This window comes from Lagopus leucura, unplaced genomic scaffold, assembly GCF_019238085.1.
Source record: "Lagopus leucura isolate 7727_CA_CO unplaced genomic scaffold, USGS_WTPT01 Super-Scaffold_73, whole genome shotgun sequence".
NCBI lineage: Eukaryota > Metazoa > Chordata > Aves > Galliformes > Phasianidae > Lagopus > Lagopus leucura.
Window position 1 is genome coordinate 49,936,541 of NW_024962252.1, and position 55,443 is coordinate 49,991,983.

General features: G+C 41.2%; 1 protein-coding gene across 2 annotated transcripts; it reads right to left on the reverse strand.

Annotated features, from left to right (window-relative positions):
- Positions 1-11,165: 11,165 nt before the first annotated feature.
- TXLNB (taxilin beta) lies at positions 11,166-49,759 on the reverse strand. 2 transcript variants are annotated; one of them, XR_006180429.1, is made up of 11 exons: positions 49,570-49,759; positions 42,899-43,330; positions 41,006-41,097; positions 36,389-36,559; positions 29,847-30,041; positions 28,138-28,257; positions 22,959-23,033; positions 18,715-18,807; positions 18,410-18,505; positions 16,404-17,251; positions 11,166-15,876 (listed from the first exon to the last, which is right to left on the reverse strand). XR_006180429.1 is itself a non-coding variant. In XM_042878428.1 (10 exons), exons 2-10 carry the CDS (start codon positions 43,314-43,316, stop codon positions 16,484-16,486), a joined length of 2,028 nt encoding a protein of 675 aa, XP_042734362.1. In that variant the 5' UTR covers positions 43,317-43,330; positions 49,570-49,759; the 3' UTR covers positions 11,166-16,483. The 2 variants fall into 2 exon arrangements, 1 of the variants encoding a protein (XP_042734362.1); XM_042878428.1 differs by having other exon boundaries at positions 11,166-17,251.
- Between the last annotated feature and the right edge of the window lie 5,684 nt (positions 49,760-55,443).

Consider the following 55,443-nt stretch of genomic DNA (forward strand, 5'->3'; position numbering starts at 1 on the left):
TGCGCAAGAACTTCTTTACAGTGAGGTGACGGAGCACTGGAACAGGCTGCCCAGGGAGGTGGTGGAGTCTCCTTCTCTGGAGATGTTCAAGACCTGCCTGGATGCCTACCTGTGCGACCTGCTGTAGGGAACCTGCTTTGGCAGGGGGGTTGGACTCGATGATCTCTGGAGGTCCCTTCCAACCCCTACAATTCTGTGATTCTGTGAAGAAAATAATGTGCACATAAAACTTGAACTGAATACCCATGTTTCTTTGTGCATAAAAAATGCCAAGTTCACAGTTTTATCCTGTCTTCTCTGCAGAATTAGCTTTTTTTTTAGTATTAGACGCTTCAGATAGTACTCAAGCTGCACAGAGGGCTTATGTTGGCAAAGATCACTTACTCCTAACTTGAGTGGTAATATCCTTAGAAGCAAGCCAAATCAAGCTAATGATTTACACATTTGGATAGGGCTGGGCTGTCTCATGCAGTAACACTGGTGAGCCAGAACAGCAATGTTAGCAGGCCGTGCTGTCTTACATTGACAGCTCTCCCTTCGCCCTGTCCTCACTTCTTGTCCATGTGTTTGTATCTGGAGCACATCCTTGGGGTTTTGTGCATTTGTTGTGCACTCCCTAGGAGTGTGTTTTTAAGGTTTTGGGAAATCCTGTTTCCTTTCGAAGACAAATTGTGGGGAAAAAAATCAGAGACTTTTAACACCATTCTAGTGTGGTTAACACAAACCCCAGTTACATCTACACCATTTGCAGTGGTACCAGCACTGTAATTGTTGCCCACAGGAACAGGATCTGGCCAAGGCATACCTGGGCTGAAAGGAGGTGGCGAGCAGATAAAATATTATTAGCTGTGCATTACAGACTTCCCTTGTACAGAACAAACAAGTTATAGTTTGAATTAACAACTTGGGCCGTTCAGCTTCAATGGTGTGTTCCCAAAACCTAATGGACTTAGGATGGTTTGGAGTCACCTTATCTGGCAGTACTGTGAGAACCAGATTAAAAGTGCAAGTACTGGCTGATTCCAGCAATCTAAAATCACACAGCAAAGACAAAAGTCCTGTAATGAGAAAAATTAAAAGATACACGTGTAAGTGTTGATCTTGAGTGCTAGTCATTCAAGCTTTGAGCCTGGGGTATTAATCCCCACATGCACTACATGGATAGCAAAATAGTAGCATTCTGTACCCATTTTTTTCAAACATTTGGTGAGGAGAGTTTTCACTGTGCAATGCACGCTGTAGGGCAGAAGTGGGATCTGGAGATCTTCTAAATACTTTCTCATTTACTTTCCTTATAGTAGCTTAATTTATAATTTTATTCTTTAAGTACTTAGATGCTTCTCCAGACATGTATGTATGACAATCGAGGTAAGAGTAGAAGTGGAAAAAAGGGAATTTGGCTAATTTTTAAAAACACAAGCGTATGAAAGGTTATACAGTATATTCAAGTCAAAACCAAGAATGCAGCAGACTGAGAAAGTGGGAATGGAAATGCCTATTTAAATTCTTAACATTGAGAAGTTATGTACAAATCTATCAAAGAAGACAATTTTTTTCTCCATGATCTTTTGATTTTGCTATTAAGTGAGTCTTTGCTGCTAATAGTGGCAATAAATGCCTGTTTTCTTGCAAAGCATCTCTCTCAACTGGAGGTTAGTAGCAGACGTAGAACAGCAGAAATGATTCTCGGTGGAAACTAGCTGAGCAACAAAGATTCTCTGAGGTTTTCCTCAAAAGTAAATTGTACCAGTTTGTAGAGAATGCTTTCTCTGCTTCTTGCTAATACAGAAATCTGATCATCTGCAAAATGTCAGTAAGATTTTGTTTTGCATCAGATTCTAATCAAGCAGTTAGGCCTACCCTTTTGGCTAGGCGTTGCATAAGCACAAGGGCAAAGCTAACTTCTTTGAGACTTAATAGCTACTGAAGGTTGAACTGGGCAGCACTTGGTTTGCTATCTATCGTGATGACCATTGGAAAGAGTCAGTGAAATTTTAAATGTATCAAAAGGAAAATGATTTGTCTAGGGAAGGAGCTGCTTGCTTTGCTTGTTTGGCTGAAGTTTACTCTTCACTACCTTTCATTTTTCTGATGCTGTGTGTTCTTTTTAGTCTGGCCTGTGGTCAGATTAAACTGTGCCTGAAGTATGTTTTGTAAATGAGAATACAGTCCTCTGGATTTGGAGGTACATTCTACTCTTCAGAAATGCACGATACTCCTTGTGATAGTAATAGGAGTTGCATGTGCAAATGCTTTTCTTTCCAGTAGTTAACAATGTTTTCCATAGGAGAGGCTTGCATTTAGCTAGACTTAATATTTTGGATATGTAAATGAATTCATCCATCAGTAGTACATTTTAAAGTAAATTTTGATAACCGTAACTAACAAAATGGACGTCTTTTACATGCTGACACGTAATTTGACATCTATCAAGGTGAACAGGCTGAAATTCTTGTTCTATCTAATGCCGCAGTCATGAAAACTACAGTGTTCTGTAGCCCATAGACTATTCTACAGTCTATTTGCATTAATGTGTCCAGTAGTGAGCAGTGTATTCATAATGAATTTAATTGGGAAATTAGGGAATATTCCTACAAGGGAGGCATCTAACACAGTTTTGTTTTGTTTTCATGTACTCTTCATTTCGCTGTACCAGGTAACTGAGGACACAAATGTTGTTGTAAGGCCACTGGTGAGAAAACCCCTCAAAAATACACTTGTCTGTAAAGGTTTCTTGTTGAGACATTCTTGGATTGCACTTTTGCAGATGGAAGAATATGTACATAGCAAATGAATGTTGATGAAATTAAAATAATTGGTTATGATATCATTTGCGTGTGTTGTTAGAGAATATTTTGTTGTGACTTATCTGTATTAAAAAAGTAATAAATACCAGACAGCTAATAGTGTGGGTTCTTCTTTCCCCGCTCTTCTGTCAGCTGCTTTCTTACATGCGCCCTGTACCGAGAGACGTAATACATTCATCTCAGATAGTAAAAGAAAACAGTTTTTTGGTGTCGTTTGAAATGAAGCTGTAATGTGTGACGTGTCCCTCGGCACAACGGCAGTCTGTTCACTCTGTTGGCATTTGAAATGCTCTTCTTGCAGCCCAGTGTGGTCTGGGAGCTGTGTCCCCAGAGCGCCTGCGTGCTGTCAGGAGGGATGAATAGAGAGGGCAGAGTGCTGAATCCTGTGTGTTGTTGAATCCCCTTCATGGAAATGTGCCCTCTGGTGCCTGAGACATCTCGGAAGGGATTCAGAGAGGGTGAGTACAGTACAGCAGTACTTGGCAAAGAGGCTTTCCGTGTTACAAGTGAGCTTTTCATCTCTGAAGCCCTGTTGCAGGGGAGAGAGCCTCACATCCCTGCTGCCTGAGTGAACTTCTCAGCAGTCTGACTAATTGTCATGTGTTTTAGCAGAGCTTTCTACATATGCTTACAGCAAGATTTTTCCAACCTTTGCATTCTACTGCAGAGATACGAAGGATGGAGGCAGTTCAGACTTAGAAAAGGTAAAGCAGATACTGCCATGGGTGAGGGAGTGTCGAAGCTCAGATGAGATGATGTGTGTGATGAGGAGGCTGGAAGTGCGCTGTAAAGAGCCAGCCCTAGCTGTTCTTGTTTAATTTTGGAAGTGGGTGCTGTGACTGACTTGAACAGCATTCAGGTTGAATAACTGTGTGTTGTGTTGGTGGAAAGTGTTATGGATACCTACACAAAAGCCTATTTATGAGGTGGAAATGTAAATAAATCACAAGAAAGTGCAAGTGAAAGCAGTGTTTCCATGTTGGTACTTTCCTATGGGGATCTTAGGTTGTGGTTAACCTTGACTGATAAAACAAAATGGGAAGTAACATAAAGGGGACACTATCCCTAGATTAATTACTGCAGTCTTTGAGAGAGACATATGGTATTGAACATTAAATTGCAGAACCTCAGGTTTGATCTCGTATGGTAATTACTGTGTTGCTAAAAGAAACTGAATTTCACTGGAGAACATGAAGAAAAAAAAAGACTCAAAAAACCCCAAACTTTTCAAGCTGTTACATGATACAGCATGTACTTAAATAGGGGAGGCGCAGGCAAGTTGGATCAGAAGCATGCCTGGGCTCATGTTCCTTCTGGAGGCATCCCTAATTGTATCTGAGATGGGGAAGGAGCTATTCAGACTGCATGTGTGTGGGTGTGTGTACCTAAAAATGTATGTTCAGGTTTCTCATAGCTGTGTTCACATTTGTTTTCTATTCTGGCACAGTACTCTGAAATAACTTTTGTTCATTCTGATGCTTCTAAAACCTGGTCATATAAAACAAAACCTGTTACAGCTGCAGCTGCTGTGTTGTCGTTGAGTTGATACAGTAGTATTATTTTGGCATTAAATACATGTGTTAGTCATTGGGTTTGCTGAATATTCTCTTTTCATTCAGTGATGTCCAACTAACATCAGTGGGTTATGCAGAGAAATTACAGCTGGTGGCACAGCTCAGTGACCCAGCGACAGCCTGATGCAGTCAGTGCTCTCGTGAGCAAATCTTGTGGGGCTAAGCCAGCTGTGGTGGCATTCAGGAGCAGCCATCAAGCGGTGCTTCAAAAATAAATTTGTTCCTTCCTCCCATGAACAAAAAGGTTTCCTTTTTCTAGTGGACCTGCCTGAAGAGCTATATATTCAAGAGTTCACATCTGGCTCCATTATGTAATGTAACCCTGAAGCTACTCCCTTTTGATAATATGCACTGCACTTATTTTCTTGTGAGAAAAACACGTGTGCAGATCACAGCTATCTTACTGCTTCAGTGTCCCGTTTTCCTGATTACATACGCATTTAACAAGCATTTGGAAGAAAAAAACGAAAAGCTCCAGCAGGATCTTTTCAAAATAAAAATCTCCCTGGTTATCCAGATAGAGAATAACAAGCCAATGCTGTGCTTTGTGTAATGCCTGCATGACTCTTACTAATACGAGAGTCATGACTGTGGAATGGAGTTTTTGGAGATGGAAGGTAATCTGGCTGTAAAATCAAGAAGACTTAAATAATGATACAGAGTTTCCAAATGCTTCCATCTTCTTATTTTATTTTCAGTCCCTAAGGTTTTGAATGAATTTGGCTCCAGAAAAAGTAATAGCTACTTTGGAATGCGATTAATATTAGGCTAGTTTAATCGCCTGAGCCTTGTAAGACACATCACTGCTAGATGATTACTTGTGTGATGTTCACAAACCTCTGAATCCCCATGTGACAATCTGATCCTTTGTATTCGTATGTTTAGGAAGCATAATTCTATTAGCACGTGGCACAAATACTAGCTGAGGCATTCAGTGGCTCTGAGCTGAGCTATAAAACCTAAAAGCAGACAGCACCTCTGAGAGTTGGGACAATAAGAAGATCAAGGAGCTGAATCAGAATCAAAGATCAGCATTTTAATAACAAGAGAATTTTTTTTTTCTTTCAGGCTTTGTTTAAATGATTGCTATGGTTACAAGCCTTGTAACTAGGATACTCTACTTGCACAAATAGTAATTGAGTTTAGCTTGCCTTTAATCTCAGATTTCTGCCAAAGAATATATTGAACTGTGTGGGAGTCTTCTCAACATCAGGCAGCCTTTCTGCTCAGTGCATGGTGTTGGCTGCCAGCAGAATAGGAGTGGGCTGAAGACCTTGTATCTTTATGAAGGATGCGAGAAGCTAATGGCCAGTAGCAATGTATTGCCTCAGCTGTCATTTGCTGCTCAAGTCAGCGTGGCAGCCAGATTTGTTGGAAGAGCAAATCAAGCTCTGTTCCTAATGTTTTGGTAAGCAGTCCTCACTTAAAAATGGGTACTGTTTGTACCTTGTTGGATTCAACTTCCTATTGGTAGCGTCTGCACCTCCGGGTGCATCTGGAAGGTTATCTGTTCCCCTGCTGCACCTCTTCCCTCCCACTGGGGATGGCTCATGCCCAGCTCTGCAGGGCTGCAGTGATGCTCACAGATGTGGTCCTCCAGACCAACTGCACTGATCCAGCATCTGTGCTTGCAGCTCCTGGATGCAGTGCGGAGGCATGAAAGCTGGCACTGGTGAGCATTAGCATGGATGGGACTGAGCTGGATTATTTTGCTTCTGTGTTTTCTCTCCCTCACCAGTGACTTCCTTCTGAGGACTATTTATCTTAAAGTTTGTGTGGAAAATGAAGGAAGATAAGAACTCACTGGCCCATGCTGCCACATGCCTATTGCCCAGGGGTACACAAAGCATTCCCTGAACAACAAAGCTTTCTCATGAGGTTTCTTGCTTTCTTAGTCGTGCACTGGACAGATGTAATTTTCACAAATTGTCCATTTTTGGCTGAACAAAAATGAAAAAGGTGTAGCTTGCAGCAGTGCCAGGAAGCCAAGCCAGGATTTTGGCAAGGGAGCTGCTCTCCATCTTCTGAATTCTGTGGAAGTGATTGTATGACTGCTAATGCCAGAGGAGAGTTTCAAGCAGTGCTGGACATTCTAGCTGCTGGGCATCAATAATTCAGAGTGTAGCTATTGCAGAGAAAGAGCACTGAATAAATTAGTCGTGTTTGGGAGATTTCTTATTAACAAAGAATTCTTAATAAGACCTATAATGTTATTAATGAGGAGCTACACTCATAAATCCCTTTCGTGGTAATGAGATAATCAGAAGTCTCTTTCATAAAGCCAGGTGAAGACATTTGGCTGAAGGCATGCTGAATGAAAGAGGTGATGGGAGAATTAACATTTCAGTCGCCCTTCTGGGCAGTATACAGCAGAGCATAGTGAGAGGAATGGGTGTCCTAATGTAACAGTTTGGGTAAAAATGATGGAACTAGGATTTTGTGGAAGACTAGGAGATGTTCAAACAAGGTGTTTGATGTCTAGTTTAGTTTTCATGCGATATAAAATTTGGCTTAGGAGAAATTCTTTTCAAGTACAAAGAGCTTACTTTGATCTCTCCTTCCTGTCATTATCATTAGAGCCAGCATGGGTTAATATCACAGTACTTGACACAGCCCATTGCAAAAGTGCCTCAAGAAGGGAGGAGAGCCTCTGGGTTTCACTCCCATATTGCACAGGAAGATGACTGCTTTCCATCTCTCTCCTCTCTCTTTTGTGAAAGCCTTGCTGGAAGTTTGTTATTCGTGTGGATTTTGGCACGTTCTGAGCCTGACTTTTTCCAATGAAAATGTACTGGCAAGTGAGGAGTGGTGGATAGCCCAGCCCTGCTGTGCTCACAGGTTGATGGCATGACTGCTATGCTGCTCTCCACGCAGCCGCCAAGTCTGCAAACACACCTACCCCTGGAGCAGCTGGACTCCTGCTGGATCCTTTCCCTCCTGCACTCAGCAGCTTATTAGTGGAAACACTGCTTTGGGAGCCAGGCCAGAGAAAGTGGGTGTGCAACTGCAAACTCTCATTTTCTTCAGTTTATCTAATGATAAACCTGTGTGCCTGAAGTTGCATCATTTAGCTGCATCATGAGCAAGACCCAGAAGCCTCTGTTGCGCTTTTGAAACTTGTAGTGTGGCAGCAAGGGCCTCAAAGGAAGCCTGACTTTCCTCCATAGCACCAGGACTCCCTCTGTCTGACGTGGTACACACTGCACTGGCACAGGGGAAGGTGCTTTGGGCAGGTTTTGACTCCTGAAATCAGTAATGCAAAGGCACAAAGCATATGAACTTACCCAATGTCTTGCCCTTGGCTTTTGGGAACAAGTCACAGACATCTCACCAAATCTTCAAGCTAAGTATTAGTTAATCATTTGTTATTCTTCAGCTGTGACTGGTGCTTTTTTAGCTAAGTTATTTCAGCGGAAGTTTTCAAAACAGAAATGTGTACCTGTGAACTTCAAAAAGGCCACTGCATGTTTACTGTTCAAACTTGGCTGGTTGTAATAGCCCTGGCAAATGCCCAGTAGAGAGCACTTCTAAAAATGGCTTCTTTGTGCTAGGTGGGTGTGACAAGGCAGTCTTTTCTTTTTCTTCTTTTTTCCAGCATTGCAATGCTGAACACCTAATGTGCTTTGTGTGCCCCCAAGTCTCCATGGCCAGGCAATTTTAGTTCTGCAAAACAGAACAGGCTGTCCAAGGAGGTGGTGGAGTCACTGATTGTGCAGGTTTTCAAGAAAAGGGTAGATATGGTAGTTGGGCATGGTGGGGATAGGTTGATAGTTGAACCACATGATCTTAGTGGTTTTTTGCAATCATAATTATTCTATGATTCTCAGTAGGAACCTGAACTTGTGGAAACAGAACTCAAGTGGTGCTGTGTCACATGTCCTGGTGGGGTTGCAGGAGGTGAAGATTTTGCATTCCCAGTGTATCTGGACAAACCCATTCATTTTCCAAAGGCTGCTCCCCATCCTTCTCAAGCAAAGCCAGATGAAAATGATCTGCTTTGCTTGAGCATTTTACTACTAAATCTAGAGCCACCTGATGCAGTTTTGTCAGGTTGAAGATACATAATGGCAGATAAACTGTAGGTGTGGTGGACCTGGGTGGGTTAACAGAAGCCACTGTTTCATGCACGCACACAAAGTAAATGAAGTCCTTCATAAGAGGAAAATCTCTTTAATCTCCTCTTTGCGGGAGATATCTGAACATGCTATGCCAGTGTGTACCACACTTGTGAGTTGGGATTATTTTGATTTATAATTTAAAGTGATGTGAATGTGTTAAGTAATACTGAAAGTGATAGGTGAAGAAAAGTGAGTCTGCCTAGGCATGCTGCTGCTAAGACATCTCTTGTGCTGGCAGGTGCTTCTCTTCCCAACCCAACATCATGCTGCTATCCCTGTTGTCAGGACATTACTGTCCAGGCTCTTTGGAATAGCATGTTTTATTGGAACATCTAGTGGAATTGCTGGTGGTCTCCCAGTAGTTTGGCAACAAAAGTTTAAGGCCAAAATGGACTCCATTTGAGGTAATTCAGGTATAATCCTGGTTTCAGGAGCTAACACTGCACTACCAACCCACAGTAAAAGACTTTTTCTAATAAAGATTTCATGAATCACATTGGTTCTGGTGTTTTTTTTTCCTCTTTGTGTGTGTTTGTCTCTTTCCTTGAAACAAATGCTTCCTTTTCATTTCATTCAGCCTCTGAAGCAAGAGGAAAGTGAGTCTTTTGTATTCTGTAGTCTACAGATGTTGATTAAATAACATTTGTAGTGTGATAAAGAAAGAAAGAAACTCAGTGCATTCTGCTGGGGTAATCTGCCAGTTAGGATCTACCAGAATGATTAGGTATACAGAGAAGATCCATGAAGCAATCACCATGCTGCTGGCATGTGATCTGTTCCCAGGTATGAGAACTAAAGGTTTCTATATCAAAGCTTTTATTTCCTTTACCAGCAGATGTAATGCACAGTGTAATCCAAACTGTGGAGTTGGTTGTTATCATAGTGAAATGCTTATTGCATCTTCCTTGTTTCTGTACAAATTGAGATCAGTACTTGAAATACAAATTTCCCTCTTCAAGTTCAGTTTTCAGTCCCCAAGTAGAGGAGATATCTGCAAAAAAATCTGTGGAAATGCTAGCGTTAACTCTGAGAACAGCATTATGCTCCGGAGTTAGCAGCCAAAGAATGCATATCTGTGTGCATTTGCCTCCTTTGCTTTACAAGCAAATGATTTATGAAGTCCAATTAGCTCTTACTGTGACTAGAATTAAGGTTGTAGTTTCATGAGATACTTTATTTATTTATTTAAAGGATCATTGCAATGGTCTGAGTTTAAAAAAAAAAAAAAAGAAATAGTTGTTCTTTATATGGAGGGTGATTTTTCTTTTCCCCGATTTTTTGAGTGACCTAGTTATAGCACAGCCTCACACTGGGGAGGGCAGGGAGTGCGGAGCATTGGCAGGAGTGATGCCTTGAATGGGGCAGCAAGCCACATGTCATGCTGCTGCTAATGCTAACATTGCATTTTAAGCTCTGTGGAAGGGGATGGCAACCCCAGAAAAGAGATAGCAGCTGTGAAACATGACTAGCACAACTTGACTCTCCCACTGGGACTTGCTTAAGGTTTTTTTCTCTGTACAATTGCTGTGACATTGTAGGTGTTCAGCTTGTAGCTTTCTCAGAAACGGAACTACCTGGCAATAGGATGAAACTTTCTGGCGTTTGCTGTAGGACACAGGGACCATGCTGACAGAGAAAAGAGAAATTCCAGAAAACTGATGAATCTCAGCTGATTTTTGAAAAAGCTATTGTACAACCTTTTCCTATGGGCTATGAAGGCAGTCATTGCTGCAGCCTTTCGTTTGAGGTAACTCTTTTCGGTCTAGAAAAGTGCTGGCTTCCCAAGCTGGAAGTGATTTGCAGGTGAGCGATTCATGAACAGCTTCTGTGCAGGGGCATATGGATGCTCAAAAGCTCTTGGCTCCTCTCAGTTTCCTAACTGTGTGAAATGCTAGCACTCTAGCCCTATTGTAAGCCAGTATGGCAACTGCACTGGGAAAGAAAATGTGGTTGTTTTTGTTTCAGTAATATGGAGCTGTAACACAGTGCTGGGACAGGACTTCCCTTTTCATGGTGATGTGTACTGTAACAACTGCAAGCTCCAACCATCTTGTCAGACAGATTTGGTGTGAAATTAAACTTAAAACTCATCATATTTTGTTCTATTTTTAACAAGGCATCTCCAGCAAGCTGCAGTGAACTGAATGGCTTTAGTGTAGTCATCAGATGGGAGAAGTGTGAGAAAGAGCAAAGAGCTGTAGGAAGTGGGCAAAGTGGTTCAAGAAATTGTGCCGTGTCCTTGATCATCTTTGAGGAGAGGATGTTAGTAGGAACACGGCAGCACTTGGTGCTGGATAAGCTGCAAGGCTGAGGCTGTGGCCATTTGTGGTCAGTAAAAATTGCTTCTTGGCACTCTTCCTAGAAGTAGGTTTATTAAGTGAAATGTGTTGGCCAAATTCTAATTGAGTAAATCCATTCTGCCTCTCTCAGGACTCCTGAAGTATCGGCTGGGTATAATGTTTGTTACACAGGAAGAGAGAACTTGCTAATGGCACAGTAACTCAGCTCCTTAGAGTGGATTCTCATTTGATGTTAATATGTGTAGCTCAACTGGCTCCAGTGGGACCTCCTCTGATTTACACCCACAGAGAGTTTGACCTTTATTTTCTGCTGATGGCAGTGCCAAAATTATCAGGGCAAAATACAGAAAATAGGCAATAAACTAGTCATTGAAAAGTTTTTTTTCTTTTTATTACCAGACGTGTAGAGGTTCGGTTCTGCTCTGAGGATTTGTATCTGGTGAAAGCCTCTGCTCATCTCTGTATTTCTGCTGTGCATTGCTTCTGCCTTACAGCAAAGCGGTGGCCCACCAGTCTGCAGTGAAGTCATTCCTCAACACTTACAGCTTGAAAAGCATTTTAGGATCCTCTGAGGTAAAAAGCATTGTATGCTATGTGTTTTGCTAATTGATGCATAGAACAATTCATGCAAGTAAGAGGGCTTCTTGAACATTTTTTTGCTTTCTGTCACGAGAAAGAGAATATTTTGCTAATTCTGAGCTTATTTTGTTGAATTTAAACTTGTGTTTTAATTTTCAGCAAATGTGAGATATTTTTCTTCATCTCTTTCTTGTCTTGTAACTCATGGCTGCAAGGTGTGACATCTAAGTCCAACTTCAGTATCTTTTTTTTGTGTGTGCTGACTAGCATGTTTTGCCAAAGCTGCCCTTCTTTTAGGCTGGATTGCAAGTGCTTCACCTGCACCTCAAAGGTGAATCCTAGTAACTTTGTCAGAAACAGACACACAATTAAGCCTCTCCCTCCTTGTCTCTTTTCTTTGTTTATCCCTTTTGCTGCTGTTTCTCCCCCAAGGTCCTGAAGCGCAAGACCTGCTGCCTTGTTTCACAGTGCCTGTGAAACAAGCTGTCCTATGCCACGCTTGATCATCTGCAGCCTACGAGCAATGACAATTTGACACATCATGTTGGGTCGAGTGCCATGAGTGGCTGGGGCTTCTGGGCAGCCACAGCTGTCATCCAAGTGAAGCTGTGAGCCAGCGGGGTCACAACCGATGTCTCCTGCTTCATCTTTGAAAGGGATGTTGGAAAGCCTTTTCTAAATAGGAGAGACAGCATTGCAAAGTGGTGAACCGTATTACTGCCAGCAGTTGATGGGGAGTTCACAAACACTGCAAATGCCATTTCTCACACCTTTTCCTTGCCTTCCTTCATGCTTTGTCTGCTCTTTGTGATTGCCCTTTGGCTAAGCACAGCTGATGGTTGAAGGGAATGGCAATGCAGGGATATCTTGTGGGCCCAAGAGCGAAGCAAGTCCTATTGTAATTCCCCAATAAGGAAGTCTCGGTTCCATACTGATGAGTACAACTCTGCTCATAGCAAAGAGAGCTGGTGAGGGTATCACCCATGGTTGGTTACAGTCTGATTGATAAAGAGACTTAAAGCTAACTTTAGCAGTAAAGCTTATAAAAATGCTACACCATATTATAGGTATCCTTCTTTTGTGCTGTTCTGTTGCTGAAGTTGTGTCACCTGGATTATGTATTTCTGTGCCTGTTTCTACCTCTTTTCTGTTTTTGTGGGAAAAGTTAAGCTGAAACAGATCAGCTTTTCCACTGACCACAGCTAAAATCTCTTTTTTTGTGGGCTTTAACATTTCCTACCAATCTCTCACCAATAAGGTGTATCAAGATGGCAAAAATATCTTTGTTTTGCCACAGCAATTAGGTGAGAGTGTCATGATAGTGTCATGGATGTGATTTTAGCTGTCATCCTGAAAATCCTCTCAGATGTGGATAAATTATGGGTTGCTGAAAAAGATTGTTTTACATGTTCAGCAGGGGAGTTGTTAAATATTTGAGTTGACTAAGATCAGACATGCAGAACAGGAAAACACATATTTTGTTTTCTTCTTTTGCAGCTTTTGCAAATCAAAGGCTGTTGCTGGTTTGGAAGCAATACAGCAATGAATTGGTTTTAATAAGAGTACAGAAGGACACAGCTACCATTGCCACCTTTCCTCCCCCCAAATCTGTGCCTTACGGTATGGGAAAAAAGTATATGAAATATAAGCAAGGCTGAAGGAGCAACCATAGCGGACGGACTGATGAGACTGGCAATGTCAGGAACAGAATGGTAGTAAGGATGAACTGTAGGGAAGTAGCATGCATCTCTGCTGCTTACTCCATTTCAGTGACCACAGAAGGGTGCTGGGTTTCTGCCTCTTGAGTGGTAACTGAGGCAAGTGCCTTGAATTGTGCGGATTGCAATCCCAAAGGCTTTTCATGAGGATACTGGTATGTGAAGGGGCAGTTTTGCATAGGGCACCAGTACTGGAAGACAGCAAGAGGAGGCCAGCAGCTTATGGTGAAATGAATGAGGGAAAACTAAATAACACGAGAATGGTAATGTCAGCTTAAATTGCCAGTCTGACATTATGGATGGTGAATGGGTACACAACTAAATTTTCTAGATTTTCTGCCTCTGTTGAGGGTGCTGCCTCCTACAGGCCATGAGATTACATGTAAGTCACCCCTATGGTGTGATTGTAAATGCTCCATCCAGTCTGGGGCCAGCCAGAATCTTCCCTATGCTTTTGTTCTTCCATCTCTTGCAAACACATGAGGCTGAGTCCATAGTAAAAGCTTTCAGCATTGTACGTAAGCATTGAGAATGAGGAAGAAACTGCTGGGACGAAGTGCAAGTTGGTAGAGAGCATGGAAGAGCAGAAGGAACTGGCATGTGGGTAGAAGTTCTTAGAGTAATGAGAATTGCAAGAATGTGAGTGCAGTTTTAGATGCAAAAATGAAAGAAGGCCAAAATGAGGAAGGAGAAATAGAGTGGGAGTGATCTTTCCCTGGAGGTTGTGTAATTATTCATGAGGAACGAGGCTGTAGGAATCAATCATAACTATGTAGAAACTTTTTATCTGTAGGATCCTTGTCTCCCTGTTGAAGTTGGAAGGTATGAGGCAACTGTTATGTAACTGAAAACGTGACCATAATGCTTATGCAAAATGGAACCAAGTTACAAGGACATGTCAATCATTGTCATTATGTAATTGAATATTTGACTGTATGAGACAACCACAACAATTAAAGGTATTCTAAAGGCCTACTTTAAAAAAATAAGACTTGGTTACATGCAGGAAATTCCAAAACTGACAACAGAATCAAATGAGATCAAGAAAGAGAAGAAAAAAGAAAAGGTATTTAAATTACATTAATTTTAAAACCACCCTTAAAAAAAAAAAACAAACAGAGCATGTTATGGAAACCAGATTTCTACAGACTCAAGGCAGTAGAAACTAAAAGTAAATCAGTGAATACAGCTTCTTTTCTTAGGATAAAATTTTGTTATAAGCTAACAGTTTCACAGGCACATAAGTGTCTTGGTTTTCAGAGTGCCTTGGTTGACTTGCTTAGGACCTTGATTCTGAGTGTGTGGTGGGATTCCTCTTACCTAACTAATGTAGACACCTAATATTTGTCATTTTAAATTTAAGATGGTTATTTTGGGCTGATTCAGAATCAGAGAAGAGAAAGACTTCTTCAGTCTGGGATGTCTGTTTTACCAGGGGATGACTTGTCCTCAAGAAACGCCTATTATCTCTATTACTTATAAAAAGAGCTTAAGACTTAAATGATCCACTTTCAGGTGATTCAAGGCATGAAATAAGTCCTGTCAGCTTAATATAAGACATCTACCTTTGGAATCTGTAGCTCTAATAGCTACTTGTTGATCTATATTTGAATAACCAACGTTTGCAAATTGTGCTCTGTATATTTGAGTTAGCTCTCAGTGAATGAATGAGCAGTGCAGATGCAGATGTACTCAGCCAGGTTGCTGACATGCTAGCAGGAAGCAAAGATTCAAACCTCACTTTTGGAGGGTGACGTGCAGGAAAGAATGTGTGACCACAGTTGCCCACATTCTGTCAAAGCTGGCATCTTTTCTCTTAATTCAACTGTATTTCAATTTTGGCTTAAATGATCAGATTCTCCTTCAGGGCTGCTTGAGAGTTTTCTCTAGCCATGGGTTTGTTTGATTGTAATATTTAGCTTTCCAGCATCTGTATATCTCATGTTACTGCCCTTTTCAGATTATTACGCTATTCAGATCACAATGCAGAAGAGTTAGACTGCATTCAGAGGAAGAAGATGAAAAACAGGAGATGTGCCAACAGGATTTTTGTGTCAGTGTTCTTCCCTAGGGCCATCTTACTCGCCTTGCTTGAGACCAGACAGCTGTCTTGGTAGCTACACCCTTCCCTGCTTCCTTCCTCATCCTTGTTCTTGATGTCAAAATCAGTACTTCTGGTTTGGCAGTTCCGACACGGGGGAGAAATTACTAGGCAATGGTGTACTGACAAGCAGATAGGAGAGTCGTTTAGAAGAGAAGTGGAAATACATCTGGTCCCCAGAAAGAACAGAGATTCCTGCTTTCCTGATGCGCATTTGCTTCTGGGCTGCTGACTTGAACAGGGTGACAGATAAGTGCATGCCTTTCTCCTGGTTGCATCAGCATGTACAACAGAGTCAGAAGGAACCTTCAGTGAACAGAGGTTTATGTGGCTGTGCCCGGGAGGGATCACAGCATCCTGAAGCATCATCACAGGGATATCTCCTGGTGTAGTCTCTGCCTTTTGCCTTGGCTTAAGTGCTGGAATCTGCACCCAGCTTCTGAACTTCCAGGCTTCTGAGCTCATTTGCTGGCTGACAGCAGGCAGGAGTTCCTCTATTGGTATCATGTTCCCAAATCGTATGACAAACAATTGGGCTTATTTTAGATGCAGAAAGAAGTTTGTAATCCCTACCTTGGGAATTACCATCAGCTTAGGAATTAGTGTTCTTTTCAGTCATTTTATGAGGAATCTAGAAAAGATCTCCCTTCTCCCATTGTTCTGTTGAAAACAAAACCTCCTGTCAAGTACAAAGCAGAAAAGACAAATTCAGAGTAAGACTAAAAGTTGGTGGGTATTCAGTCCCATAGTGCTCCGTGGTAGTTTACTCATTTACCATCACCTTTTGCTATTACAGCTCACTTTGGATATGGCTGACCACACTGATGATTTCACTATTTTACTTTATAATCACAGATTCCTTTCTCCTCATTTATCTCTGCATTTCCAAGTAGGCCATCCTTTATTGCAATATATCAAACAGATATAATTAATTATGAGACTTTAAGTATATGTATGAAAATAGCAATGATTTTTGAAACATGTAACTTCAGCATTTCAAAATTATTTTGTTGAAGGAGATGACTCATGACTGGGAAAAAAGATACTGTAATTTTGTTGAATTTTCCTATCATTAAGAAAATATTATGCTTTAATCATGAAAGACAGCAAAACATGCAGACCAAGTAAAACTGGATAGTGGTATCAAAGAGAAGTGCATTATATTTGTCTACAAGTATGTATTTTTATATGTGTTTTAGCACTCACTTTTTTTTTAAAACAAACGAATTTGAGAAACGAAGTAGAACTGTGGTTCGTTTAATATGAGCCTGAACTCTTCTTTGTCTTCAGTCTACTGCTTCCATATCTGTATCCCCTTTTTGCTCTGCAGGCTGATCCTGGACAAACAGCTCTGCTATATCATCCACGTGTTCTACAGCTTTTGGTGTGCTGTTGGTGGATGCTGGCATATTTCCAAGGGGAGCAGATGTGTTTTGCATAGGTGTTGGCACACCTTCAGGGGTTGCTGGCATGATTCTGGGAGATGTTGGCACACCTTCTGTAGGTATTGGCACGCTTTCTGTAGGTGTTGGCACCATTTCTGTGGGCATGGGCATGCTTTTGGTGGGCTTTGGCATGTTCTCGATGGGTGTTGTGTTTTCAGAGGATGCTGGCATGTGTTCAGGGGGTCCTGATGTGCTCATGCTGAACTGCTCACAGTGGTTCCCAGCCTCTGACTGTGAGGTGAGATGACAGGGGAGTTCTGGTACAGAGATGGCTTTACACATTTGAACATCGCATGTCTCTGGATTGCTGCTGTTGCTTGGAAAGGTCTCCTCTGCTGAGTGGGACACCCTGAAAGCTTCAGCCAGCTCCTGCAGCATGTTCTTGTCAGCAGCACATAGCTCAATGCTTGCCTGCTCACTGGAGGAAGGGTTTGTATTGGCATCGTCGTCTTCTTCTAAGATATCATTTCCATTCACCTCTTCAGGGAGCTGTGCTTGTTTTATTTTTCTGTACAGTTCATTCCTCTCTTCCTGCAGAGCTCGGCAAAGGTTCTCTAGCCTCTGGATTTTCAACACAAAGCACTCATATTCCTTGGTCCTCATGGCTTTCTGTGGTCAGAGACATTAGACAAAGGCACAGGCTGAGTTTGTGTGCATGCAGTTCATTTGTGGAATTAGCAATTAGGAAACAATTTGAGATCTAGGCAGTCCTCACAGGACTCTGCAAGGTGTCTGGCTTTCTCAAACTGCTCTGTGATTACCATGACCTTTGGTACCAAGGCTGCAAGAGGAAATTTGCCCTTGTTTCTGTACTGCATTAACTTTGGCCATAAAGATTGCACCAAGAAATATTTGCAGGAACACCTGTCAACAATCTGTAGAGATAGAAGAACATACTGTATCTTCATACAGAAATGGATCCAGAATCCCACCTCAACCTCAGTTTCAATGAGGCTGAGTGTGTGGGTTGTTTGTTTGTTTTGTGTGTGGGTTTTTTGTTTTGTTTTCTTTTTTTTTTTTTTGGGGGGGGGGGGAATCTCTGTAAATTTTTATTTTTTTTTTAACTTTCCTTCTAGATTCTGTGAGAGTTGCCTGACTTTGAACATTTTCTTGCTTCTACACCCAGTGAGGAATCAAGAAATATCAAAATCCATAGAAATGGACAGAACTATAAAACTAGCCAGAAAGACTCAGTCCAAGTTCATTGTAAGTCTGGGCTGAAACTTCAGGCAGGCTCTTATCTTATCTGAATGAGTTCCAACATGCTTACTAATTTCCTCTTCACTGTTTCTCTGACATCGTGGTTAAAACTATAGTAAGACACAATGCTTGCTTTTGGCTCTTAGAGTTTGCCTGCACAAGAAGTTAACAAAAGGAGTGAATTTAAAATTTGTTTGCTACGGCACATTTACTCTCTGAGTGAATGCTCTTATGCAGAAAGAAAGTATCTTAAAGTGAACTAATGCCAATTTGCTTCTCTGTGAGAGCATTCACTATCATGCATTTTTAGAGCACTTAAAATTCACAGTGACATAGTTCAGTTTGCTGTGGACATAATGAATATTTCAGCATAATCTAAAAGTCCCAGTAGTTGTGATGTTTGTGATGTTTGTCTTTTTTTTCTTTTAAAAGATCCAATAACCAAGGTAACTTGAAAAAAATGACCCTTAGATTCAACATATATTTTTTTTTTACTTTTGACAGTTCATTGCATTTCCCACTTAAACTGTTATGTGGTGGAAGGGGTGCATCAAAAAGCCCGCTCACCTCTTCGATCATATCCAGTAATGCTCTGTTACAGTTCTCAAACCTGGATTTCCATGTAGCAGTATCCTTTTCCAACTTCTTCATTTTCTTTGTCATCTATAAAATCAAGAAGAAAAGCTGAATCACAATAGCAGTCCCACACTGCAGATGGAATTAGGACAGCCCTTTCACTCAGGTCTCTGTCTGTAGTCATAACTGTTCTCCAAAATATGCAGAAATGTCCTAATCCCAGTTAAACTTACTGCACTGTGACATATCAAAATGGAAGTGTCAAGAACAGAGTTCAGATGTTAGCTGCTACTTACTTTCTCCATCTCCTGTTTGAAGGTAGCAAACACTTCATTGCTTTTTGTCAATGTTTTCTGAAATTCTTCAAATCTCTCAGAGTAGAGAGTGATCTACATTAACAAGAAAAAGAAAAACAATGATTTCAGAGTTTCCAGAGCAGTGAACTGAATGATAATACCTTGCTTAAGTAGAAGATAATACAACAGGTTGGGGTTTTTTTGGACATGTGTTTGGATACTAATGAAGCACCAACATAAGTGACCTAAAATTCTGTGTATATTTTTAAGATTGCAAACTATTATCATTTGTTTGTTGCAGAAAGATAAAATGAAGAATAGGAAGACCTGGGCTGGTGACCTTTAAAAAGTCTCTGTGTTGGTTGCCCAGAAATGAAAGAATTCTCTAGAAGTGGAAGACTAGTGGAAACATCTCCCTAAGTAACTCCATAGAGGCTTCAGGAGGACAGCATTAAAATCTGCCTAGATTTCCAGCCCCCTGCTTTCTTCACAAGCTCTTTATACAATAGAGGCTGACTTCTTTAGGGTAACCTATGGAACAGAAAGTGGTAATGGGTTAAGTGAGCCATCTCTGTTAGTGCACTGGGCTACTGGAGCGTGGCAGGGACTATCCTGAGTTGGTATGACCACTGATGTGGGGTAGGACTGGGCAATGGGGTCAGCTCTAGGTAAGATTCAGAACTGTGTCTGAGCTAGCACTAAGCCAAGGCTTAGAAGAAGAAGAAGGCTTAGCTTAGATTCATCTAGCTGTTCACCTGGCTTATCAGATACCCAGCAAGCCAGGATAAGAGCTAGGTGTTTCCTGATTACCTTGCTTCTGAAGTCTGAGAGACCTGGGGAAAAGGCATAGTGAAAACCCTGGAGGTGTTCAAGAGACATGTGGGTGTGGCACTGAGAGACATGGCTTAGTGGGCATGGTGGTGATGAGTTGACTGTCGGTCTAGGTGATCTTAGAAGTCTTTTCCAATCTTACTGATTCTATGACTCTATGATCACCACATCATACTGTAACCACTTCACCTCTCCTATCATTGCAATCCCAGCCCTGTGGCTCGGGTCCATAGCATCAGGCAACACTCCATGCTTCACTTTATGCCACCACTGAATAGGAGCATCTCTACTATTTCCCTGTGTTATTTGACATGGGGGCACCCTGCTCCTGAGCAAAGCCCAGCCTCTGCATGAGGCCAACCTGCGTGCATCCCTGTGCTGTAGCTTAGGAGAGTTGAGTGGGCTCTCTGTCAGCTCTATTTTGCAGCCTGTGTGTTCTACAGCTGGAGGCAAGGCCAGCAAGGACAGTGAAAATAATCTCCTGGCATCCTCTTCTGCCAGCTTCACTTCATTTCATGAAGAACAGAAAAAATATCTTCAGCAGTATGCCAGAATTTAAGACTAGGCAGGGTTTGTATTTTGCTATCAGTTTACCTCTGGTAGTCGCATGAATGTTCATCTGTGGCTGCACTTTGTTGTAAGCCATATTTCCCTGTTTTTCCACATAAAATCTGTGAATGTTTTTAAAAACTCTGTTCTAAAGATCCGAGGTTTGGTTTTTATATCAAATTCCCTCAGTTTCTCCTTTTCCTTTTATTTACCTATTTATTTATTTTTCCTCCCCTCATCCCAGGTGGAGAAAGTGCTTCCAAAGCTCCAAAACCATGCAGGATGCTTTCTCTATTAAGTACAGATATCAGCTGTTCTGAAATAATCTCAGATGTTTTCTGGTCCCTGGGCACCCCAACAACGCTGAGATGGTTTGACAGTTCATCAGCCCAGCCTGATAGCTCTTGTTAGAGCAATTGGCAGGCTGTATGGTGGGTGCAGAAGAGTTAGAGGCTCTGAGCAGCTGACGAGACCAGCTGCCCTCTCCCACACCTGTGTGGAGCTGAAAAAATGATTAACCAGGAGCTTTTATTTCCCCTGGTGCCTGCCAGTGCACATTTCCCTTGATGTTGCACTGAGGGAAAGAGGATATAGAAAATGTCACTAATAATGGGGTAGGTTTAGTCCTGATTTTCAAATTGGATATGGTTATATTATGATTTATTTTCATTCTGATTAGCTGTTACGGTGCCTCTGGGAATATGTCATTGCCATAATTGCAGTGTAGTGTGGATTTGCCCAAGCTAAGTTTAAATGAGGCAGTTAGGGCCTTGGTGGCTGTGAACGCACCTCTGGTTGCAGCCCTTCCCTGCCAAGCTGGTAAATGCATGGCAGGTTAATCCCTGCAGAGCTCTGGGCTGCTGATGTTAGAGCTCATTGACAAACAGCATACGCCTGTGTATTTATGTTAGACTGCAGCCAGGGCTGTGACTCATACACAAACAGAAACTTGGAAAGCTTTACTTTAGCAGCCCAAGTGCCACCATATAGATGGGACCCTGATGCCAAGTGCGCTTTTTCAGTCAACCTGATGGCTCTATAGAGCCATCTGCTGCGAGGTGAGGAGACTGGCACGAGAGCCTGGGTTGAGACCTTCTCTTACAATCATAGAATATCCTGGGTAGGAAGGGTCCCATAAGAATCACGGAGCCCAACCCCGGGCTCCACACAGCACCACCCAAAATCCAAACCCTATGTCTGAGAGTGCTGTCCAAATGCTCCTTGAACTCCAGCAGCATGCTGTGCCCTCATGCCAACTGCCCTCTGGTTAAGAACTGTATTATATCTCCTCCTTGTCTCACTGACCAGTGTGTTCTCATAATGCCCATGCAGTTGTCCTGCAATTACTTATTGGTTATTTCATGCATCAGGGAGCTTTTTATGCTTTCTGTTTTGTGCTTGTACGGTGGCATCTGGTCCATGAGGGAGATCCATCAATGCTACCATACTGGAAACAGTACTAATTATTATTATTATTATTCTCAGTAATTCCAAGTGGAGGCTGCTGTGTGGGTGCCAGAGCTCACATACTTGAGAAGAACAACTAACTGCATGTTTCACTTCAGCACGTGAACCCCTTAATTTTAATATAAGCAAGTCTGCAAGGGGCACATGTATTATCAGTGCCTTTGCAGGCTTGTTTGACTGGATTTTCTCTAAAACCATTTTTTTCCATTTCAAATGTGTGCTTAATATATTCTGGTTCTTATCAGTGCCTTCACTTTCATTACGCTGGCTATAGAGGTCTGCCTGCATACAAAACTCTTGCTAGCTGAACATAAAAGTGTAACTAAAACCACTCAGAAAATTGACCTGCATTTGGGACTAACTCAGCTGGAGGCCTTTGAGGTTTGATGACAGAAGCTGTCAAACAAGTATCCACAGCAGTTCATGTGATGTTCTTTAGTGTGCTACCTGCTTATCTCAGTCTTTGGAAAAAACTTATGAAGGACAGCAGCTCTCTTACCATGTCTCCAGGTTGTCATTTTAACTCTAGCCCTTCTTGACTGCTCAACAGATAGGAGTTGGATCGTCTGCAAGAGCAGAACTGGAACAACTTAGTAGTGTGCCAAGCCATAAGCAAGGGCACTGAATATCCCTGCTGATGGGTGAGGAGCTGAATGGCTGCAGGACCAAGTGCCCTAAAATTCTGTGGGGAGGGACCATTCTCACAGACAAGTGGAAGAAGATAAGTTTACATGGCTAGTTTTTTAAGTGTAGGAAAATCTACTGATGCTGTCTCTTTTTGATATGAAAGTCTGTCATATCATTTAGATTTCTCACTTGCATTTAAGGTCGATTATTGCATTGCATTCAAAGCGTAGGAGGTAACTTTTTTATCCATTGCCTGTTTCTTGTTTTACTGTCTTTTGCTACAGCCTGACTTTTAATATAATTTGGGGAAATCATTTTATTTTATAGAATATTTCAGAATCTAAACACTGAAATCCTAGAGGTCCCTTGTATAAGCCCTCAGTTGGCAAAAATCAAGATAAAATTGATAAAAGCTCTGTTGTTACACCCCAGACTAGAAAACTGCATAGCACATCAGTTCCAATTTGGTGTATGTGTTTCATGTTTGTACCTCAGCATTGTGCTGGATTAGAGGCATGCATGCAGGATATTTCTGCTAATTAATCAAGCCAAGATACTCATACTGTTTTGTGGTTTAGCACTGTAGACACTCATAAATGCCACAGTGTGATGTGCAGTATGGGACGCTGTGTTGGCTTCACAGTAGTTTGTGTGATGAAGAACGAAGCTAGAAAGGATTCACAAAAAATAATTTGAATACCTAAAATATGTGTAATGGGCTAAAAATGGGCAAACAAAGACACACCATGCAATCACCTCTCCTACGTCACCTGTGCCTGCAGGACTGTCTCCTGTTCCTTTAACATTTTGGCCTGTAGCTTCCATTCTGCAGCTTGATTGAGGAGCTGTGTTTTGAGCAACAGAGAGAAAATTGTTAGATCCTGTTTCATCAGCCGGAAACCCTCAATCTACAGCTTCATATGCTTTTGTTACTGCTGACTTAGTAAGTAGTGATTTAACTCTCATATAAATGTAGCTGGAGAAATTAGGCAAGATAGAATATTTATTGCTATCCTAAGAAGAAGGATACTTGAATATTAGCTCAAAACCTGTTTAGAATGAGAAGTGCAGTATCATATGCTCTAAGAGGTATGATGTTTAACCATATCTTCATGTGAATTGTGGAGAATGGTTACAGCACCTTCTGGTACTGTCATTTCAGTGCAGCTCAGATTAAATTCCTGATTTCCTGTGAACGGTATGTTTTCTTTTGCATTAATGATCAGTACTTAGCCTACAGATGTGTTCACAGTCAGACTTGTGTAAAAAAATCTGCAAGCTTCCAGGAAGGGAATGCATAGTGTCAGACAAAAACAAGCTCTGGTGTCTTGTTGTTGTAGAGCTCTTTTTCACTGATGTGCCTTCAGAGGAGACACCCAGCTCAGGGTGATAAATGCCTCACTTAGATCAAGAAGGCAGCCCAGGAACAGCTTGATTGCAGTTTCATCCCTGGCTGCTCCTGGGAAGATGTTATCCCTTTTTCAGGGTATTAGCAAAATGACATTTGGACATGTGGACTGCACACTGGAAGATCAGCTGAGGGTAGGAAATTGTAGGAAAGAGATACATAGACTGCTACAGAGTGCAGTTTGAAATCAGCACTTTCAAAGTGCTTAGTAATAGTCTAGCAATTGGTTTGATCTGAAAGCATGAAATATTGATGAATATTGATAAATAAATGAAATATTTATTGAAGCGTTAAAGAAATGCCTATTGTCTGCCAAACATGTATCAAGTGTTACTTTTACTGGCTAGGCCAAATGTATTTCAGGAAAAAAATGCAAGTGGTAACTTGAGAAATGATGACATAGGATATAAATAATTTAGTTTGCCACAGAATTTCTTCTGTTGGACTTAATTGTACCATTTGAAATGGCAAAGCTGGACTCTGAAGCATTTTTAGAAAAGTACTGTATAAGTCAGTAGAAACCACTTCTATTGGAAGTGAAAGGTGAGTAGAATTACATGTAGAAAAAGTATTTGATTATAGTAAAAACTTTGATTCTAAACATTTACTTAGAAATAACACATTCAAACTACTTAATGCCACCTGGCAAAAGGGAAGAGGACACACCTTACAAATGCTGGTTGAACAGTATAATGAATTCTCTCCATCTCCAGCTATTTGTGGCAAAGAGAGTGAATAAGATTTATTGTATATAAATATATAAACTTATGCGTATATATATTTATATATAAACTAGAAAAACATTTCTTCCATCCATTTGTCCCTCTGATGCAAATCCACTGAATTATTCACATCTACCGTTTCCTGGACAGGAATGATTTGATTTCTACTTGGTGATTTATTTTGTTTCGAGGATTTGAAGGGTATCTGGATCAAATGATTTAATGAAAAGTGCTTTGAAAACATCCAGAGCTACTCAACCCCAGGCCAGTCATTACTTCCAAGAACTGGGCTTTTATCTGTACTCCTTAAATCTTGTCTAGGGTTACCTTCTTTTCCAGGATGTCTGAGGTAATGAAGAGGTCACACCTGCACTGCCATGTCTTCTGCTACAGTACGAAAGATGTAAGATGGGCAGAGAAGGCAACGAAAAGCCACTTCTTTTGCCTGCTAATGAGATTGTTCTGTACTATTGACCCATATCACTTCTGTAGCCATTGAAAATCTAAGAGTTAATAAACTATTCTGTAAGGGAAGCAAGCCTCAGAGAGGTTTGCCCGAATTAACGTGCAGCCTGGGGTCATCTGCAAACACCAAGCTGAGAGAAACTGCATCATGAGAACCGATACATGTATTAATCGGCTATGAAGTAGTAACAAGGAGCCTGTATAACAAAACGAATAAATACTGAATGTGGTGTTTACAAAACAGCACTTCAGTGAAGTGTGGTGATGTTATAAGATATAATTAGAGCTATGATAGCTGCTGAAGGCCCAGGCAGTCATATCATGCTCGTGGCTAAAGGAACAAGAACACTCATTCCCATTTAATGACATAGATCTAGGGAATGGCTTTGTGAAAATTGTTTCTCTCTTTTTTGCTGCCATACTTTGCGTATTCCAATTATGTAGACATCTGATCATTACCTTTCAGTCACACGCTTGAAAGTCACAGAGGCTTTAAACTGCAATTAACTACAGTTCAGAGTTTGCTTTATGAGTGCTAAAAACATATGGTATGTTGGGAGAGTCACAAATAGTGCCGAGTAGTTATGGGATGATGGCAAAACCGCATCCTTAGATCAGGCTAACCCTTTGGGGGCCATCATGCTGCTACACAGTGTGGATGATTGCTACTTACATAGGGGACCACATTCTTGCTGTATGCGTAGAATGAATTGTGCAAGCAATAAGACAATTTTGTAAGAGATTTTGCCTACTGAGCTGTGGTTTGCATGCTCTGCAGGAGAGGACATCTCTCCCTAAATGAGATAAAGAAATTTTGTATAGGAGCAAAGATTCCTGTATGGAAGAACTGTGTAGGAAAACATCAAAGTGAGCCTCCAAGGAGTAATCAAATAGATAAAGAATACAGAAATTTTCATTTAAAGACATCTGAAAAGTCCTGCAGCAAAACTCATGCACAAGGATGTACAAAATTTGTATGCAGAGAATTGGTATGGACAGGATGCTGAAGAAAGGGCTCTGACTCTGTGCAATTGAGCTAATGAGAGGTAACCCTAAATGAAAGGACTCAGTCAAAAACATCTTGATTTCATACATATATATATATATATATATATACATACTCTCACACAGTAGCTGAGTGGGTGGGAGTAAGAGCTTGGCATTATGAGTGAGGTGGGAGACTAGTGTAGGCCAGCTATCTGGGTGCTGGGCTGACTGATGAATTGGGATGTGCTGATTATGCCTTGACTCATTGCATGGCTTTTGGCTAATCACTTATATTCTCCAACTAAAGCTACCTTGCTCCAAAGTGATGTTACTAATATATCACCTGACTCCCTCTAAGGCAAGTCTTTTCGAGCATTAGCTTCAATAGTGTGAAAAAAGTCTTTGAACACAATGCATCTCATTATACACCCACAGCTTAAAGGCTTTGTAGCTTGTTTTTGAATCTGCTGTTTCATAGATGCCAGTCATATGTTCAGCAAAGCCAGAAAGGAAATCTCCCACTCCTGTATGTATGTAGATGGTGATGACTTTTGTTGCTATATAAGAAATGAAAATAACTAAACTATGCATATCTGTGCAGAATAAATTGTAATGAGAAACTTTGGCTACAAACTGGGCACAGTAGCACAGTCACAGTAGCACACAGCCCAAGGCTAAGACTCTCTGAGCAGCAGAAGAAGAGTCACTGATACTTGGCTGTATGTGAGTTTTGTACAGAGCTAGTGCCCTGCCTTTTATGTATTTTTTTTGTTTTTTCAGTGTCTGAAATCTTGCACTCAGTAAGAAGACCCACAGTGGTAGCAGTAAAATAAGCCCAGATTTGATTTTTGTTGTAAGGGATTTATCGGGAATATTTCCTGGACTTTGAATCTGCTAAATCTTCTGAGTTTCTACTGCCATGAATAAAATTTGGGGTTTTGGCTTTACACAGATCCCACAGTGAAAGGATAGGCACAGCCAGACCATGCACTGTCATACAGAGACACGCAGATGTGCACTTGGAGCAGTCCCAGCTGCTCCGGCCCCCCCCCCCCCCCTTCCGTAGTTTTTAGCCAGCAGAAAAGATTTGTAACCTACTTTAGGGAACTTGCTTTGTCAGGGTTTTGGTCTAGGTGATCTCCAGAGGTACCTTCCAACCTCTGTGATTAAGTGGGAGTGGGTGTCCTAGCCACAAGGCCAATGCAAAGAAAGAGGATAAATGCTTTTATGAACAATTTTTGGTGAGAGGTGTTTGCTGTGTTTCCTTTGTACACTATCCCATAGTTTCATCCACAGTCACCATCCCTGGAGGTGTTCAAGAAACGTTTAGATGTTGTACTGAGAGACATGGTTTAGTGGGTGGTAGGCGGACATTTGGGCTGGATAATCAGGTAGATCTTGTGATATTTAGGCTATGCTGGTGCTAATACATCTCTTTCCAGACATGGGGATGGAATAAAAGTCCTCTCAGAGTTCTTTGATGCAACTCCTGAGCTAATCAGAGGACTGCTATGGACTACAGCTTTCTTTCAGCTGTTGAGAGCCTGGAACTTCCCTATACATAGCCTTGGCTGCAGCCACTGCTGAGAAAAGGATCTGTGTGCAAAAGGATCTGTGTACCAATGGAGAATGTTGGTAGATGTTAGATAGTTGTGAAAATGCTAGGCAGCCTGAGGAAGTACATTTTGAACCAACATGGAGAGGGAGGCTCTGCAGAAGAGAATCACAGAATATATATCTATATATACTATATAGATATATATTATATATAATATTGTATATTACATATAATATATATCTAGAATTGGAAGAGACCCACAAGGATCATTGTGTCCAACTCCTGGTTTCACACAGGACTGCCCAAAAGGTGGACTTAACTGCATCAGCTCCTGGTCACCTCCGTTTATAAAACTGGACACACAGAAGGTTGACTGGGAAGACTGAGCCTGGAGGGATATTGGCCTTCAACTGATTCAATCACAAGCACAAACCCTGCTTGTTTAAGTGTGATCATTTACCATATGAAGAGATGGAGTATCAAATATCAGAGCCTTTAAAAAAAACTGATGGCATCATTTGACACATTGTGACAAATCAGCAGAGCAGTAGTGGTGAGTTTGCTGGAGAAGTCTGTGCTATAACCTACTGCTCACAATCTTCAAAATCTATAAATGCTCCTGAAAATAGCCTTTCAGATGCTACTGCTTTGCATCAAGCACTATCAGAAGTAATAAATCCTTGTCTTATGCTACCCTGCTTCTGTGTCATGGCTTGGACCAGAATAACCAATATATTACTGAAATATTATGCAGCTCTCATCTTGTCCTTCAGTTAGGTAAAAGACAGATAGATTAGCACGATAAGTACATATTCCTTTTCCTTCTGATGTCGCTCCTCTGCTTCCTTCATCATTTCCTGAGACTGCTCCAACTTGGCATCCACCAATTTCTGTTGAAGTTCTCTGTGCTTAAATATTTTGTCAAGGTGCTGCAAGAGAATAAATTCTGCTGAATGTGCAGGTTTAGTTGTGTACACAGACCTTCATGCTCATGCATGCACAGCTATCTACTGGGACACATAGAAGACAAAAATATTGCAGAACAGGAAGTTTCCCAACCCACTGCAGTTACAAAAAAGCCGTGGTGCTGATAAGAACAAACTGTGCCAGAATTTGCATAGGAAAGGAAATGTGTTTACATCATCTATTTTGATGGGTAACAAAAGAAAAACAACAACAACAACAACAAACCCTTAGCATCTTTTCCAGTTCCACAATACGTGTATCAAGTCATCTGTATAATCCAATATAGTTGTAGATTATAAAGCTGCCCATCAATTACAAATATGTTGGGGATGCACTTTTTTTTGGAGCTGCTAAGTGGCCTGTGGTTCTAAGCCATTGTGTGGGTAAATGTGTGATGACAGACTGCACCTCCAGTACTCAGGGAGTGCATGTGCAGCTCCTATTGTATATATATGCCTAGTACACCCCATTTGATCTGGCTTCACATAGATAATATGGGCTTGGAGTGCTTGGGTAAATGAAAGGGGATGTGGGACAGATGTGCCAGAGGTCTCCTATGGCCTGTAAAACTTCTCTCTCTGCAGTGACTTTCAGGAGGTGAGTGTTGCTGATTGCACTCTTCACTGATGCTGCATTTAGATAGAGCTCAATATTCTGAGCACATCCTTCTGCTTTACATTTTCCTTTCATAGAATCAATAAGACAGGAATGCACGTTTCCTTCATTCAGTGCAAGATTTCATACAAGATGCAACAGATTTAGGAATTAGTGTATTGCATCGGGCATTCCAGATTGTGAGGACAGGTTACTCATGTTTTATTCAGTATGATAATGTTGTCTGGTTGCACTGAGCCACACAATAAGCACATTTGGAAACAATAAAAAGACCCACTGCAATATGTGCTAGTGTTTGTCATAAAATCACCACAGAAATGGGAGCTTGGGAATTTTCTGAACTGCTCTAATGTTTATATTTAGAGATGTAATTTTCAATTCATCTATTATCTACTTGATTTTACTGTAAACGTTATTCCTGCAAAGAGGAGTCTATTCCAATGCAAAAGGCCTGCTTTACCCTGGTTATTAGCTTTGTTTCTGGGGAAGGGTCACCTCAGCAACCTGTGTCTGGGGGGATCAGAAGTACATTTGGCAGTGGGCTGGGCTGTCCAAAAAGATAGAACTGGGAGGTGCTCAGTGAGCACTCTGGAGTCCTTTGGGATTTGGGGGGAGCAGTGAGTGAACGGGGGTAGAGATTAGCAGGCAGCTTGCCATCTTGCTGCATGAGAACCTCAATCCCTTTCCCCACCACCATTAGATCTGCCACGAGTGCTGCATGCAGGGTGCCATTGGGTCAGCTTTTCACCCACATTTTCCATGTGGCATCCTGCTGGCTTGATGCATGTAGAGCCCCAACTGGACAGCAAAGCACAGCAGAAGCTACCCATGAGATGCCCAAATGATGGTCAGTGGGGATGACATGTTCAGAGTGCTTTCCACTTCCCTCCATGGAGCTGGGTTTGCTGCTGGTCCCCGTGGGCATTGCAATGCTCACCTCTTCCCGCAGCTCATACTGGTCAATAATGCTTTTCAGCTTCTCTGCCAGCTCTGTGTTCTCCTGGCAGAGCTTCATGTTCCTCTCACTTTGCTGCTCAATCTGAGCCTGGATTTCACTCAGCGTGCCCTGGAAATGGTTTGTTATTTCTTTCCTCTTCTCATCTTCCTCCCGTGCCCGCTGAATTGTTTCCTCCTGTAGTCAAATGGGAGAGAAGACAGGGTAAGTAAGATGCATAATAAAAGCGGTTCCAAAAGGAACTGTTTCAGAGTAGCACAAGGCTACTCTTTGAAGGATTATCTGTGTTTATATTCCTCTTCAGAGATTTTCTTGCTTTCATGTGCTCCAACATTAGGCATGATGCTAAATTTACAGAGCAAATTATACAGTGGTCTTGAAAAAATTATAGAACGAAGAATTTGCATGTGTAAAGATGGATGTAAAGCACAGTTTCAGATCAAAGCAATCCCTGAAAAGGGGATGTTCATGCATGCCTTAATTCATGAAACTGCAGCACAGCTTTTGCTTTGGAATAAGGTATTTAGTGAAAGTCATTGAAAGCCCTTTTATCAGATTTCTTTTTTATTTAATTTAAAATTCACTCTTTAAAACGCATCCTTTTAACTAGAAATCCTCGTACCAAGGTTATGGAATTTGAGGTTTCCACTTTTCAAGAGGGATAATTTTCTGTAGAATCCCTTTGCATTCCTCCTTCCCTTACCTTCTAACTGACAGTTATTGGAATGGGTAGAATCAAAGAAAGATCGTGGGCTGGCTCTCAAAGAATCAAAGCAGAGAATCAGAACCTGGCTTGGAGAAAGATTGATGGATTATGTTTTCACCAGTTATTGCAATTCTGTTTTGGATTTCGTTTTATTTATGAAAGAGAATGGGGAAATAATTTAGATTCATTGCTTTCAATCACAAAGTACGGACAATTTTATTTCCCGCTTGTTTACTTCCAGGGCAGCCTGCCCTGATGGAGAATGCAATCCTCATACAAAATGGCTGGTATCATATCTACTGTTGTTACAAATCATGCCAGAACCATTTTAAGAAATCTCTCCACAGCATGCAAATGGCACACTCTAATAAGGTTTCGACTATTTCAGCTATTCATTTACATAAAAGTCTCTGATAACACTGCATATGCATATTTTCTGTAAATACATCTGAATAAAGCTTTTGCTGACTCGAGTGAGGTATAATTTATATCATAAATGTGACAGAAAGGGTGTTGATTCAGGTCCTATTCTTAAAGCAAGTTGAATACCAAGTGCCCCAGCTCTATGCCCCAGCTCTACTTAGCATGCAAATCACAAGAGTGATCTTGAACAACTGCTGCTCAAGGTAGAGGACATTTGTCCTTTTGCTGCCAGGATGTGATAGAGATGACAATGCCTTGAATGACAGGAGGAAAACTCTTGGAGCCATCTGCTAATTATACAATAATGAGCAAAAATCACTCCAAAATCCTGTTTGTGCTCTGCACTTTACACAAGAACATGTGTGTGTGCTCACAAACAGAATAGAATGAAGTGTGACTCCAGAAGGGCTTCCTCTCAGAAGAGGTGGAATTATAGAGTGAACTGGGCAATGGCTCAGGGGTAGGGGATTCCTGCTTCAAAACCTGGTGTCAAAATTGAACACAAAAACTTGAGTTCCTTCATAGATTTAGTTAAATCAGAACTTTGTTTTACCTCTCATACGCTGTTTAAAAACTGCTCATGGCTCTTTCTTCTCTGTGGCATAGGCGCAGCCCTGAGCAGGGAGAAAAGCAACAAGGTGCCCTCCCTTCAAGAAGTCAAAGGCAGACTGAGAAACTAAACTTGTATGTCTGGAATCTTATTTCCATGGCTTTGAAACATCCTTCTTCAAAAATATTTTTTTTGTTTTAATGGACCAAACAGTGTCATAGCATAATGTCATTGCTCTGATTTAAAGCTCACTGAAGTAATAAATCCAGCTGAATGTAAAATGAAAAACTGGTGTCTTGCACGTAAGTCACACTAACAACTCTGTTATGAGGTGAAATTAGATATCTTGAGAGTAGTAATCATGCAAATATATATATATATTTTAAGAAAAGGGGATGTGTTACACAGAGAATATTGCATCCTGCTCATCCTTCCTTCTGAGTTGAATAATTATAAAGAGTACATGCAGAATGCAAAAATTCATGGTTAAGGATACCGAAAACCAAGAAGCCTCCTGATGCACGGCAGAATATTTATCTTGACCTCTTCTCCTTTGGAGAACAAGCCAAAAGATATCTGTCTGTGGGAGCTAGGGTGTGCCCCACAAGGCTCCTTGGAGTCCCTGTGCCAGGGAAACAAGAGCTCTCTGTGCCCGATGCTGTGCTGTACCACTGAGCTGTCTGCAACACTGCCACTCCTGTATGACTCTAGATTCTATTATCTTAAGGTAATATGGGCTCTGCCTCAAGAGTTTGCTCTTCTTTATCTCCTCACTTGGGCAGGCCCAGTCTGATAGCCTCAAGCCATCAGCATCACCCAGCCTATTATCACAAGGCTACAGCCCCAGCTCTTTCTTTAGACTTGGCCCCATAATGTGGCCTTTTTTTTTCCAGTAGGTGCCTTAATCTCTCCCATTTCAAGACTCCACACTGTTAAGAAGTTCCTTTAAAAGGAAGTTTGTCCCCATCTGGGAGGACTGAAGACTGCCCTCATTTACTGCTGTTACAGCCCTAGTAACTGTGTGGAACCCAGTGCCCCTGCCTTGCTTGGTTGTGGGAGCAGAGAAGAGTGTATTTGGGGCAGTGAGTTCTTGGCATCACCATGGTGAATTTATAATGATGCGAGAACCACACTGTCGCACTCTGTTTAATCTTTAAACACTTTGAAATTAGGCATTCAGTTCTAATGAGAAAAACAAATAAAAACAACATTGTAAATTCTTTTTTGATTTCCATTTGTGGAAGACTAAAATCCAGCCTTAAACTATTGTTCTCTTTCCTCTGCCCTTAATCTTCGTACTATCTGCCCTATACAAGGTATACTCTTGTGTCTTATAGCAGTACTGCTATCACTCTCCAGTGTTTTACTGCTAAAAATGTAAAAATGCATTGAATTAAACTAAAATTAAACTGTAAAACTAAGACAAAGGTATTCTGTAGTTTGGATTTAGCGCTGGAATGTGAAATAATCTGCAAATAGAAGTGCAACCTCATCTCTGGTCCTTATCTCTCTCTAGGACAAATCAAGACAACTGTTAATCTGCTGAAGCCCTATCAGCAGAAACGATGTTACTGCAGATTCCACATTTTCAGTGAGCTGTACTCACTCCCAGGCAGCCCAGTCTGAGCTTCAGGTCCGCAGTTTAGAGCCAAACCCATAATCAAAACTGTTGACTGTTGTGACATTTGTATGAAAGTCATTGCTTAATGCCTGTAGCAGGAAGGACAGGAGAGATTTATGTCACTACAAGACATTAAGTAGCCACCAGACTGTCAGATAATTGGCAGAACATGAACACAGTGCAAAGAAATGAGTTGCTATTGCTCTTAGCAGAGCTGTTCTCCATTGCAGTGGGAATATATTCTGTTATTTTCTGAACATTTATTTTGCTTTTCTTGGAGGGAGAATTAAGCATCTGTTTTCTGCTGTGAAATGTAACAGCAAAGAAATAATCTGAATAGCTGGACTGTAAGTAAGTGAAATTTTGAGGCCAGTATCCAACACTAGCCAGCAATTATCTTCTCTGATGCACTGTGGATTTTCAGTGCAGCTCTGCATTGCATATTCATCGCCACTTGGCTGCACCAATCTCCAATTAATGGGAGCTCCACACAGCAGATGAGTAAAGATGACATTTACACGACGTGATGTGCATATAATGTGCCACATGGCAAGTCAGAGGACGTTCGTGATCTGGGCAAGCCAGGTTTCTCCTTTGCTATTAAAATGATACAATCTCTGACAATTTTTATTTTCCAGTCTTTGGAACATAATCAGAAGTGCTAATCCCAAGAGCTAAAAAAAAATTATGAATCAATTTCTCTGTTCTGCCAAACCCAAAATAAATATTACTTAAGCATGAAGTTTTAAGAATAACACACTGTGGATTCTCCTGTTTTAGGCCCTCTCAGTACAGTCATAAGCAAAAGAAAATTACACTCAAATAAACTGAAGATGAGATTCTGGAGACTCACAGATCTCCAGAAGGTAAAGCCTAAAGGCAAATATTCCATTAACTGTCTTAAAATTGTTAGAAACAAAAACGGAGAAAAACATCAAATGTCTTCTTTTATTAATTCAATCCTAATTCATTCTGCAAATATGTTGTCACACTGACTTATTTAATTATTATTTTATTTTATTTTATTTTTAAATGCTAAAAAGGCAGGAACCAGAGGAAAAAAATATTCAGTGTTTCCTAAAAGTTTTCTGGCTCCATAGGGAGAAGTGGCCAAAATTTGGACAATTCTTACTGAAAGATTGATTTGGGCATTTCCTGCCTCCCTGGCATAGCTACAGGGGAAAAAAACAGAACAGAGTGAGAAATTGATGATTTTATTCCGGAGACACCATCACAAAGCAAAACAGCCCCACAGATCTGAAGATGTTGGAAAGAGATTTTTCTAAATGTAAAGATGAATTGCACTATAAACTATATGCAAGTTGAAATGAAAGATGATATTCTCTAATAGAGTGATTAGTAAGCATATGGCAGCTGGGAAGATCGTACAAGTTATTCAAGAAAACCAGTTTCAAATATGTTTTCTGAATATAATCAGTTTTTCTCTATACCTCAGTTTTCCACTGCCTTGGACATAAATCTTAAGTCATAAATTATAAGTCTTAGATCACTCCAAAGCAGGTTTATATTTCTACTGAGAGATTTTCCCAAAGAAGGTTTGGTAGATCAGTGTGGATTGATACTGAGGTTTTGTACGAATGGCCGGCACAAATTTAACTGATAGTTTCGAGCTACCATGACTGAGTGCCTGGAGATTTGCTTCTAGTTTGCCTATCCATTAAACTGCCATTCACCTACTCATGCACTGCATCTGTTTAGACATTGCCATTCCCTCTCACAGATACATTCTTATCAACATACAATAAAAGTTGAGGTTAGATCCTAAAGGCCTGCTTCTGAGTTGGTAAAAATGAGTAGAAATCTGTTGATAGAGGTTATATGAGGTGTGATTCTTGCTGCTGAGAATTCGTGTGTGTAATACACACGATGATTATATCCCCATTAAGAAGGATTTTTAATAGACCAAAGCAGAAGCTTTTTGTATGACGCCACTGTCACTGACATTCACTCAAAATAAAAAAGTAAGATCACAACAGAAATGTATTTTCTGAACGTAAGATTTTTTAAGAATAGTCATATTATAAATTTCATATTTAAATGGCATGATGCACCAAGGGGTAGGTAGATGTGATACATGGATCCTAGCCTTTTGGCACTCCTGAACATTTCCATTTTGAACTGGTGTTCATAATCCAGACAGCTTTCACAAGCAGTGTCAGCGTCTTTACTCTCTTGAAGACTGATGTCTTGAAACAGGTGTTCTGATTGACAGATATCACAGATCACTTGAAAATGCCTGAGTACTCAAATAATGCAAAAACAGCTGCCAGATTTCTATGAGTCCTGTGTAGCAAATCTGGTGTTCATATTTCTCTGACGATACACATGCATTCACATTTGCAGTCTTGGGAATCTGAGAAGATACTTTCTGTAAGACCTGACGCAGCTTAAAAAACACCCTTCCCCAGTGGTCTTCTCCACTCTCCACTCCACTTCTCCACCCTCCAAGCCAGCGTGTTGAAGCTGGACTGAAAGTTGGTGTGGCAGCCAGGCCTGGATCTGAGTGAATGACCCTTCTGGGAGGGAAAGGGTGATCTGCCCCAGCAAATGTGGCAGAACTGGCCTGTTGACACTACTAGTTTTCCCTTTGCTGATCCACCTGGTAACATGACAAGGACTTATAGCTAACATTGGTGAGACTGGAATCACAGGATCACTGGCTGAGGTTGGAAAGGACCTCAGGAGACTGCCTGATCCCATTTGCCTGTTCAAGCAGGGCCACCCAGAGAAGGTTGTCCAGGTAGCTTGTGAAGATCTCCAAGGAGGCGACTGCACAGCCTCTCTGGGCAAACTGTACCAGCTTTTGGCCACCCACTCAGACAGAACCACCTGTGTTGTGGTTTGTGCCCGTGAATTCTTGTCCTGGCACCAGGAACCACTGAAAAGAGTGTGGCTCTGTCGTCTTTGCACCTCCCATTGAGGTATTTATAGATATTAATGAGATCCCTCCTGAACCTTCCCCAGGTTGAACAGCCCCAGTTGAACTCAATGCTCAAAAAACAGCTACAACACATTCAACATTCAGAAGCACTTGGACACTTCCAAAGGAAGGAAAGAAGGGCCTTAATGTAAACAGGCATAAAGACTTGAGCATACGTTATTTGTCTAGAGTTTGCTTACAATTTGGTATTGAAGCGTGAGGTGAGAAGGCATTGGTACCTTCTTCAATCTCTGCTGGGTACCTTGATGTAGCCAACACTCACCTTGAGGGTTTTGTTGTGCCTCTGGAGCTCCCGGCACAGGCTCTCAAGCTTGCTGCGAGCAAGGATGGCTCGGCTGTGCTCACTCTGCAGCTGATCCTTCTCCTTGGTGATCTGGGCCTGCCTCTTCTGCAGGTACTTGAGCTGCTTCTGCTCAGCACGATGCTCCTCAAGCTGGGCAGGGAATGGGAATTAAAACAAGTGGAGAGGAGAAGGAAAGAAAAGAAAGTGAATTTATCTGAAGGGAAGCTGTGAGATTTTATTTTTGTTGTAATTTTAAGAACTGGAGCAGTCGGTAGCTCTTTACACAGTGAGATTTCTCTAGATCATGAGATAACTCAATAGCTGCTCATTCTGTTTTACAGCTTCATGAAAAAGAACTCCCAGATTTCCTAGAAACCCAGAAAACTGTTAAAAACAAACAAAACAAAACAAAACAAAACAAAACAAAACAAAAAAAAAAAAAAAAAAAACAAAAAAACCAGCAGAAAAAGCATGGGAAACCAAGGAAAGAGCTTGTGCAAAAGCTTAGCTGCCGTTGGAAGCAGAAGACCTGTTGTGGTCTAATGCTGTGGGAGGCTACATAGCACACAGCTGTTCACTCACTAACCCCCACAGTGGGGTGGAGAAGAAAACTGAAAAGTGCCAGAACTCGTGGATTGAAACAGGGACAGTTTCTTGTGTACCACAGCCTCCTCGCTGGCAGGGCAGTTTGGGAAGCTGAAAAGGCCTTTACTTACTGCAAGTGCTGCTCAACTGAAAACACCGGTGTGTTATCAATGCTATTCTCATCCTAAAACCTAAAACTCAGTGCTTTACAGGCTACTAGGAAGAAAATTTATTCAACTCCAGCCAAACTAGGACAAGGCTTTTCAGGGAAGAATTTCCCCTGAACATCCAGTGGGCACCTCCCCTCCTCTTTGCCAGTCTCCTCTCATTCATGGATTGTCCGTCAGTTGTGTTTCTGAAGGCCCCTGCAATGGGGATGGGTTACAGGGAATCAAACCTCTTTCTGGCTCTTTGGCTCCACCTAAATTCTGAGGAGTATAAAGCTTGGCAATTGTTTCTGCAGATGTGTAGGACCTGTGTTGCCCGAAGGGCTGGAGGGGAGCACCATGTTGGAGGTGGGAGGAGAGGGAGCATCAGAACTGCCGATAGCAGCTCCACAAAGATCGGTCATTCCCTCTAACACGTGCCTGTTACTGGCTGTTGGACAAATTTGCTCTACTGCCAATTAACACTGTAACAGAAATGTCCAAGAAGCATTTCACCTCTGAAGCTTTTGATGATTTCTTCTTCCACCCCAACCTGCAGCAACCCTTCTCTCTATTACAGGCATGTATGTATTAAGAGATGTTCCTAAAATCCAGATGTTTTCCAGTTACTCATGAGCTACAATATGAAAACCTTAATAATAATAGTTGCTATTAGGGCACATTATTTAACAATATGATACTGCTGGTACTGATTATTAATCCCAGTATGACTGGGAAAGTTTATGAGTGTAGAGAAGTGATGTGAAGCTCAGACAAGACAGATGGCAGGAATAATATGTAGCACTTTCTCTGCCCAAGGATCTGTTTTCTGCAGATGTTCTGTGATTTATGCTTATAGTATGGAGCTCTGCGTATTATCAATCACATCACTGCTAGTCATACCACAAACCAAAGCAATCACCAGCTTGGAGGATATTTACAATTTATGCTCAACTTTCAGCATGAGTTCTGTGTATTTTTACCCTGGAATAAAGGCCTCTACATCTAATCAAGTCGGAATAATTCTTCTAGTATTGTAGGGAAAAATAGTCTCTCTGTAATTAAAGACTTGTTTTCCTTTATAAGCTTGATTTTGGCCCCTTTTTCTTCCCTTTTAAAACACACAAAAAATGTTCTTTTTCTTCACATTTTTCATGTGCAGCCCGTGCTTAGCAGATAATGCTATGTCCAAATTTAAGATGACTTGCTCAAGCTGTGTTTGAGGTAGGGGATTCAGAGTGAAATAGCTCTTAATCACAATACCAGAAGCTTCCAAGCATCTTTTGGTTTGTTTTTTGTTGTGGTTGTTTTCATTAAAAATGCCTAGCTCTAGAAAGAAAAAGAAAAAAGCAGTTTTATTGTGACCCCACTGTATCCTGGCAATACTCGTGTCTATGTATCAGTGTATAGTTGCACCCAGAACTTGAGAGACACTCAGGATTTCTGAAAACAAACCATTCACGTGGAATTCCATAATGACTGTTTGTAGGCAAAAACTAAAATAAAGCACAGTCTTCTCTACCAGCTCCAACCACTCTGGCTGCATCAGAATGAGCAGATAAAATGCTCTCTGGTGGCAAGTAGTAGGGCACAGCTTATGTCCAAACAGTTCAGTTGCTTTCCTCCCTGTAGGTATGGCCTCATTCATACCAGCAGGGATGCATCCCACACTGTTTTCTGATGCCATCCATTTTTGCATGTACTCGTCATGATAGGCTGTGCCAGAGCATGTGCTAACACTTAAATGCAGATAGCTGAGTGACTGTGGGGACATAGTGCTATGTTGTGTCCCTACATTTGAGCAGCATCTTCAGTCAGAGCCAGCAGCATCACCTCATACTCTGAAGCCATGGCCAGCACCCAGCTCACTCAGCCTGGCACAGTGCTGCACTTTCCCCAGAGCTGTGCTGCAGAAGTGCTCACATCACTACATGATTAACTGGACCAGGGAACTGATACAGCTGGAAGATAACTCAGCAAAAGCAAAAAGTGACCTGAAGTGTGTGATGGAGATGGGCAACAGGGAGCAAACAGAATGGTAGCTGCTAACAAGCTGTGCTGAGTGAGTAGTGTAAGGGTTTTTCCCACAAGCCTTGAGTTGTATTAATTAAAGGATTTATTCTAGTGACATTGCACAGGATGTCAAAACTGAATGCATTTTTGCTTTAGTTCCTTTCTCCTTCATGGGTTATTGGCAATGTGGGCCATAATGTGTTCAGTGCTCCAACAATGCCCGAATGCAATGGAGAGTACATCAGAGAAATCCTGTTTCGGTTAATTTGTGGGCACAAAGTCCCTTTAGGCAAGGGCTCAATTATAAACTGCCAGAGTCCAATTTATGAAATCAGAGAATTTTACATGGAAAAAAAGGAAAGCTGAACATCACATTATGATGAGACATGGACACATCTGTGCATAAAACCAATTACAAAGTCAATGTTCTGCTTGGCATGTTTTTCAGTCTCCGTAAACTGTAAAATGCTGCAGCCATTTCACATGTGAGATTTTCACTGCTTAAGGACATAGAGACCTTTAACTACTGAGAAGAAAATCCTTTATCTGAAACTAACCCATCCTCATTGTGGAGAGAACAGAGAAGGGGAGTCAGGTCATCATTACAGGTGTAACATTATGGTTCAGGGGCTTTTACTGTTAATTTCACTATACTTTGGTTTCTCTGATGATTGGCTTCAATTCTCTACTTTCTGATTTTCTACACTGACACTTCATACTGCGTGTTGTTTCCAGTTTGATCAGATCAGTGATATGCAAGGTGAAGGAACGCCCATATGCAGAGGTATGCAGGGCTCCTTGCGGAAAAGGAAAGCAGGAGTGCCTGCCACTCTGAGGTGCTGTGAGCTTGAGCTCATCTCCAGTGCATGGGCTGGTGTGGTAGTGTAAAACAGTTCCGTAGGTCCATTTTTTTTAACCTACTGAAGGAATCTATCCCATCTTTTTTAGCTATCTGCACATACTGGCAGTGCCTGAGTGCCAGCATGAAGGTTGTGGAGGACTTGAGCCTGTTGCATCCCTATGGCCTGAGCAAGAAAGGCAGATTTACTGTAAGGATCGATGTATGTGCAAAAAAAAGGACTGTTTTTTTCAAAACATGCCACTAAAATAAAAGCTCTTTTTTTTTTTCTTTTTTTTTTCTTTCTTTTTCTTTTTTTCCTTTGCATCTTCTTTAACTTACCTAACTAAACAGATTTGGTAACTATGGATTACAAATTAATCACACTATTCCAATATTTGTTACATGAAGATCTGATGAACACCAGTGAATACTGTAGAGATGCATAAAATGGGTATTTAGTTTAAAATAGGTGTGAATAATCTTTTAACGAATGCAGTTTTTACAAGAGAAGAAACATACATCCCTTGAAGAAGGGAGAGATGTTTAGAGGATTAGAATAAAATCATCTTCTCCCTGAGAAATAGAATTATGCTCACAGTATTAAAATGTATGTAGAAATGTATGAAAGACATGTTAAGAATAAAAGTGAATAAACAGATTTAATAAAGACATTTTTTGGGTGCTATGACTATATAGCATCCCAGTGACTCCATGCTTTCAGTTATACCTCCTTATGCCAGAAATATTTACACAGATTTATCTTTAAGTACAACTATTGTCTTATCAATTTTTTAGCCCTTTCCAAATCTAACTCAAATTCCAGATTGTTTTCCTGACTTTTTACTCCCCCCCTTCTCTCACTCATAAGTCATTATTTAACCCCGACAATTACTTTTCTATATAAGTTAACAGGACAGATGCTTCTACTAGGTGAGGTTGGGCTGTGCTGAATGGTGTGTGTTTATGGGTTCCTCTCTAAACAGTTAGGAGGAGAACCTGTGCTGCACTCACCAGCTCAGCATACTTCTTAAATAACAGGTCCAGTTTCTCTTCTGGAGTATTCAGTTTGTTCAAGCTTTGCATCAGTAGGGTGGCTTCCTTTCCTTAAAAAGAAGCAGAGATTTGATGGTAGAGATAGTTTGTAGCTGACATACTGTTACGAAATTGTTGTGTGTGTTTGTTTTTATGCATGAATTAGTATATTAATTTCTTACGAATGAACTCATGGAGGAGAGGTGTGCTTTTTTGAAGGAAGGGGACCATCTTTACTGTGAATTCCTCTTGTTTATTTTCTTCCAGTAAGAACAAGCACGCTTGAATTTGCTCCCATTTCATACCTCAGTAATGTATTTTCTTCCAGCAAAAATTAGTGGCAAGTGAAATGACTTTTTCCTGTATAATCTTTTTTTTGTTGTTGTTTAATATTTTTGTAACGTTACTGGGTCACATATGTAATTCCTCTGCAGGAGTGAACTGACAGAAACTGGGATACTCTTGTGCTGCTCAACCCCTACTTGGATAGCCAGGTTTGAGAGTGGTGTAAAACATTTCCCTGAGTTGGTGTAATGAATATGGATACCAGAGACAGTCTAATAATTATCTTGGCATACATCACTAAATCTGTGATGATAAGCTGTGTAGACAGTCATGTATTGCTTCCATGCTGATACTTTTTGGTATTCATTTCAGCCCTCAGTTTGAGCTCGAGCTTGAATACTACTTGTTCTTAGAATACAAAATGTCCCTGGCTTCCCTGGAGCTGAGGACGGCTGTGGTACATGAGGATGGCTTGGACATATTTTTCCATATGTACCTCTTCCCAAAAGGCTGGGAGGGAAAATTCACCTTCATCTTTATGACGGATTCTTTCTACTTCAAATATAGTGCAGCCCAGAAGTACTACTTGTGGAGAAAATCCACTATTTCAGACTAAGTTATCCCTATAACACTGGTATAAATAAATTCAAAGGAGCTATAATCAATCATGGAGTAAAAACTGTTGCAAGTGCAGCTGGAGAACTGTACTTTAGTGGTGTTTCCACTCATCTTGGAGACATACCAACAAACGCACCACAGCCAAGGATATTGGAACAGGGGAACTGTACTTTACACGGACGTCCAAGGAATCTGGAAAAAGGGCCCTGTTTCTCTAACTGCACTCTGCAGTGATTTTTCTGTAGGATTAGAATACTGTTGGGTTTGAGTACTCATGCAGAAAAGAGTCAAAAGAGTGGAAGTTATGTATAAGTGGAAACAAACTGCACGTTTGCTAGACTGGGATGCAGCTACATTGCTCTCTAGTGGCTGTCCAGTAGAAAGGATTTTAAGCTCAGCTAAGAGGATCCTGCAGTGGCCAAGAGGACCAATGGCTACGCTTAGGGAGAACAAGCTTACTGATTTATTGCAAACAGTCTGTGATGAGTCTGCTGAATAAAATATAACACATTGAATTTGTTCTGCAATTTCCCTCTTGGCCACTCCACGTAGTAGCGCCATTAGCACAGTTATGACCTGTAAGAAATCATACCTGAGGAAGTAGGAAAATAAATGAATGTACAGGGGCATAAACAAGAGATCAGATGTCCCTTTGTCTAAGAAGCAGTACTGTTCAGCATGTCTTCAGACTTGCAGCTTTGGCCACTAGTTTGGGTGGACCATTAGTCTATCAGCCATGTGATAAAATCCTAAGCTTTCATCCCTGTACAAGGATTAATGTCTGATAAAGCCTACTGTATCTTTTGGGTAACTGCTGACAATTTTTATCAATTAGAAAAGTTATAACAGTCACTGTAGTTTTTAGTGGTCCCTATCAGCCATAGCAGAGGCCTAACAAGGGAAAGAGTGAAGTCCAGGGAGGTTTTAGCTCTGTTAGCAGAACAACTATGTAAGTACATAAGCACTTGCCTAGTCCTTTCAGTATTTTCTTCTCCAGCTTTTGTTCCTTGCTGGTGCTGGGCTCCTTTGCTCTTGAAGCATCTCCAGGAGCTGTTTTGTCTTTCTCACTTTCTTCATTTGTATCCTCATACTCTGCATCCTCCATACTGCCCGCATCTCCCTTCTCTGGCCTTTCAGTTCCTGCTGTAGTGCCTTCCTTCTCCATCAGACTGGCTGCAGACCCATAGGTTTTAATAATGTCCTCCAGTTGCCGGCTCAGCTCCTCCGAGATGTCACACGTGGCCACCTCAGGATGGGAGCTGGTTTGGTCTGTGGGGGACAGGGGCTGCGAGCTGGGGACAGGTTCCTCCTTGCTTTGCCCTTGAATGTCCTGCCTAGGTGAGGTGGGAACCTGCTGCTGCTTCTCAGTGAACTGGTCATTCTCCATGCTTGGTGCAGTACCTAACAGCAAAATAACAGAGTTAATTTAAAAGCAGAGAGATTAGTCTTCTCAATGATCACAAGGCTTGACCAGGAAGTGAGTGATCTGGTGTGGGATTTGGCATGGCAGGTCATCCTCTAACTTTGGCTTGATGGATTCAACATGCTGAAACAAGCCACCAAGTTGATTTACCTGTTGGGAGAAAAGTGAATTTTACATCTACCAAGAGGAGAAGCCTGCAGAAAGATAACACTGACAAAACACGACCTCTTGCTCTTGTTGCAAGTGACAAAGCACAAAACTGCACCAGAGCCATCCATACTACATCCTTCCCTGAATGCAGTTTGCCACTTGCTTGTTTTTCTTGATTAGTTTCACCTGCAACGCTGGTTACTGACATGGGCAGCTTCACTTCAGATTTGCATCACTTTCATTTCCCGTTTCTCACCCACCAGCACATCTTAAGTTGACAATCAGGAAAAAGGAAGTTTTTAGAAGAAGCTGGAGAACTGAAAATTGTGCTCTTGGAGAGCCCAGCATGGTGCCTGATATGTGAATGGCCCTGCCTGGAAGTGACATAGTAACAGCAACAAACAGTTCATAATAAGATAAACAACTACAAACCACCTTTCTCTTGTACTTGCAGTGCACTGCTGACAGCTTGTTTGAGAAAGTACAAAGCATGGAATAAATCAGAGCATTGTAAAATCAACCAGGTGTAACACAAATTGATATTCGATGGTGGTTTCTGTTTTGAATGTCACATAATTGACTCTCAACTTGCAGTGGAGACTTCGAGTTTTTTCCAGACACATCCAACCCGCAGCCCACAGGATGCTTGCTGCCCAGCGCAGCTGGCACTGCGGCCTTCCCCTGCCCCACACCATCATGGCGGCAGCCCGGCCCCTCAGCACCAACCGAACACCAGAGCGCTATCAGCCCCACGGGGGCACTGCGCTGTGCCAGCTCACAGTCATGGCAGATACGTTTATGGATTTTGATACACTGGCTGTACACAGTCCTGTGAACAGCAAGAATATGCAGCTGTGCTTTTCGTTTTGATAAAAGAATTTTAAAACTGAAAAAAAAAACCAACATTTTTTTTGGTTCATTTGCGACTCCATTTTCACTCAAAGTAAATATATCACTTGTGAATTTTCAAATGAAACACAGAGTTGCAATTCAAAATTTGATCATGTCTCTTTACCAGACTTTCGTAATCCTTCTTTTACCAGAGAAAATCACTTTGCAGTCATGCCTTGCTCATATCAATGCTTTCTGCTGGTACATACATTTGTCAACAATTATTTTCAAGGATGAAACACAGGAAGAGTAAAATTTCATCAAAAATCTGTGATGAACACTTGAGAGCTCTCTGAGGACTGGAATCACTGCCATCAAAGTGGACTGATGCATTAGTTTCACAAAAACAAGGTCACATATTCCACTAGTTTTATGGCTTTGTTGCTTTCTTTTTAAAATATATATTAATAATTAACATTAAAAAAGTAAAATAAGTTTTGTTACTTTATATACACTAACTATATTATGTATTTTACAAGGGCTGCTCTAGAAGTAGTGCCTTCTATTTAATCATGTTTCCCCACAACATCAGAGGCTCCCAGTGATCCAGATGCATTTCAGCATTCCTTCTTGTAATGACATGATTCACAATAATGTCATCAGGTACTTAGTAGGGACAAAGGACAGGAAGAATATTGCTTTGTCAGATCTAAGGAGGCTGCTTTCTTACTTTTGAAAAGATCACTTGTTTTGAAAATATGGAGCTGAGAAGCATTTTTTTTCCTGTTCAATTGTCTGTAACATATATTTTCTATGGTGTCTAAATTTCTGAAGCTTTAAGAATCATAAACAAACTTGGCTAAAGGCAGTATATGATAATAGAGTTGTAATTCATTGTAATATATAACGTATTTGTTGTTAAAATCTCCCCAGTTAAAGTGGTTCTCAGTACTGCAGTGACTGTCACTACAAAGGCTGATATTTTTCAAGATTTGATTGGTGAGCTATTTGATCAGGCTTATGGATACGGTACTCAAGTATTACATTTAATCATCTCTAAAGCAATTCACTGTGAGACCTATATTTGAAAGCTTTGAGTGGGGCTCAGGATGTGCCTTAAAACTGGTATCTACAAAACCATGCCCCAGCAGTCCTCCAACCACAACTCACCAATAGCAATGACTTGGAAAGACAGTTGGACATGATCTCATGGACCCTCATCAGGCAGATACATCTGATGCTTTCCTTCCTACATTTGGCATGGTCTGAAAACTGACTTATAACAGTCAGTTTTAGTGTCCTATTGACTTTAATTTATATTGAAAGAATGTGCGTGTGCATTACATGTGCAATTTCAGGTTAGGTAGAAGTTTGTGATCTTGTTTTAACTAGCATTAATTGGCAGCCAATTAATTCCAGTAATATCATAAATAAACTTCAGTAATATTATTGTAAATGCTAAACTAGAAGCTCTGCAAAATGTTTTTGTTTCTGACATAGTATTTACATAGTATTTCAGACTAGTATTTACAATTGTGTTCATTAATTTGAGATAATTGGCAATTGGCAATCAATCAGCCGGAAAATCCAGGATCATCAGCTCTTCTCTAGACAGAAAAAAAAATTTTTGTGAAATATATCCCCAATTTAAGCCAAGTTGTTTTGTAATATGTTCAACACAGAAGGATAATCAGATCACAGATGCTTCACTCCCAAACACGAATTTCTCTTCTGCCTAGCTCCTTCTCTCTGTAAGAAGGCATATGTTGATGTTCCTGCTGTCAGGACCCTTACTGCACTCCTGAAGTCTTGTTGAAGATGTGAAGTGGGCTGGCTCTGTCCCATGTCAGGTCTTCTCCACTAGGAGCTCTGGTGAAGAGTGCTGGAAGCCAGAACCTGGCCCTGCTTTTCCCTGGGAGCTGCTTTTCAGCTAGGGGCATAGCACTAGCCCCCTCCATCACAGAAAGATCCCAGACACATCCATGCACATCTTCAGCCTCCATTCGCTTTGTCCCAGACCTGAATGCATCAGCAAGGCTTTCCTGCTTGCCCCTGGACCTGCCTCATCACTGGAAAAGTGCTGGTAGATTTGCAGGCTATATCTATCCCTGAATGCACCACAGACCTAGTCCTGACTCTAAACATATCATGGCTCCTTGGATTGAAGTCCCTACTCCCATCAGCCATGTTATCATGCTGGCTCGTGGATCTCTTCCAAGTCTTAACAGCGTCACTCATGAAGCAGCGCCATCTGGCTAAGGTTTTCCTCCTAAGTGAATCACTAAGTCTGCCTACAAACACAGTAGGCTTTAAATCAGCAACAATGATTGAGTTATAAACAGTGTTTCTCAGTTGTAAATGAAACATGTGGGTGAACTGAAGAGAAACTGAATGTTTGGAAACAACAAAACAAAAGTCGACCTCACAGGAAGTCTTCCCTGGTATAATCCATATCATTCCTGATTACAAGGGCATTAGTTATAAGTTTCTGAAACCACAGTAATTTACATGTGCTGAGGTTAAGGCCACCAGCCTGAAATGGTAAGCAGACAGGAACCACAGAAATACCCAGTGACTCAAGGGTTGTCACTTGCTGTAACATACTGAGGAGCACGTTTACACAGACAAGCAAATGTTTTAGCATTTTCTTTCATTCTCCTATAGACTAAATCAGAGATCTGATAACTGCTTTCAGCACGCACACAATGTCTGTTAAGACAAGCACCTTGTTTTGTGTAATGTATTCCACAGTGTAAGAGAGTTTATATTCAGGAAGACAGAGCAGCTCTCATCTTCTGAAAACAGCCTTTGGCAGTGGGAAATTTTACTGCAGTAATCCCCAGTCCTGCTCTTGCTCCAACCTGTTTAACCTTGATATGCATCAGGAGTTCTGTCTTATCAGACCATGAAAGATTTACAATGCCAATCTAACGAAATCCCAAAGTATTTACATTACTGCTGTCTCAGACAAGGTAATGTCTAAAAATTAGGTGACCGATTCCAGCAGAGAAATTCTTAAGTTCCTTAACTTCCAACAGACTGAGGCAAAGGAGACAGAGCCCAGTTTTTGACTCTGCCTCTTGGCTTCTGTGACTCCATCTATCTTGTTTCCACACATGCGAGGCCTTAGCTGATTTTATGGTGAGGGGTAGGACTGACCAGTCATTTGATTGACTCTGAGTGTTTGGTCTTGTTTACTCTTTTCCTCTTGCACTTCCAAACCCCGGACTCATTTCACAACCCTGAGATCAGTATCTCTCTCAGCCCTGACATTTTGCATGCAAGTTTAATTCCAGACAATCATAGTTGCTCCCTACAGATATTGCTTTGATTGAGAAAATAATACAACCACACAATATTGTTTCTACATCAGCCTTGCAGTTTTTAGCTCTGTGTCTGCTTGAGATAGCCAGTCTAACTTTAAAGCTCAGACCCTAGGTGTGTGTGTGTGTTTCATTTTGATTCTGAGTTTAAGTATGAAACCTTAAGCTTGTCCTCGTCATCAGCAAAGTTAGAGAAAACCAGGCTGGAGTATGTAGGGACAGCATTGGAAGTTACAGCTGAGAGGACATTTTGTCAATGGAGCACTTGGCTGCCTAGCCAGGAAGACCCAAGGCCTAGCTGTAGGGATGGTCTTCCTCCTCTAGGAAGCAGCCTGAGAGCCTAGTGCCTCCCCGTGCTGACTGTGGTAGAGCCTCTTCTCCATTCCTCTCCTCCCTCAGTAGACATTCAGCATAACCAAAGAGAAGGACAGACCTCCTTGGAACACTGCCCCAGCCTTGGGTGGGAGGTGACAGATGTCAGGCACAGGCTGATGCCTTTCTGTAGGAGGACTCCTGGCCAGACCTGTTGTCCTGTAGTGAGACTGGTGCCTGGAGCTGACGTTGTCAGCATGTTGGGCAAGATGATGCACAAATGGGGCAAACACGCAGCATAACCAGAGGCAACAGAAAAAAAGTGTGCAAGTTCAGTTAGGTAATGTGCTGAGTTGGTTTAGATCTGACTGTATCCCTTAGTATTTCACACGTATGGCACAATCCGCATTCATTGTGCTTAGACATCCGTCAATGCTTCCAAAGCAAAAGGCTTGAGAAGCAAAAGCCCAGGCCTGTTTTAACAGAGATGCACGAGCTGTGTTGCTGCTGCTGGACAAACCACCCCATACAGTGCCCCGTACCAGCACTCCTTGCTCTGCTGGGGTGGAGCTGCTGCTGTAACTGGAGGCTTTAGCCCAGCTCAAACTGAGCATAAAACATGGGTCTTGAGCTTGGGCTCGCATGCTGTCACAAATTTTTTTTATTATTATTATTTAGAACAGAACTTTTACCCTTCCTTCTCACAGGAATTTCTTTGTCCTTCCCTTCTTGCAATCTGAACTTCTGGAGGGTTTACTAATTCGCCTATATTTAGCACCTGCCTCCCCATGTATCCAGCAGAAAGACACATGGCACCTGCTCTGCAGCCAGGAGTTATTTTAAGCACTTCTAAAATGGGGCATAGTATTTCGCACTTTTTGCTCAAAATTCACATACTCACACATGTAAGTTCCCTAAAACAGTGTTCCATATAATTACACCAGGCAGCATATGCCAATAAAACCTAAAGCTTTACTTCAGCATATGACCAGACTGAACTACATAACACCTCAAAGCAGCAAACAGTAAACCCTGAAATGGCCAGCAGTGGTTAGCTCCAATTACCTTCCAGAAATACAGAAGTGCCTTCTTATAGCCTAAAGGCTGTTCTATATATTACTTCAGAACACTATGACAAAATCAGCTTTATCAACTCTGTGCTGCAGTTGAATAGCATTGTGATTAACGCATGATTTTCTAGTACAAAATCAAACAAAACTGGTTGTTTGGTGGCATGTTTTCTTACAGGCATGAAGAAATCCCGGACCCAGAGACTTTCTGATGTTGCCTGTCTTGTGTTTCATGTGGCATCTGAGTCTTCATCAGTTTTTGTTGTCACTGCCATAGCCTCTATTTGCACCCAAAAGCCAGCTCTCCCAAGCCAGTTTACATTTTTTTTGGTCACTCCTTAGAGAAGCGTTTCATCCTTTCACCAATGGGCTCCCATGCTCGCCTGTTTTCCTCACATGCCACACAGTGCTCAGGCTTTTAAGGCTATTCCAAGGAAATTGGGCTGACTGTCTCAAAGGTAAGCACTTAGATTAATGTCATTGTGCCATGCCACCAGCAGTAACAGCAGGGAAGCTGATTGTCAGACTTACCAGAGCAAAGAGAAGTGCGGGCAGAAGTCAGGCAGAAAGCTCAAACCAGGGGCACGACAGCAGCAGGGCACTGGATTATAATCCTGCCACCAAGAAGACCAAGCAAGGGGGAAGGACAGAGTGACACAGCAGGAACAAGCTCTGCAGAGCCCAACTGCACACTGTGCAGGGGACTGGCTGTGATAGGCGAGCAGGGAGGCTGCCTGCAAGTTGGCAGCATAACCCAGCTATGTTGGCTATTCCCTTCTCTGACAGAGATAGCACGAGAGGTCAGAAACTCAGGCCCTTAGAAAGAAGAGATACAGGAAGGATTCAAATACACCTGCTACTCTTGAAAGCTAAGTCTTAGTCTGTCAAGGATTTGATGTGTTTGTGTGCTCTGTGAAATTTATTAAACGTGGTCTGGTCAGACTCTAAGTCTTTTGTCTACACCAGGAAGGCTGGGATGGCTTTCAACAGTGTTAGCTCACACTTGTGACCGCCCTTTGCAACCTGAGGTCCGGGCTGGATTTGTTATAAACCTGACTGATTCATGGTCATAGACTCACAGGAGGACAACTGGAGGTCTCTCATCCAACCTCTTGCTCAAAGCAAGCTTAGCTATGAATTCAGACCAGGTCTCTCAAGGCCTGTATCAAGTTTTAGTATTAAGAGACTGCGTGACCTCTCTGGGAAACCTGTCCTGCTGCTTGACTGTCCTCAGGGTGAAAAGGTTTCTCCGCATATCCTAGGTTGAACCTTCTTGTTTCAGGTTCCTGTCCTTCCACCTACACCCCTATGGAGAGCCTCTATCTGTCTTCTTGTTAATCTCATAGGTTCTTTGAGGCTGCAGTTTGGACCTCTAAAAGCTCTCCCTTCTCCACGCTGAACATCTCACCTTCTCCAGCCACCTCATGGGGCAAATAATCCAACCCAAATAATCCAGCCACCACATTTCAGTGATTGGAATGCTAGGAGAGATAGCTGGTATAGTCCTCCGTTTGAATCGAGGAGCTCTCAAATATTTTTGTTGCTGCCAAGGTAACCTGCCTGACCTACTTTCTTCGTGTTACCGTGCAGGCTCGCTCTGGCCTGAAGTTGTTTGTATAAACAGCCAAGCACTCCCCAGGGAGTTCAGCTGCATGCTGTTTATTCAGCAACCAGCATCTCCCACTGCTGTGGCCCACAAGTCACTCAGGCAGCATCTTGAGATGCCAGATGGCCTAAGGACCATCTGCTGCTTACTCCCAAGGGAGAGATGTAGGTCAGTTTAATGCATAAAAATGCAAACAACTGGGAAGCAATAGGCTGGTGCTGCAAGTGGCAGGCAGTGCTATGAGAAGAAAAATAGGACTTTGACTCCAGTGGAAAATAATAAAGCTCAGAGCAACAATAGGAGGAAAAATGAGTATATACTACAACAATTTGGAGTAATTTCTTAAACTGCACATTGTGTAGCACTGGAGGATCTAGAAATGTTTTGTAGCAATATCTGATTCATGAGGATGTGAGAGAAAAGCACTGGCAGCTCAATGTCCAGAAGTACTGGCTTGGAGGTGTTTGATATGTTGAGAGCATCCTGGTCTTTCTCTTCAGAGGACAAAAGGTCTTCCTTTGTGGAGATAATTATCTGCTTGCTTGGAAAAGGCAGCTCATATGATCTCAAGATATGTGGGCTATGTGGCTTAAAGAAAAAACAGGTTCTTTAAACCTTCTTCAGAAACTAATGGTAGCTCAACAGTGCTCTTAAGGAAGTCACAGATTTAAGGACAAAGAAAAGGTGCTTGAAATGTTGGGAATCTTTTGGAGGGACTGGAAACTGGCTGGGCATGTTTTGAGAGAAGATAAAACTGTGGTTGTTTGTGATACAACAAAGTGAGCAAACCGAATATAAGAAAAGATAAGAGTGTACCAGCTTCTTGTGCTCCCTCTGTTTTGAATGGAGAATTCTGCTCCAGCCCCTTCTTCATTTTCCTTTCTGCAATCAAAGTGAATAACTGATCTACCAAGTAGCTAAGAAACAGCTGAGTTGCGGAAAGTTGCCAACTCCTTGGTAAACAGAAGGCAAGACAAGTTCTGCATCACCTAGTCTTTCACCATGGGGAGACTATTATGTATTCACTCATTTTTGCAACAGATAGCATGCACACAAACTGTTGTTGCACCTCAATAGCTTGCAAGAATTCATGGACAGTGACAACTTGGTTGTGTGCTGGAGACGTTGGAGAGTACTGATAACAAGAAATTAGTTGGAACTATCCTTATAAATATTAGCTACAATAAGTCCAAAGTTACATGTTCTGAATTGTTCTCATTAATGCAATAAGGAAGTCAGGAAATGGAAAAATAAAATCCTGAATCCTTGGTCCTGTCAGTAGCATGTGTATGCAGATCTCAAAGACTGTGAGGGATCTACTGGACTTTGGCCTGTAGAAACAAGCATGCATTCTGCAACCCCCTGCAAATAGTAGCAGCTCTGCTCCACATGCTCCTGCTTGCCAGCAATACAAGAAAATCTGGAGACAACTGCTCCTGGTTGTGTCATTCATGTGGATGTGGACTGCAGCAGATCCACCATGCCTTGACACTTCACTGCCAGGTCTGTAGCAGGGAGAGAGTAATTTCCGGATTTTAGCAAAGAAAACTTGCTAACAATTTGACATTCTTCACAGTTTTCCTACTTAGCAGTTTTTAATCTATTTTTGGGCAGATGCAAGTCTTTCATGTTATATTATACCTGGGCTGAATCAATCCCTGTTGTGCTACTGCTTCTCCTAATTATATTGGAAATAAAATTCAATTCTGTTTAAACCATTATGTGCCATAATATCTCTGTGCTTCTGTACGTTTGCATAACACTCTTATACTGTAATAATAAAACATATAGTATAGTAACAAGCATATATGTAAGATATATGACAAAAGTATAACATATATGAATAATGTGGTTCAAACATAACTCTCACAAAGGTCTTGAATCACAAAAGCACATTGTTATGTATGCAGTGGTCTAGAAGTCAGAAGCTTGCTGAGTCAAGCAGCATTCCCCTGCTGTGGGAACAGAGTGTCGTGAGAAGAATCCTATAAGGATCCAGTGCCAGGTCTGTCAAGACAGATCTCCACTGGGTTTAATTTAGTTCTATAGAGGTGTTGTAAACATCTGTACCTGGCAGACATTTTGCATGGTGACCTCTTGGGAATCATTTCTCTCCTGCTGAGTTCTATGTTAAAAAAAAAAAAAAAAAAGATATTTACATTTATTTGCATCCACAAAGCAGGTGCTCCATACAGCATCAATTTTCTGCAGATTTCCTAGCTCCAAATCAATCTCAAAAGGGTTGAGAGGTTATGATTTGCCTTCTAATAAGATTTTATGGCCTGAGGGTTTGTCATATATCTAAGGTTTGCCAGGTTTCATCTTTACAACTCAAAGATCCTGGCTACAAATGGCAGTTAATAACACAGCCAAATTGGCTGACACAGAAAATCCCAATAGGCATTAGACATAACTAATTTAAGCAAATAATTTAATTCTTAATCTACATCAGTAAGAATATAATTTCTGAGTTTTAGTGAGGAAACCAGTCTAAGAAACTGGAGGAATCCCCTGTGGTTTGCTACTAAACAGTTTTTTATTTATTCCTGGAAAGATTCAAGTCTTTTGAAATCTTAAGAGCAAGCAAAATCAATTATCAGGGTTTCAATTTTCTACAGGCAATTTCCACTGCTTCGCTTGCCCAAGAGATAGACTCTCCATAAATACATTATGCTATGTTCTATTTGAAGAATTTGGCAAAATGGAGAAGAGATTCACTTGAAAAATGACACATGAGGTAAAGGAATCCCTCAGGTAAGGCATACAGTCACACCTGAATACATCTCTGCAGTTTGGAAATAACCTTCCTCCACTATATTTGGATAATTTATTAGGAAGGAAAAGAGCAGTGTTATCTGATTCCAGTTATACTGGTACTGCAGTGAAGTTACTGATGAATTACATCATTTTAATCTAAGATAAAATCAAGTCTGAAACTTTTAAAACATACTTCATACAAAAACTGTCTATTTTAAATGCAATCTAAAAGTGATGTCCCTCTAGCTAGAAGTGACCTTCTATCAAAAGATAGTGGGAGTAGAGTTGGGCCCAATCAATTGTCTACCATGGACATTCTGTGATCCTACTGGATCTCTGGGCCCAATTCAGATGCAATCATGCTGTAAATCACATATCAGAGAGTACATCAGTCAAGGATGACTTACAGAGAAGAAAGCTAACTATCCCAGTAAGATAGTGTAATATATATATATATAAAGGTGCTTTTTCTCTTTCCTTCCCTTTTCTAGCCCCTTCAATTTTCTAGTAACATTCACTTGCACCAGCTTTTTATTGATAAATATATATATGTATATATATATATATAAAGACTGTTGCTTGATCTGTTTTGCAAAAAATTAGGAAAGGAAAAGCCTCATTAAGAGCTTGGTCCTGCAGCTGCTCTGTATGTGGAGCAGATTTCATGAGGAACACCTGCTGGTGAGCAGAATGGAGAATAAAGCAAATTAGAAATTGAAGACAAGCTCTCTCAGTTACAGGAGCTGAGCATGGGAAGTAAAACATCTCAAAATAGGACCCAAACATCTTTCTCTGAAAAAGACAAGATCCAAGTTGTGCTGGCAATCTAAAGGAATCTGAGTGCATTAGGGGCTGAGTAATGTTAAGGTAATGACTAACTTAGCTAAGAACACAGGTTGGAAGAACAGTGATTGATACAATGGGAAGGACGCAGTTTGGCATAGTATTTAAATGAAACTTGGAAGTAATGGAGATATTTGTGATGGAAGTTAAAGGCATACAGAAAGAGAAATAACGGAGGCAACAAGAGTGAAATGAGTTGTAATGAGACCCTAATTTTATAGGCTATTTACAGAGTAGCTGATGAACTGTTAGTTTAGGAGGAGCTGCATAGTGGCTCACAGAGCTGGCAGTACTACTGTGCAGTGTCTAAAATGGCTGCTGATGTAAACACCACTGACCTATTTTAAGACATGCGTGGAAAAAGAATCACTGCAGGGGAAATGCAAAAGAGTGAAAAAGGTATATTGGTGTTAATAGATCGAAATAGTAAAACAGTCCTAGTTGTGTGTGTGGATAATGTTTTACAAGTAGTCCAGGAAGAATTTCCTTCTTAGACGTGCCATCTTTTGGGGGACCAAATGAGTAAAAACAAAGGAGGAAAGTAAATCCCAACAGACAGAAGGATGAACAAAGAAATAATTGAATGAGAGTAACTTCTATGTTATTCTGAGCTGAAAGACAAATATGACAGAGGTGACATCAATGTCAATGACTTTGCTAGAATATAGCAAACCTTCATTTTGTGTACATAAAAAACGCAGGTATACATGTTGTATTTATTGTGAGAGGCAAATTTGATCTAACTTAGATAAAACTCCCTAACTTAGATCATAGACTTGAACGGGGAGGTATGGAAAGAATTATTTATAAAATTCAGTCTCAGAAACATTCAGGTAGGTCTCCAAAGCTCCAACTGATATGCATTCTTTTTTAATTTATTATTATTATTATTATTTTTCCTCCTAAAGCACTCTGAAAGGTAGCATGGTATAGATCTTGGCTCTCAGTTACTTCAGAGTGACTATGTAAATTGGATACTCCCATAGCAGTTGGAGTATTGGAATTGCTGAACCAGGGAAAAATCAGCTGTTTAGCACCCTTTGTGGAATCAGAGACAATAATTCTATTTCATGCTGACACTCTGAAATTGCTATCAGCTGTCTGCAATATCAGCTGTGTTCCTATAGCATTAGAATACAGACTTGTAGTCCCTGTTTATCTTTTTTTTTTTTTTTTTTTTTTTTTTTTTTTTTTTTTTT

Bases quoted from the DNA above. Each gene is read 5' to 3' on its own strand.
- TXLNB (XM_042878428.1), bottom strand. From the start codon at position 43,316: ATGGAGAATGACCAGTTCACTGAGAAGCAGCAGCAGGTTCCCACCTCA. The intron at 30,042-36,388 runs GTGAGTGTTGGC...ATTTGACTACAG, and splicing joins GGCACAACAAAACCCTCAAG to GAGGAAACAATTCAGCGGGC. The intron at 17,252-18,409 runs GTGAGCGGGCTT...CTCTGACCACAG, and splicing joins TACTGGATATGATCGAAGAG to AAAGCCATGAGGACCAAGGA.